This window comes from Bombyx mandarina, chromosome 12 (assembly GCF_030267445.1).
Source record: "Bombyx mandarina strain Sakado chromosome 12, ASM3026744v2".
In the NCBI taxonomy this organism is placed as follows: domain Eukaryota; kingdom Metazoa; phylum Arthropoda; class Insecta; order Lepidoptera; family Bombycidae; genus Bombyx; species Bombyx mandarina.
The window spans coordinates 9,786,421-9,842,578 of record NC_143219.1 but is presented as its reverse complement, the minus strand read 5'-3'; the positions used below and the strand labels follow the sequence as shown (position 1 = coordinate 9,842,578).

At 36.3% G+C, this 56,158-nt stretch overlaps 7 protein-coding genes across 8 annotated transcripts; 2 read left to right on the top strand and 5 right to left on the bottom strand.

Moving 5' to 3' along the window:
• The first annotated feature begins 673 nt into the window (after nucleotides 1-673).
• On the top strand, nucleotides 674-7,120 carry LOC114244812 (phospholipase A1). The gene is made up of 5 exons (XM_089731929.1): nucleotides 674-2,285; nucleotides 4,148-4,316; nucleotides 4,578-4,978; nucleotides 5,440-5,643; nucleotides 6,774-7,120. Exons 1-5 carry the CDS (start codon nucleotides 2,210-2,212, stop codon nucleotides 7,004-7,006), a joined length of 1,083 nt encoding a protein of 360 aa, XP_089588055.1. The 5' UTR covers nucleotides 674-2,209; the 3' UTR covers nucleotides 7,007-7,120.
• A 7,165-nt stretch (nucleotides 7,121-14,285) lies between these two features.
• Nucleotides 14,286-20,502, bottom strand: LOC149501802 (uncharacterized). Its single transcript, XM_089731927.1, has one exon. The coding sequence runs from the start codon at nucleotides 20,490-20,492 to the stop codon at nucleotides 19,071-19,073; it is 1,422 nt and encodes a 473-aa protein (XP_089588053.1). The 5' UTR covers nucleotides 20,493-20,502; the 3' UTR covers nucleotides 14,286-19,070.
• LOC114244741 (uncharacterized protein KIAA1143 homolog) lies at nucleotides 14,286-22,079 on the bottom strand. Its single transcript, XM_089731928.1, has 2 exons — nucleotides 20,502-22,079; nucleotides 14,286-15,300 (listed from the first exon to the last, which is right to left on the bottom strand). Exon 1 carries the CDS (start codon nucleotides 21,877-21,879, stop codon nucleotides 21,469-21,471), a length of 411 nt encoding a protein of 136 aa, XP_089588054.1. The 5' UTR covers nucleotides 21,880-22,079; the 3' UTR covers nucleotides 14,286-15,300; nucleotides 20,502-21,468.
• A 3,020-nt stretch (nucleotides 22,080-25,099) lies between these two features.
• LOC149501801 (E3 SUMO-protein ligase ZBED1-like) lies at nucleotides 25,100-26,452 on the bottom strand. Its single transcript, XM_089731788.1, has one exon. It carries the CDS (start codon nucleotides 26,450-26,452, stop codon nucleotides 25,100-25,102), a length of 1,353 nt encoding a protein of 450 aa, XP_089587914.1.
• A 2,232-nt stretch (nucleotides 26,453-28,684) lies between these two features.
• On the bottom strand, nucleotides 28,685-35,376 carry Mnn1 (menin 1). The gene is made up of 5 exons (XM_089731942.1): nucleotides 34,670-35,376; nucleotides 33,797-34,022; nucleotides 32,616-32,922; nucleotides 30,377-30,526; nucleotides 28,685-29,563 (listed from the first exon to the last, which is right to left on the bottom strand). Exons 1-5 carry the CDS (start codon nucleotides 35,225-35,227, stop codon nucleotides 29,074-29,076), a joined length of 1,731 nt encoding a protein of 576 aa, XP_089588068.1. The 5' UTR covers nucleotides 35,228-35,376; the 3' UTR covers nucleotides 28,685-29,073.
• A 2,381-nt stretch (nucleotides 35,377-37,757) lies between these two features.
• Nucleotides 37,758-44,955, top strand: LOC114244801 (uncharacterized). Of its 2 annotated transcripts, none has more exons than XM_028176705.2 (4): nucleotides 37,758-37,953; nucleotides 38,037-38,239; nucleotides 42,995-44,183; nucleotides 44,651-44,955. In XM_028176705.2, the coding sequence occupies exons 1-4, from the start codon at nucleotides 37,871-37,873 to the stop codon at nucleotides 44,814-44,816; spliced, it is 1,641 nt and encodes a 546-aa protein (XP_028032506.2). In that variant the 5' UTR covers nucleotides 37,758-37,870; the 3' UTR covers nucleotides 44,817-44,955. The 2 variants fall into 2 exon arrangements, with proteins under 2 accessions (XP_028032506.2, XP_089588067.1); XM_089731941.1 differs by having other exon boundaries at nucleotides 37,763-37,953; nucleotides 42,995-44,193; nucleotides 44,651-44,816.
• Nucleotides 44,956-48,010: 3,055 nt separating this feature from the next.
• On the bottom strand, nucleotides 48,011-51,690 carry CPG15 (cuticular protein glycine-rich 15). Its single transcript, XM_028176722.2, has 4 exons — nucleotides 51,685-51,690; nucleotides 49,900-50,152; nucleotides 49,485-49,544; nucleotides 48,011-48,252 (listed from the first exon to the last, which is right to left on the bottom strand). Exons 1-4 carry the CDS (start codon nucleotides 51,688-51,690, stop codon nucleotides 48,059-48,061), a joined length of 513 nt encoding a protein of 170 aa, XP_028032523.1. The 3' UTR covers nucleotides 48,011-48,058.
• Between the last annotated feature and the right edge of the window lie 4,468 nt (nucleotides 51,691-56,158).

Genomic DNA, 56,158 nt, shown 5'->3' with positions numbered 1-56,158 from the left:
TGTATATTATAATATATGCATTAATCCAAATTAATTATCGCTATGAAATTTTCTCTGAAGCAACAACATTCAACTTCAAGGACCGGGTTTTTTTTGTTTATTACACTCTACCTATGCTATATTAGCCTCGTATTTTATAGTATATTATTAAAGAATTATAGTAACCTCGAGAGGTTATCCTAGCTTCACCGAACGTGTAGACAAGCGGCGTTGTAATGCAAGTGAGACACTAAAATTCACGAGTGATAAAGCCTTATAATAAATAGGTTTAAGTCGTCGGCGGGAGATCTTAGATAGAGGTGATTTAAATAAAGATTGCTTAATAAAATAGAATATATCTAACTTTTTTTAAATATATGCATAAAATTGAAAAATGTGTGACGTCACATTAGGGAGAGGAGTCCTAAAAATGTGAAAGCCTGTGATAAGGGGGGCGGAGGAGTTAAAAAGTGCTAAAATTCGTGTCACATAATTTATGGATAGCTCCTAATATCCCCAGCTTTTGTAAAAAAAAGTATCGAACACAAAAAAAATCTTATAAGTTTTTCTTTTATTTTAATTTGTCAATTTTTGTCATTTACTCGTTTGTTTTTTCAATTTTTTAACATTTTAAATTTACTATTTTTAACAATAGGCATATGGTAATATTATTAGACTTAACTTTATCAAAAAGCCATGATGTTTTATTTTATACATACTTTTTTGTGTAGGTCCATGAGTGCTTAACAAATAGTTTCTGTATGTTTAATAAAAACGGCCACATCATGCAAAGTAAAGCCCGTATGTTCCAAAAGTCTTTGACCGACAAGCCACTATTAAAACTTGAGTTACGTACATAGAAACAAAGGAGTTGTTAGTTTAACCGCAGACATATTTTATGTTGTGTTTACATCCATTTTGAAAGGAGTGTGGAAGTCAAAACGAAGGCTAACGGGCCATAGCTGATCCGGTGCTACCCACATACATGTATCTGTCCATCTTAAGTGTAAAAAAAAACATTGTTCACGCTGTCATCGGCTGGCCAAAGGAACTGGAACTTTACTGAACTCTTGCCAAAGTAGGCATTAAGAATAAAGATAATACCATGGATATGGCCATAAGATATAGTTGCAGTAGCTAGTGGGGGTGCACCCCAAGTCTTGGAGTAATTTTAGAAAGTGAGGTCCAACGTGAATATAATGATATGCAGCAGAGACAGCTAAAACACACATATGAATGATGCGTTTGAAGATGATATGAGCAAAGAAAGTACTGGCTGTGCTATTTTATTTTAATAGTTATAATGCTGGTAATTCCGAAAGAAAAAACCGCGAAGAAAGCCAGTCACTAATTTAATATTGTAAGACCTGCAAGTCGTCGTGGCCTAAAAGATAAGACGTCCGGCGCATTCGTATCTAGCGATGCTACGGTGTTCAAATCCCGCAGGCGGGTACCAATTTTTCTATTGAAATATGTACTTAACTAATATTCACGATCGACTTTCGCGGTGAAGGAACAATATCGTGTAATAAAAATCAAACCCGCCAAATTATAATTTGCGTAATTACTGGTGGTAGGACCTCTTGTGAGTCCGCACGGGTAGGTACCGCCACCCCGCCTATTTCTGCCGTGAAGCAGAAATCAGTGCTGTGAAGTTTCGGTTTGAAGGGTAGGGCAGCCGTTGTAACTATACTGAGACCTTAAAACTTACATCTCAAGCTGGATGGCGCATTTACGATGTAAATGTCTATGAGCTCCAGTAATCACTTAACACCAGGTGGGCTGTGAGGTCGTCCACCCATCTAAGTAATAAAAAAAAAACTAGAAACTCTACATCTAACTCGGTACTCGCCAGACCTAGCCCTATCCATTTGTTCGCATTTCAATTAATTCAATTTGTTGCAAGAAAAATAAGTTCCAAAAAAAGCGGTGTGATATGCCTTTATAGAATTTGAATTGTCCAAATACCCAGAGCTCTGTTCTAAGTACAAGCGTTACCTCCTCTTAAAAAATTGTAAATACATAATGATCGTAAATACTCCTTTAAATTAACACCTAGATCGAATTAATAGCTTTTGTTGAACACTGTTCAGCCTTGAAAAAATGGAAGAATTCTTTATATAACGTTCACACTTTTTTCTTGAAGTACTACAGTTAATTATGTGAAGTCAAATGTTTGTGTCAATACTATTTTTATTAGAAAACATTTTATAATTTTAACAATTCAGAGATGTATTTGACGTACGTTTTATTTATTTATTTTGCATGCATAATTATGGAAATTGTGTCCAATAACTTAACCACAGGTGAGATAAACTTCGAATTAAAGAAAATCTTTAAGTAAATAAATCAGAAATATACTTAGTCTGGCCATAAATACTGTTACAAAGGAAAACAATTATTTTTTTATGGCAAATAACATTTATTACTTTTATAGTGTGTTAGTTTAATACATAAATATAAAACAATTTAAAGTATAAAAAGCTTATTCGAAGTGGTCTCCATTGGCTGCAATACAGTCCTTTAAACGTTGAGGCCAGTTATCAATAGAAGCACGCACTCTTTCCATGGGAAAATTTTTCACTGCCAATCGTACGTATTATTTTAGGGACTCCAAATTATCATGGCATTTAGAGCAAGCCGTACTCTCTAAAACTGACCATAAATCATAATCCAGCGGACTAAGATCGGGACTAGACGACGGCCAGTCTTCAGCTCTGATGAAGTCCGAAACGTTCGTTTCCAACCAAGACTGCGTAGACCGAGCTTTATGACCTGGCGCCGAGTCTTGCTGGAAGGACCATTCTTGATTATTGAACATGGTGTTGTTAAGGGGCTTCACTACCTTCTCAAGAATGGTATCTGGATACACTTGTGCCGATGTTTTGATACCTTTTTCACAAAAGTATGGCTCAGTCACTCCTTCATAGCTAATACCCCACCAAACCATCACTGAAGTCGGATAGTGCCCACGTTGTACTCTGTCGACTAATTGGGAAACTTCCTTAGAGCTTTGAGCATAACTACGGTCATTTTGTTTGTTAAAATGTTGCTCAATTGTAAAAAATTTCTCATTCGTAAACAATTTTTTTCTATGACCTCCCTTTGCGTACCGCTTCAGTAGTTGTTTCAATTTTACCACCCTATTCTTTTTAAATTATCAGTTAAGAAATTACCAGTACGTCTCTTATAGGCTGCAAGTCCTAAGTCATCTTTTAAAATACGCGACATGGTTCTAGGTGCTATCTTCATCTCCCGAGATAAAATCTTTTGCTTTCGGACAGAATTTCTTCGAATTCTTTCCCTTACTGCTTTGACCGCCTTTTTCGTACGAACACTACGTGGACGGCTAGATCTTTTTCTGTCACAAACAGAGGAGGTCTCATTGCACCTATTAATAGCCCGGTACACAAACATTTTACTAATATCAAGCGTATGGATAGTTTTAAAAATTGCATTTGGCTCCATACCTACTTTGTGTAATGCAATCACAGCGATTCGGTTCCCTTTATCACCCCACTCCATTTTAATATCGCAAAATATTGTACAATGTATTGGCGCCAAAATGAGAAAACTCAATGAGCAATCATATAAAAATGACAGATTCCAAATTCAAATGTAATATTTTGTTTATTTTTAATTGTAACAGTATTTATGGCCAGACTAAGTATATAAGTAGATGGACGTCTAAATTAAAAAATATTTACTTGTGGGTAATAATTTAAATTTGTTTAATTTTTTATTTATATTCTATGTATTTATAATATTTATTTTTAAAATTATAACCAATTTGTTAATTGCCTTCCGAAACGAATTATCAGCGATATCACAATGTTATTCGCTTATATAACATTTGCATTAACATGCTTTTTTATTTATTTTTATTGCTTAGACGGATGGACGAGCTCACAGCCCACCTGGTGTTAAGTGGTTACTGGAGCCCATAGACATCCACAACCCACCTTCAGATATAAGTTCTAAGGTCTCAAGTATAGTTATAACGGCTGCCCCACCCTTCAAACCGAAACGCATTACTGCTTCACGGCAGAAATAAGCAGGGTGATGGTACCCACCCGCGCTGTGGTGTGGTTGTGGTTTCAACTCGTCTGAATTCCTTAATTATGCGTGAAATCATGACAGCTAAACCAGTAAACTTACATTTTATCAGGTCACTTTTCCTTATCTTATAAGAACGAATACGGGGATGGATATGGAACAGAATGGATTTATTTTCCGGACGGCCAGGGAGTGCCACACTATGTTAACTTGAGTGCCACCTCCACACAGCCCGAACTGAAGACAGATTTTGTTGAATTGGAATTTCGAAGATATAAAAGGTAATATTTATTAATAAAAACTACTGTCAAACCTTATCGTCATTCATGGTGGAATAGAAAGATTTCAGGAGTCGGATTTCTTGCCTTTTGAGTTGAAAAGCACTACAACATTATAGTTATTTATACATTGAAATGCTCCATCTCTATAGAATTCTCATTGGAACGTAAGAATTTCTTAACTGCTATCAAAACTGTCTAATAAATAGGTTCTGCGCATATGTTGTACGTAACACATATTTTGTTTTATACATCTGTTTTCAGAAATGTGGATCACTATATTGTTATGGATGCTTACGGAAATGTTGTAACAGAAAATTTAAAAGAGGACAATTTATTTAAAGATTCAATTAAAATTATTACGCATGGATGGAAATCATCAATCGATAGTCCCGCTGTTAAGATCATAAAGGAAGCGTATCTAGAAACAAAAGACGCAGACATCATAACCATCGACTGGAGTGTTACGGCCGATTCTTTTTTTTACAACTGGGTTGCAAATAAAACAAAAAATATTGGTGAACAAGTAGCAATATTTTTAGACGGATTAAGTAAACAACATAATGTTTCTGGAGACCAAATACATCTCATAGGCCACAGTCTTGGGGCTCATGTTATGGGAGTTGCCGCGTATAAGTCGAACCTGACTATTAATCGGATTACCGGTATAATTATTTCACGTATTAAAATATAGTTATTTGTAGTTAAAAATAATTTTACAGTTTATGTCGCCCTTATTATTTTCATTTAATTATTTCCAACGGTTTGAATGCTTTACAGTTTTTGTGGTCAGGGACAACAAAAATATCTATTGCTATAGATCAAGTCTAGTATAGACTAGAGCAGAAGATTTAGATTTTATTATCCTCATTTGAATTATGTGATAGGTACAGTCTTATTTTTGATTCAAAATATGTTAACTAAAATATAGTAACATATTGTTATTTAGACAAGTTAGAGATATGTGGTGGCGTAGTAGTACAACTGAAATTATAGCAGCATGTCTCAAGTTGAGTAGCGATTTATGTTGTGATGTTTATATCAACGGGGTGTGGTCTTGTATGTCCATCTACAGCAGTACAAAAAACTATTGTGCTAATTATTTATAACTAGTTAAAACTTAAAGGTCTCGATCCAGCAAGACCCCTTTTTGAATATCCCAGTCGTGACGATTCAGAAAAATTAGACTCATCTGATGCTAAATTTGTGGATGTCATTCATACGTGTGGTGGTGTTCTTGGAATCGAAGCGGCCATCGGTACAGCTGATTTTTATCCTAATAGTGGTATTCCACCACAACCCGGGTGTGACAGTATTCAAAAAATCTTAGGTAAGATGTTGTCTTTGAAAAAATTATATTTTAGCAAGAAAATTATAAGCATACACACCAATACTCGTACATATAAGTACATCATAAACTGGATTTCGCCCGCCCCTCTCCGTCAGACATGACGAGAATAATATGGAAGTAAAATTATCAAACAAGAAAAATCTTCATTTATAAATTTCTCTGCTGTCTAGTGACATGCCTATCAAGTCCGAAAACACAGATAATTTACGGCCTAAATAGGGAGGATTGTATTGAGCACATCGTTATACCCTACTACCATTAAAAATTGTGTACCTATAAATTCAACCAATAGGTACTCTGTGATTGAATACCTTGAAAGGTTCAGGAGAGTCCTAGACGCATCGAAACTATTTTTACGGTTTAATTTCGCGTTTATTACGACCTTCGTCCGTGACCACAAATACTGTTAAATATTTGAATCGTCAGCAATAATAAACGTGAGCTTAAATCATAAAAATAGGTTAAATTATGTCTACGACCCGCGAAAACCGAACTAAACACGACTATACTATACTAGTAAACGATTTTATCCTTGAGGCCACAACGACTACTAAGTTCCGGCTTATTATCTCGTTCACATTTTTTGTCTATAAAAAATATGGTTTACAAAAGTTTCTCAAAATAGCATTAAATTAACTACTTAGTTTCGACCCTACAACAAGTTAATGAATGCATATATTCTGATTTCTCAAATATCTGAAGCCCCGCAAAGCAATAAAACTGAATCGTATGTTACAGCTATTTTACTCTGAGACCAATAAATAACACAAGGAATGTACAGGGGTTGTTTAAAGGTTGCGGTACGTCTGCGAACCTTATAAAATCTAAATAAGAAATAAAGGGTATCACGGAATCTCATATCTCACGTAACATAGGAATTTAAAAAAATCTTATCCTACCTTATGATAAGTCTTAAAATTCAAATATTTCTCAATGTTTATATATCATTTACATCTCAAAGCTGGTTTTGCAATATACGCTTTTAAAAACTTAAAAATGTGTTACATAGTACTTATTATCATCATCATCAGCTTATAGCAGCAGTCTACTGCTGGATATAGGCATAGAACTAATATGGAATACAACTAATACAGTGAAATATTTTACAGAAGCATGCAGCCATAGTAGAGCACATGATTATTTTGCAGAATCTATAAAAACACCCAAAGCTTTTCCAGCTTTCAAATGTGCAAGCTGGTTGGACTATTTACAGAATCTTTGCGATCAATACGGGTTTATGGGCGAGGACGTAAACAGAAACGTAACGGGAAAGTTGTATTTGAAGACTAATGCAAAACAACCGTTTGGGAGAAGTTTTGAACCTTTTTGTTTGTTTGGATAATGGAACTTTACTTACCATATATCTCAAATTGGTCAATATTTATATAAATTTCCGATACATTATTCAATGAAAATAAAGTTATTTTTGTTTTGTCTCAATTTTTTTTTTTTTTTTTTTATTATCCTACCTGTGCTGATAGCCTTGAGAGGCTATTTCAGCGTACCCTAGCTTGTGTAGGTGAGCTCGCGGGGCTCAAACCGGAGAATTGCTAACACCGCCCTAGCAAGCGCAGTGCTTCGCAGAATCTACCACCGGATCGGAAGCGCGGCCCACTGAGAAGATCCGGCGAGAAACTCAGTGGGCTTTTGTCTCAATGAATTACTTTTGGTTTTTATACCAGCATTGACTCTTTCGATTTGTTTACCCTAATTCATTCTTATTAAGATTTCCAGTGATTTATGTTTGTACTGGAATTAATTTTTTTATATGTACCTACTTTATGCTTGGGTAGACGGTATGATTCCAAACGTCAAACTCCACCTTTCGACATGAGATTGTATCTCTATTGTATTTTATATCCTCTGTCCTGCCCTTCAAACCTGAACGCAAAACTGCTTCGCAGCAGAAATGGATTTCACCTACACATCTCGGTATACATTAATTCCAACTGCTAGCGAAATTAAAAACAGGGTCATTTATATACAGGGATACCTGAAATTCGATACATTCCATCGGAGGGATAAAAGTAGAGCTTATTTGCAATAGATTTTGTCATTTTGGACCCTAGCCGATAGTGATTACTTTTTGAGATATTCAAGTTTTTGTGCTTTTATTTTTAAATACCAATTTTAGGCAAAAAAAAATGCTCCTAAGTGGTGAATGTCCTATTTTTGAGCATGATCTGATACGTAATATCTCAATACTTCCTCCAAATAACAAATATTATGAACATAAACTCGCTAGAGTTCAACAAAAATAATAATTTTAAAGCCACTTCATAGTCAATTTGCTTAAAAAAAAAAGTATGGAACGTGTCGTACAAATTACTAAAATAATTGCACTATTTCATTAGCTATCCAAAGTGGTATACAACTTTTATCTGCATTGACAGCACAACAATAAGTAACACTTTATAGTGTTAACTAAGATTATGTGCTATTTTTCCTATAAATTAATCAATTAGCGTATGTACAGCTGCGGGTTATGCTTTTGCTTGGGGTTTTTTTTTACCTGCAGTGAACATATTATCTCCACATCTAATAACTATGTGTTTTGAATTTTACGTTTAGATCCAGTCAGGAGAAATGACTTTTGCCGTTTCATATTGGACAACGATATTGAGAACACTACTTATCTCTCCAAAAATTTATGGACGGATGAGTCCAAGTTTGATCGTAATGGAATAACTGATTACCACAATAGTCACTTTTGGACTCAAAAAGGTTCTAACCCAAAGAATAAGAATATCGATTTTTCCTTAACGTTTGGATGGGAATAATCGATAAACACCTCATCGGACCCTACTTTTTACCCCAAAATTTAAATGGGGAAACTTATGAAAATTTTCTTCGTGGTGATTTGACATCATTGCTGCTTGATGTGGCACTTGCATCGAGAAGGGGGATGATTTTCCAGCATGACGGACCGATGGATTTCCGCCGAGGAGTGCGAGATTTGCTCGACCGAAATTATCCCCAGCGTTGGATTGGTCGAGGAGGACGAATGGCCGGCGAGGTGTCCTGATTTGACACCTTGCGACCTTTAGGGCCACATGAAAGAGCTTGTTTACCGAGCTAACAGCACGATAAATAATATTGAAGAGCTCAAGCAAAAAATTTTAAGCGCAGCACAATAAATAATAGAAACTTTAACATCCCATGTTACTAAGGCAGAAATGCGGAACAGACTACGTGCATGTATTAGGGCTCCCATTTTGAGCAGGATTTGTAATTTTATGTTTTGAATAAATAATGTAAATATTCAGCCGATTTTGCATTTCTTTCCCATTAAAAAAGTTTACGTATCCAAAAACTACTGATGGTCTGTATGTTTCTTTCTAGCTAATAACTTTTTGCTTTCAAAACTACTGTAATATTTCGTATTATTTTGAACAGCTAATGAAATAGGGCAATTATTTTAGTAATTTGTACGACATGTTCGATACTTCTTTAAAGTAAATTCACTATGAATTGGCTTTAAGAACAAATATTTTATTGAACTCTAGCGAGTTTACGTTCATAACATAAAGCTTAAGAGTGTTACTACAGCTTATTGTTATTTGGAGGAAGTGTTGAGATGTTAGGTATCAGATCATGCTCAAAAATAGGATTAAACTAGGCCATTCACTTAGGAGCATACTTTTCTTTGCCTAAAATCGGTATTTAAAAATAAAAGCACAAAAACTTGAATATCTCAAAAAGTAATTACTATTGGCTAGGGTGCATAACATCGATATATTACCATATCATACCATATGGTAATATATCGACGGTCCATAATGACAAAATCTATTGCAAATAAGCGCTACTTTTACCCCTCCAAGGGAATCTATCAAACAAACCGGTAGCTTCCCGGTAACCCTGTATACAGTGCGTCCCTTTTAAGATATAATAGGTTGGGGAAAAAGTTTCTTCGCATTTTTTAAGAAAATTCACAACCTTTTTTAATATAGTTTATTTATATTTAACTAAAGTATGTAAGTACCATTTTGATCGATAATTTTTGTCATCTTGTGGATAGGGACATGATCCCATTGCTATAGAAATTTTGGGGCTTCTGATCAAAATACCGCGACAATTTGTTTTGGCAGTCCTCTCGTAATGTTAACCTGACACTGCCTAAAGAATTCTGAAGAGGCCGAAACAGGTGGAAATCTGAAGGTGCAAGGTCAGGACTATACGGCGGATGCATTAACACCTCCCAGCCAAGCTCTCTTAGTTTTTTCTGAGTGGCTAAAGACGTGTGAGGTCTAACGTTATCATAATGAAAAACCACACCCCTTCTGTTGATTAATTCCGGCCGCTTTCTCTCAACTTCTTGCTTTAATCTCATCAGTTGTTCGCAGCAGAGTTCAGAATCGATGGTCCTGCCTGGTGGTGACAGCTCATAATGAATAATGCCCTTCTAAACCCACCATACACACAGCATCACCTTGTTGCGAGTTAACCCGGGCTTCGCCACAGTCTGTGAAGCCTGACCGGCCTTTGACCACGACCTTTTTCGCACGTTTTTGTCATACGTGATCCACTTTTCATCACCAGTTATCAGCTTCTTCAAAAATGGTTCGGTTTCATTACGTCGTAATAAAGAATCACAAATGAGTACACGGTTCATTAGGTTTCTTTCAGTGAGCTCATGAGGTACCCAAATATCGAGCTTTTTTGTGTACCTAATTTTATTTAAATGCGCCAAAACTGTTTTGTGGTCAATTCCCAGCTCTTCAGCTACGTCGTAACTACTGATATGCCGATCTTGCTCCTTTTTTCAAAAATGGAATCTTTTTTATCCGCAATAGGGCGACCAGAGCAACGTGCATCTTTGACATCAAAATTTCCGGATTGAAAACGCTTAAACCAAATTTGTGCTACTCTCACAGACACTGCATTAGGTCCAAAGCATCGCAAAGCAAATTTTTTTCGCGGCTTGCGTTGCATTTTTACCTTTTTGTAGTAAAATTTTAAAATGTATCGAATTTCTTCATTAGATTCACTCATCTTGACAGTACGAAAAATAAATAAATATCACACATTTTCTTTGAATTTAGAATTATCCTCTTTAAAATTTAAACTTTTAATGATACCAAAACCAGCCAGATACAAATAGTATAGCCAAAGAGAATTTATTACAAGTTCATACACACTATAATGCGAAAAGACGTGTCGTTTTTGTGTCCTACCTAAGCTGATAACCATGAGAGGCTATATCAACGTAACCTTAACTAGTAGGTGAGTTCACGGGGCTCAAACCGGAGTGTTGCTAACACTGACCCTAGCAAGAGCAGTGCTTCGCAGAATCTACCACTGGATCGGAAACGCGACCCACTCAGAAGATCCGGCGAGGTTAATTCGCTCGTCGAGCCCTTCGTCGCAAGCGACGAGTTCGACGAGGGCGGTGACCGGTGCTTGTGGTGCCTAAAAGCATCGTTAATGGATCAAGAGGATCCGTAATGACGTGCTTTGGGCGACGTCGACGGTTCACCATTCGGTCTACAGGATCGGGTATGTAGTTTCCAGCGGCCACGACAACAGGGTTCTCATGTCGTGCCGCCTTCTCGAAGTGGCGCAGCAATGCCGGTTGTAAACACTTACTGACGGAGTCGTCCGAAAAGACTTTTTCCCCAACCTATTATGACCACCACAACCATAAATAATAAACTTGACTTTGTGTCAAAATCAAATGACAATTTGTAAATTGTAAATTCTACCCACTGAAGTAGGAAACCTACCTAACTCTAGATTCTACCGTATGTATTTTTTTAAAGTATTTTATGACCTGGTAGCTAAGACTTTTAAGTCATGTGTTATTTTAATTTATATTCTTATTTTTATGAAAAATGTTAACATGAAATGAAATAATGATGATTAATTTGAGACGTTAATCAACTGGAATGACATTAAATGAAATGAGATGAGATGATATGGAATGAAATATAATCTCAGTAAAATGGTGGTCATTTACTGAGACTTCTTCAGTGGACTTTTTGGAGGATCCCGAGAAGTTACGTCCAGCGGCTTTGTTTCATTTTCCCACATTTGGGCACTTTCACAGATATTAAACAGTTAATAAACCACCATTATTACACATCTAAACCCGAAGAAACACTAAATGAGTCGACTATTATCAAAGGCGGCAATCTGACTTTTGGACAATGATTGGTAAATCAGAAAAACGAATTATTGACTTTGTATTCCATTGGCAGTCACAAAACTCTTCGGAACGACATCTTAGATAAATAACAGGTTAACTATTAACCTTTATTTAATGCAGGTTTTGAACCGTATTCTTTGAAGGAGACGATTATATTCAAATAAATCTGTATTGACATATCAATAAATTTTTTTGTCCAAATGTACAGATTGCCGCCTTTGATAATAGACGACTCAAATAGACAAAATAAAACAAATCACACAACTTCACTCCTCGCGTTCCCGCCAAAAAGTCCCCGTATGTATTTTTTTTATGGGATTTTATGACCTGGCCACTGAGACCTTTAAGTCATGTCTTATTTAATTCATATCCATATTTTTATGAAAAATGATATTATGGAGTGAAATGAAATGAAGATGATTAATTTGAGACATTAATCAACTGGGATGATATAAAATGAGATGATATGGCATGAAATATAATCTCAGTAAAATGGTGGTCATTTACTAAGATTTTTTCAGTGGACTTTTTGGAGGATCCCGAGAAGTTACGTCCAGCGGCTTTGTTTCATTTTCTCACATTTGTGCACTTTCACAGATATTAAACAGTAAATAAATCACCATTATTACACATCTAAACCCGAAGAAACACTAAATAGACAAAATAAAACAAATCACACAACTTCACTCCTCGCGTTCCCGTCAAAAAGTCCCCGTATGTATTAGAGTAGGTACATACCATAGATTATACACGGTACATACTAGCGACGTGAACCGATTATAATTTCTGGCTAAGGCTTATTACCGATTTGTTTCTCAAAAAACCGGTTTTTTAAGGTATTTTTAGGTTTTTTCTTTATAGGCTAAATAATCATTAAATAAAACAAATTTGCGTGCAAGCGAAGAGTTTTCTCATACAATTAATAGGGTGACCATATTTTATATAGGCTTAATGATCATAAATATATTATCCTATAATAAAAAGCTTTTATTTTTGATTTAATTCAATACTATTGTATTTTTGTCAAAGTAGGTTTTTCTTATAATTTACATGGTAATTGTACTGTAGTTTTTAAATGTAATACACGGTAATTTGAATCTGAAACACGGCATTTTTATATAGCAGCACGATAGTTTGTATATTTGATCTGGTAGCACTGGTGTGAACTGTGAATGTAACGCGTACTTAAAAACCGGTATTTTTTTATTTTTTTTTATTGCTTAGATGGGTGGACGAGCTCACAGCCCACCTGTTGTTAAGTGGTTACTGGAGCCCATAGACATCTACAACGTAAATGCGCCACCCACCTTGAGATATAAGTTGTAAGGTCTCAGTATAGTTACAACGGCTGCCCCACCCTTCAAACCGAAACGCATTACTGCTTCACGGCAGAAATAGGCAGGGCGGTGGTACCTACCCGTGCGTACTCACAAGAGGTCCTACCACCAGTAGATTATAGACAGACCAGGTATTCTTAAATAAAAACCGGTGTTTATCGGTATGTATAAAAACCGTTTTTTCTCTGGATTTCTTCGAAGTTCGAACAGACTTACATCCCTAGTACATATCTACCTACCTCATCATACCTCATGAATTGAAAAAGATTTTGCTAATTACAAAATATACGTTTTTTCAATTTATAGAAATTACTTGATAAAGAAAATGTGTGCACAGTCATTTTCCAACATAGACTTAGGTAGCCAGTGTCAGATTGAAACTGATAGAAAAAAACGATGCCGAAAGAAATACAAATATATGAAAATGAAAATTAAGAGCTTAATACTGGTAAGGTGTCTTGAGTAAGAGTACCCATTAACGTGACAAATAATCGAGTTTATTAATATTTGATTGGCAATACTGAACACAGTTGATAAACAATAACATTGCATATCTTGTGCAGTGAAGAATCATTTTGTAAACTGGAAATAGGTTAATGTATTTTTCTATCTATTAGCTAACTTACACAGAAATATATCGAACAGGAATCATGTTCAACGTTTATCATGTTGTTTTCGGGTTGACATGATTTATTATTCAACTATAGGATGATTTTCTAGTTCACCACTTAACAATTTAAAAAACTATCAATGCTACTGAAACAACTATAGTATTACTATAAACTGTACTACAATACAATTTAAGACTTACCTCATATTACTAAGGTGGCCGGCACCATTCACATTGTAAAGTTTAAGAACTTTATGAAGAGCTATAAAAATATACAAGAAAAAGTAAAATTACTTTACTATTTACTTATTAATTCAAATTAATTTAATTTGCAGGAAAACGCAGCACTATGTGATGAGGTGGCCAAAATACAAGAGAGCATTCTGATAGTAAAAGATGAGAGAAAGTTTTTACTACATAAACTACTAGAATATGAAAATGATACTGAAAGTATTCATTCTAGTTATAGAAGTGATACTTTAGTTAATTTAAATGGACCTAAATCTAAAGTGAAAAAAAAACAAACTTTAGAAGATAGATAAAGTTATTTATATATAAAAGATATTTAATGTAGTTGTCTATTTATGTATTATAAATATTACAATTGATTGATAAGGATGGTAATTATTACAAAAATACATTACCGTTTAAATATATTTTGTACATTGTTCTTCAAAATGTTTTCCTTAAAGCTTTTACAATATCAAGGGATGAATTACAAATGATGTGCTAGCAACATTGAAGTACTCTGCTGTCCCTTTTTTTAATATAGGTAGATGAGCTCATGACCCACTTGGTGCCAAGTCATCATTGGAGCCCATATACATCAATAATGTAAATGCTGCCACCCACCGTGACATGATTATCAAGTCACAGCTTTTTAAATTAAACAGTAGCCTTACCCTTCTAACCAAAGCACATTACTGCTCATGGCAGAAATAGGCAGTAGTGGTCCCTACCTCAGTCATTAGTCCGCAATCATAAAAGTATAAGATTTCCTATTGCACAGATCAAATAGAAATTATTGTCAAAAGTGTTTAATATTATTTTGTTCCACTCAATGGACAGCAAGTAAATGGCCCACTTGCCATCTGAGGAACTGTTATAGGAAATTAACTACCCCAGCATAAACTGGAAACAATATTAATAAAAAAATAAGCATTATTACTCATTATTTTCATAACTTCTTTTGTACACCAGCAAGGCCGAAGGTTTGAAGTCTTTGGCTTAAAGGATAAGATGTCTGGTGCATTTGTATTTAGCAATGCACTAGTGTTGGAATCACACTGGCAAATACCATTTTTCTAAAGAAATTCATATTAAATGTTCACAATTGACTTCCTTCATTTTCTTTTGTAATGGCGGTCCTTTTTGATTTCGCCAAAGTCAAGTTTTATAGTCTGTGGTTTTGATTATGCTCAGCTGATGTCTTTTGGTGAAGTTTGGATTCTTTTTTGTTGGGTGGGCTTCGTGATTGCACAAGGTCACATCAATTTTAATTATTATTATTTTACAAAGTAATCAACTGTTGAATTACTAACCTAAAACAGGACAAACAATATATGTATATATACATATACATACATATATATATATATGTTACAGAAAAGATTGTCAGAAGATTAGTAAGGACAAACAACTTATAGTCTAATGTTATTCTGGTGAACATATTCACATAAAATATTTACAAAAGTTGTATGTACAAGGCTCAACAAAGATTTGAAATTCGTCGGTCTGGGGATAATGTCCGGTAGAACTTCGTAAAGGGAAGGTCTTCTAGGGCAGTTAAAGAAAATGTGTTCTGCTGATCCCTCGTCGAGCCCACACTCACATAGGGAGCTATCCTTGACCCTTATTTTAGCTAGGTGAACCGGGGTACAAGCATGACCTAATCTTAACCTACATATTGTGGACGTGACTCTCTTGTTGGCTTTCCTGTATTTAAAAAACCAAGGCCGAACGAGCAACGAGTCTTGAACATCCGCGTAATGTTTGCCTTTAATGCGCTTCGAAAGGTTCCACGCTTCATTCCAGCGCGATATGAGATCGGCCTTGGCTAGAGACGTTAGATCTTGTGCATAGGTTGTGTAATGAATATCACTACCTATTGTCGTGGCATCCTTAGCACACTGATCAGCACCCTCATTACCCACTATACCGCTATGTCCCGGGATCCAAGCTAGGGTGATTTTTATGCCAGACACGTGACACCGAAAAAGAATTTCTTTAATTTTCAGAACAAAAGGGAGTTTTGACTTGGATCTGAGTTGGTTTGCAAGGATTGCCTGTAGACAGCTTCTAGAGTCGGTGAATATCACCGTTTTGTGTAGCTTATGTGATTCTATATACATCAGGGCTTCAAGGATAGCTAGCGCCTCTCCTGTAAAAACCGAGGCTTGAGGGGGACACTTAAAGTTTAAAATGATTTTGTACTCCGGTATCCAGACAGCGAAGCCTACACAGCCGTCAGCTTTTATTTTTGATGCGTCAGTGAACATAGTATGCCAACCGTTCCATTTACTATTGACGACAGAGTTAAATTTGGCGTTTGCACCGGGGTCATCTTTATTTATTCCGATATTTAGAACAATGTCCGGACGGTATAGAATTGCATTATAAGGTGTGAGGAATAATGGATTTAACCTACATTGATAGACGGGACAGGGGAGGCTGATAAACTTAACAAAACTGGTGAAGAGGCATGGGTGGGACTTATGATTCCAGTAACTGTTGAAATAGATGTGTTCCGAAAGAGTATGTAACTTTGAAATAAGGGGGTGGTTAGAAAGCTGAAAATTTTTGTAAATGAATCTCCGATAAGTATTGTCTCCTCAAGTGCAAGGGGGGTTCTGCACATTCAACCTGAAGGGCGTTAATGGGGGAAGACTTCATTGCTCCGATTATGATACGTAGGCACTTTGATTGGATCCTGTCCAAGGAGGTTAAGGCAGACTTATTGCAAGGTTCTAGAATGTGAGTGCCATAATCAAAATGGCTGCGAATCAAGGCGTTATATAACAGTTTTTGAGTGTAGGGGTGTGATCCCCACCATACGCCTGACAGGGAGCGAAGAATATGGATGTTCTTTTCGCACTTTTTGATGATGTGGTTAATGTGTTGGACACCAGTCATACGCGAGTCAAGAACGACTCCGAGAAATTTTACTGAGTTTCGCACTGGGAATATTTTGCCATCAAACGAGACAATGACGTCGGGAATAGATCGCATGCGAGAAAATGTCACTACACTGCTCTTCTCAACTGAAAGGGATAGACCATGATTACCTAACCAGTCATGGAGATAGTTAATAGCGGAGTTGAGGCGAGCAGAGGCATCCCCTAAGTCCCTGACTGAGACGTATAGAGCCAAATCATCCGCATATTGTAGTACGTTGCAGAATGAATTTACCGAAAGTTCTAGGTCGTAGGTATACAAGTTGTATAATAGAGGGCTTAAAACTGATCCCTGAGGGAGGCCCTTCCATAGAAGTCTAGGAGGTAGTAAAGAATTTTGGCAAGAAATTAAAATGGCTCTAGATGAAAATAGATTAGATATGAAGTTAACCATCTTCTCTGGGATACTCAGCTGGAGCATTTTTTGCCTGAGTACAGGAAGAAGGACATTATCGTATGCGGATGCAATGTCAAGAAAAACCCCGACCAAGGACTCTCTTTTAGAGAGAGCAATGCGTATATCCGTTGCAAGGCAACCTACGCTATCCATAGTGCTCAATCCCTTCCTAAAGCCAAATTGACTTGCAGGGAGGATGCCTCTACTCTCCACAAACCACTCCAATCTATTTTTAACAAGATGTTCTAAAATTTTGCTCATGGTACATGATAGGGCGATGGGACGGTAGCTACTTGACTCGTTATTAGGTTTTGCTGGCTTGAGGATAGGGACGATTATTTGGGTTTTCCATTCATCTGGAGGGATTCCTAAAGAATAAATATTATTTAATATGTTTAGAAATATTAATTTGGACGTAAAGCTACATTTGACAATGAATGAATAAGGTATTCCATCGATTCCCGGGGACGAGTCCTTAAGAGACTCCAAAACTGCAGTTAGTTCGTCCAGAGAAAAAGGGGCCACAAGAGTATCAGGAGTAGGTGAAAGCGGAGGGGGAAGGGAAGAGGACTCAGCTAAGGTGGGAACGTAAGGGGGAGCAAGTCGACATGAGAATGAATCGATCCAAACCGATGGGTCGTTCGAAGAAGAATTGTGGTCTACAGATACGGATCCGCGAAATCTCCTGGCATTATTCCAGACCAAAGAAGGGCGGGAACTGGGAGAAAGAGACTCACAAAACATGTTCCAGCCCAGTCTCTTTCGTTCAGATAGTGTTCTGACTGTCCTTGCAGCTACTTCTTTATAACTTATGTAATTAGCTGGAGACATGTGTAACGCGTACTCCATCTCGGCTTCTTTACGTTGTTTACATAGATCAGAGCAGTCAGAGTCCCACCAGGGAAGTGATGGGATTTTACCCCTAGAAGCGTTTTTAGTAGGAATCGCTGTCTCTGCTGCTGAAAGTAAAGCATTCCTAAAGATGGAGTAAGCAGCATGGGTGTTCTCATGGGGGACTGGGGAAAGATGAACCAAAAGAGCGTCAACAGACTGAGAGAACAGGGTCCAGTCCGCCTTAGACAAATTAAATTTAAGTCGAGGGTTGCGAGGAGGGAGTATATAATTAGAGGAGTCAGGAAAGGACATAAGGATGGGGAAATGATCACTACCATGCGTATTGCACAGCGTAAGCCATGTGAGGCGCGAAGAGGTGGCTGGAGTGCATAGAGAAAGGTCTACAGCGGATTTTGGGTTCTGGCCAGGAAGAACTCTACGTGTGGGGGAGCCGTCATTGAGGATGCAGAGGTTGTGGTCATCAACTAGGTCAAGGAAGGCGGAGGATAGGGAATCATTCTGATAACAACCCCATGAACTGTGGTGGATGTTAAAGTCACCCAATACAGCAACAGGAGGGGGGAGGGCACCAATGATTGAGAATAGATTTGTTAGGATGGACATGTTAGGATCAGGTATATAAACGGATAAAAAAGATATATCTAAGGCTCTAACAGCCACTACATTGAAGCAGTTACTGTCATGTGGAGGGAGGGTGATCTGGGAATATGGGATGGATCTCGAAACTAAAATGCAGCTACCGCATTTTCCGTTGTTCTTATCATCCCGGAGGCACGCAAAACCGGGAACCCTGAAGCGGGAGCCCGGGAGTAGGCGTGACTCCTGGACAGCAAAAATCAAGGGGTTATGCTTATTTATGAGAAAAATCAGTTCAGCTTTTTTTAATCTAATGCTGCGACAATTCCACTGTAGGATTGTTGGGAACATTGTTGAAAATCGAAATCAGCTGAATCAGTTTTTGATAGACGTTGTTCGGTAGGGCTACATCATTCATTTTCGAAATGATGTTGATGAGGGTGGACAAGAGAAGTTCTAGTAGATTTTCTTGTTGAGGGGGGTTGGGAGATAACAGAGCGCATCCATTGGGGGTGGTGGAGGCTGGAGTATCTACAATACGACAGTGGGCTTCTCTATCGTAGCCTGGGCTTAGAGCAGCAGAATATGGGCGTCGGGCTATATTAACAGTCTTCTTATAAGAAGAGGACTGAGAATTGGGATGGAGTGGCTGAGAGAGATCAGTGTGGATTGTCGGAGGATACGTGGACGGAAATGATTGAGTCATTCGGGCAGTATCTGCAAATGATCTTCTCACCTGTGGGAACCTAGCCGATGCTTCTAAATATGAGATGCTTTCCTGTGACATAACTAATTTGATCGATTTTTGTCGACTGTGCTCTGGGCAGGATGTGTCAGTGGCAGAGTGGGGGCCGGAACAGAACAGGCATAGAGGGGATGACTTCGAGCAGGTAATTCCTTCGTGGGGTTGGGAGCAAATAAAGCAACGAGGGGCTGATCGGCACTGCGTTGAAATATGGCCGAATCGGCAGCACTTGTTGCACTGGATAATGGGAAGGACATAAACTTCAACTGGGAGAGAAGTAAAAAAGCAGAAAATCCGATTTGGAAGTTTTTGACCAGAGAAAGTTAAAACTACAGATTGGGTAGGTATCCAGGTAGGGACATTATTTTCTATTTTCTTCCTATTCAAGCGGCGTGCTTTAATGACTGCACCGCAGCCAGCAGGAACTTCTACCGATTGGACCAGCTCCTCTAAAGTCCATTCTACTGGAACATCACGCACAATTCCCATTCGTGTAACGTTATAAGATGGGATGTTCGCTTCAAATTTAGCCGGCTGAAGTGCTGGGTGTTCTAGAAAAGCGTTAGCCGCAGCAGCAGATTTAAATTCCACTGAAACCCTGTTGCGGCCAATGCGTTTCACACCATCCTGTATTACATTTTTTATGCTGTTTCTGAATAGAAAGTGTCCGAATTTGATGGGTTTCAAGGTGGGACCAGCAGACACATCTGTTACCGTCTTATTAACGTGGACTAAAAAAGGGGCAATGTCATCTTCACAGTATCGGGTCTTACGTTCAACAAAATCGGGATGAGTGTACGTGGACTGAATCGACGGCGAAGTTTGTGAAAGATTAGTAATCGTTTTTTTAGGGGGAATGTTTTCCTCAGACTGTGGTGGTCGTTTTCTGGAATTGGGTGGATCTATATCCATCTGAGAAGAAAAGTTTTGTGAGTGGGGCGCACGTGGTCCTTTATAACCTCCCCCGGGATCGTGCGGGTCATCCATGATTCTTACCTTTTAATAATATAACAAACACAATATATTTACACTCACGGCACAACAGATATATACCAACACCAACACGAATCAGTAGCGCAAGTCAACAGCAATTTAAACAAATAATATTAATTAAAACACCGGGAAACTTCGAAGACACTTGTGTTCACACTCGACGTCACCCGAAGCCAATTGACTTCCACAGTGAAGGAATAACATCGTGTAATAAATATCAAATGCAAAAATAATAATTTGCATAATTACTAGTGGTAGTACCTCTTGTGAGTCGACATGGGTAGATACCACCACACTACCTGTTTCTGCTGTGAAGCAGTAATGCATTTTGGTTTGAAGGGTGGGGTAGCCATTGTACTGTAAAAACTAAGACATTGGAACTCACCTCAAGGGGTGGCAGCGTTTATGTTGTAGATGTCTATGGGCTCCTGTAACCACTTAATACCAGGTGGGCTGTGAGCTTGTTCACTCATCTATGCAATAAATAAAAAGGTGATTAAAAAGGGAATTTCCTTACTACTTCAATTTAATGTCATTACATTTATATATGCCAAAGATGGTAAACATTTTATAGTAGTTTTTCATATTTGTATCTTTAATGATCACTTTATTTATTATCAGCCACAATTCCACTTAAAACAAATATCCTTATACAATGTGCAGTTTTTAGGTTGGTAAGTTTTGTGTGTAATAAGTTTAATACATTTTTAGTAAAACTTAATAGATTGTTAATTATACACCTAATGGCCAAACATAACTCCTAAGGAAAGATTAGATATGTTTATTGACATATGTTTGACTGGTCAGAGTGAAATGAAAGATTTCATCATGATGTAGATGTAGGTTTTTAACATGATTAAGTAATTTTAATTAAGTTCACATTCAATCAAATAAGGTATATTTCCATACTAATTAGCCTTCGCAGTAATATAATTCATTATCAATTGATAATGGCTACATTACGGATTTTTCATTCATCAGTATTACATTCATCATTATCATCATCATTGTGATTAAATGACAGTAAATTATGACTTTTTGGTAAACTACTTGCGCTTTTATTACTTTTCTTTAAATCTTTCTTTGTGGTAATAGTCTTAGATTTAAAGATTATTCGCTGATTTAAATCTGCTTTTGTTTCTAATTCAAGCTTCTCTTTCTTTTTTTTCTCTTCTTCAGCTTGTTCTGCAGTAAGATCGCCTTTCTTTATAACAACTACCTGCGGTTGTTCGTCATCTTCGTCGCTTACAAAATCTTTTTCTGAATTTTCGAGTTCATCAAATTTATGATTGCGATCATCATAGCCTACTTGTTTTTTTAACCTTTTAAGAAAATCAGGGTCTTCCGGCTTTGAAAAAGCCACATTCCTTTTTCTATTCATCTCTGTTGAAATGATTATAATTTATGAGCACATACAATACAGTTAATATTTAATCAGACTAAAGATGCTTTTTTATTGGAATATTTGAAGGTTTGGTAAATTAGTAAATTAAGAGATGTCTACGCATAATAGCACATAGATTGTACACTTAATATATTTGAGAGTAGTGCATTTAGTGTTTATGACGCGTAAACCTGTTTTTTTTTCTATCTCTTAGGTTTATGGCGTATTAATACACTATATTCTATGTTATATATGACAAATAAGACGCTTTAATGATGTGTCAACTGTCAAGCAACTCTTTTTTTTGTGTTTTTAGAACCTGGTAAGTAAGACCTTTAGGTCAAGTCTTATTTTAAATTTAATGAAAACTTTTATAAATGAAAAATGATAATTTAATATGAAATGAAGTTGATTAATATGAAACATGGCATGAAATGACATGAGATGATATGGGATGAAATATTATAATCTCAGTTAAATGGTGGTCATTTACTGAGACTTCTTCACTGGACTTTTTGGAGGATCCCGAGATGTTGCGTTCAGCGGCTTTGTTATATTTTCCCACATTTGTGCATTTTCACAGATACTAAACAATTAATAAACCACTGTTATTACACATTTAATCCTGTAAAAACATGAAATAGACAATATAAACAAATTTTAATCACATAACTTCAATCCTCGCGTTCCCGCCAAAAAGTCCTGCCAACTTAAATTTGACAGCATAGACTCAGGCTGACGTGTGTTTGTAAATGTAGTAGTTTTCCAATAGACTTGCGCAAAACATCACTTCCCAATGTATGTGATATGACATCACTTTTACAGACAGGTGATATTACTCGAAAACATTACACATCACTCTTAACATTACTCGGTGCGTTCAATAGATACTGTGACGACGAATACATTGTATCTATACACCCGAATCATTACTTAAGTGATGTGTTCATACTTTGTATTGTAATTACACTGTTATATTACTTGACAGAGATTGACTTATGTATTTAATAATATAATAATTTTATTTTTTACTTAATATAATTTATTGTGGGATGAACGGATTTCATATGGCGACTTAGACTGCAAATTGAGCTCGACGATAATATACGAGAGCAGTAGACGCATTGTTTCGGCGCGGTCTCCTCAAAATGCATCCAAAGAGGACTGTACTTTCATTTAGACGCCATTCTTTCTTTCACTTATTAAACACGCATTAAAACAAATAATAAAACTATCTTCAAACAAGTGCTTAAGTAATTCAAACACAAAAATTAATATGAAATATTACTAAACAATTACGAGCGACTAGCGATTTTACAAAAGTTGCGAATAAAAAATTAAGTAACTACTTGCGGGGAGCTACCGGCTGGCCCATGAAAAATATAAACACAAATACCTATATTAAAATTCAGACGTACCATAGGTATAAAAATGTACCTAGCGGCCAGGGCATACGGGTCAAAATCACTAGGAATAATTTTGTGTTACTTGCTCATTTATTTTGCGTAGATCGGTCTGTCTCGCTCGCTCGGTTCCGTTCGTGTATTAAAGCAACATTACACGACAAAGAAAGAAATATGTTGGGTGATAGCTTCGCTAGAAGTAATAGTGTTCTGTAGGTGATAGTGTGATGTTTGTTTCCTTCGCGTAATGTGTGATGTTGCATTACATCGTATCACTCGCATTACTTACACATGTCTACTCTTAACATTACTCGGTGCGTTCAATAGATACTGTGATGAATACATTGAATTACATCGTTACACCCGAATCATTACCTACGTGATGTGTTCATACTTTGTATTGTAATATACTCTTATATTACTTGACAGAGATTGACTTACTTAATAATAATTTTATTTTTTGCTTAATATATTTTCATTCTTCATCGTTCCCTCATCGCTGAGGATTACGACCACATGTGACTTTCCTCCACAGTGTTCAATCATGGGTGGCATGGACCGCATGATATAGACTACCACCAACCACTTCCTTAACCAGATCTAAGAATCTGGCTGGTGTTTGGCAAGGCGCGTTTGCCCTGTATGCGACCCGCAATTATAAGCTTATTATATTAATTATAATTCATGTTTGGGAGACCGCATGATGTGTCCGGAGAAGCCCATAACACGTTCCCGGCAGATGCTAGAGAGCCTTTTTTGGGTGTTTAGCTCTATTAGGATGGACTCGTTAGTTCTTATGGCAGTCCATGGTATTCGTACCATCCTCCGCCACACCCACATTTCAAAGGCATCGATCTTTTTGCCATCGCGGCTTTTCGTGCACCATGTCACCGCTCACCGTGCACCATGTCAAGAGCCATCAAGGAACGCATATTAATCAAAACATCAAACATGGTATTCCATTAAACACAATCAAACGCCTTCACTTAATATAATTTATGTAGCAAATATTACGTGATACAATAATTAATTAGTAAATAAAATTAATATATTTTTAATTATGTAAATATAGTTTATTTCCCTTCATACTTAGGCCCCAGTACTTGAATATAGACAGAATAAGCGAGTTTACGTCACTTTACCGACATAGTTGTAACTGTTAAAAGGGACAAACCAGGCTTAGGACTGGCAAACTTCTATAATTCTATATGAAGTTTGGCGTATTTAAAAATCAAGTTATTTACAATATTTACAGTGGTCATAATTACATAATACAGTGGTACTATTTACATCTTATCCTATTCATAGATTTATATACATTTTTTAAAGCGTTTTTGTTTTTTTTTGTTTTAAATAATCAATAGTTTGTTATAATGATGTACATTATTGTTTTAGGTATACATATTTTAATAAAATCAGCAATTACAGCTAATAAACATTAGCTGACTTAATTTTTTTGTTTTGAGTCGTGTTCTCCTTTCATTTAGGGTTAGACCGGCTTTGGAAAACACGCGTTCGCATGGCACTGAAGTTGCTACAATATTAAGCCTTTTCAGCATAAATAAATAAAGACGGGGATATACTGCCTTGCGATCCTTCCACCACTTGAGAGGATTTTCGTGCCTCTTGATTAAAGGTTCGAGCATATATTTGTCGAATTCGACTATACCAGCTGCTACTGGATTTTCAGGTACCAGTTTTGAAACCTCGGTATCAAAATCTTCCCAGATAGATTTTACAATAGATGACCGAGTCGTCATTTGCCTCTCTTCAACAGGCACTACCACGCTTGAATTATCAATAGCACCGATTTTTTATTTTAGTTGAGCTGCAGCCCTTTCATAGTTCCTAACACTGCTGAACCCATTTTTTTTAAATCTAGGGTCCAAGATAGTTGCTTCACTGAGCAGTACATTGCTTTCTATATCGTGAAACCGCTGCGTCATTTGTAAGGCTAATGATTTAATCAATTCTTGAATAGGTGCAAGAGTTTCCTCAGTGCAGTTCTCGATCTGTTTATTTATTAACTTAAAATACACGATGACCTTCGAAGCCGTTACGTATTCTTCGCCACTTATCTCTTTAGTAACCTCATAGAATATATTTAATAAAGGAATAGATTTTTCAATAATAGTCCAGTCGTCTTGGGAAAGCGACAGGTCATTCCTCATAAGGGCCAGTGTAGCAATTACAGCATTTTGTATTTTAACTATCCTGTGCTGCATGTCATATGTGGAATTCCACCGAGTGATGAGGTCTTGTTTTAATTTAAGGGGCTCAAGCTCCATTTGCTGTTGTATTTCTTTTAATTTTTTAGCTCCAGGTGAACTTCGATGAAAATATTCCACTACGTGTTTGACTTTAATTATGGTCTCCTCTATTTTAATAATACTCGCTTGCATAACTAAATTTAAAGAGTGCGCGAAGCATCTAATTGAACGCCAACCACCAAGTTGCACTGCGCCGACATTATTTGCAGCATTATCGCTGACCGCCGCACCTATTCTTCGATCAATACCCCACTCAATAAACTTTTCTTGTAGAAAATCTTTTAAATTTATGCTCGTGTGCCTTTCCTCAAGATTTATGCAACCAATCATGACAGAACATATTTGGTCTATTTCATGATCTATAAAATGGGCCGTGATAGCAATATAGCCGTCATTAACAATTGAGGTCCAACCATCTGTTGTTATACAGTCGGCTGTTGCCTTAGTGATATGAAATTTGGCAGACTCAAGGACTTTGTTATATACCTTTGATAGTAAGCTTTCGGACAATGTTTTTCGCGTCGGCAATGTGTACCCTGGGTTTAACATTTCTACAAACTTACGGAATTCTTTTTCATCTACCATACGTAAGGCATGGTATCCCTTCGCGATCATCCTTACTAGTTGATCATCGAGCTGCTGTAATTTATGTTGAGGTAGTGGTTTTTTAATAACTACATAGTCCTTAATAGATGGCATGTTCTCTCTGCTAGTACTGGCAGTTCCAGTGGTGGTGGTAACGGTCATAGCATTTGTGGCGAAAGTTGGTCGACTACAAGTTTCACCACATGTGACTTCCTGCACAGCCGGCTTGCCCGATGTTGCAGAGATGTCTTCTACACTGAGAGTTCCTTGCCTTTCAACTTTAATATTTACTGTGGGATGAACGGATTTCATATGGCGACTTAGACTGCCAATTGAGCTCGACGATAATGTTAATATCCGAGAGCAATAGACGCATTTCGCCTTTTTCGGCGCGGTCTCCTCAAAATGCGTCCAAAGAGGACTGTACTTTCTTTTAGACGCCATTCTTTCTTTCACTTATTAAACACGTATTAAAACAAATAATAAAACTATCTTCAAAGAAGTGCTTAAGTAATTCAAACACAAAACTAAAATGAAATATTATTAGAACAATTACGAGCGACTAGCGATTTTACAAAAGTTGCGAATAAAAAATTAAGTAACTACTTGCGGGGAACTACCGGCTCGCCGCATGAAAAATATAAATACAAATACTTAAATTAAAATTCAGACGTACCATAGATATAAAAATGTACCTAGCGGCCAGGGCATACGGTTCAAAATCATTAGGAATAATTCCGTGTCGCTCGCTCATTTATTTTGCGTAGTCAAGCCATCGCGTTGCAGCGGCGGTCGGTCTGTCTCGCTCGCTCGGTTCCGTTCGTGTATTAAAGCAACATTACACGACAAAGAAAGAAACATGTTGGGTGATAGCTTCGCTAGAAGTAATAGTGTTCTGTGGGTGATAGTGTGATGTTTGTTTCCTTCGCGTAATGTGTGATGTTGCATTACATCGTAGAGTAATATTACCGGAGTAATATCACTCGCATTACTTACACATGTCTATTTTCCAAATGGAAATGCGAATGTATCATACCAAACAGACTACTCTTTTGTATATTAATTTATTCTCTTTCATTAAAAATGTTCAAAATGAAATGAAGTTGGTTATTTTGATACATTAATCAATTAAAATGAAATCAAATGATACTCAGGCTGACGTGTGTTTGTAAATGTAGTAGTTTTCTAAATGGAAATGCGAATGTATCATACCGAACAGACTACTCTTTTGTATATTAATTTATTCTCTTTCATTAAAAATGTTCAAAATGAAATGAAGTTGATTATTTTGAGACATTAATTAATTAAAATGAAATGAGATGATATAGGATGAAATTATAGGATATATATATATATATATATATATATATATATATTTGGGCACATTCAGGGAAAATATGACAAACTTTGTTAAATACCTACCGCTAAAATGGACTTACATATCGAAATTACTAAGTTCTGCTTTTTAATTTAATTATGATTCAGAATTTAATCATTGAATTTTTTAATTAGTTAAGTAATAATATAGCTTTTCCTGTACCTGATAAAATTGATGTATTGAATAAAAACATTAGAAGTAAAAATTGTAAATGAGTAAAATTACATGTACATATTCAATTGAAGCTTCTTATAGATGGGTGAACTGGGTGCAGTGTGGTGGCCTAGAATGGCTCCACTTACATATTTCAGTGGGTATAGTAAAGGCAGACAGCGGCTATGTTGTGCCGGGGTAATTTGCCGCGAAAAGTCACATGTTCCTGTTTAGTCTGCAATTGAACATTATAACTGGATTTCGACTTTAGTCTCCAGTTGACTTTAGTTGAGTGACGACATTCACATTCTGTTTGCTATGAGCTACTGTAAAGTAATCACTGCAAATGCAACACAATAAAAATCCCTAGGAATAATATATTTAAAAATGTTCCTAAATGAACCTAATATTATGACACAAAGCAATGGGCACAAAAAGTTTTGGAAAATAGTGTTAAATTGGTTAATTACTTACTTAAATGTAATTGACTCTTCTATACATTGATAGGTCAATCACACATATCCTTTCTTTGTCCTTTAAAGATAAAAAACAAAGAAACCTATGTTCTTGACTTCGTTAATTTGTGAATAAAACCCTCGACTTCCATTCGGATCGATTTAAAGAGATTATTATCTGGAATATTTGACTACACTACACTGGCGAGATCGTTACAATTTTTTCCAGAGGGAACTATTATTATACAATGTACCCAATTACTTTGCATGAAGGAGTGTTTCCAAATTGCGTTTTTTATCGCTGAACCATCCGACGCTTGACGGTTAAGACTCCAATTGTAATCTTTCGCAGTCAAAAACTAACGTGAGGATGGGGGGTAACTATCCGCGCACACTCATGAAAACTGAACATTCATGATTTGTAACTACGCGTATTTATAAAATTGGCGAGTTCATAGTTTTCAGCACTGATTTAACATTAGTGTTGAATGCACTGGTTGTCTTACCCATTAGATTACGGTATAACGTGAACAGGTTCAGAAAATGAAACTATAAGGATATATTTTAAGAAACTAAATTTATTTGTTTCATAATAGTTATGTTCCATAATAGTAAATTAGATAACAATTTTATAATATTATGTATGAAAATTAGGAAAACAGAACTATTGATTATTTCATGCCCAAAATGCATATTTTTATGAAAGCATTAACTGTTGTTAGATAATAATAATGTAGTTTTTGTTTAGTTTTACAAATTGATGGTTTAGTGTTATAGACTGTTTACACATTACTTTTATCCAACAGTAATTTCTAACAGCACATAAAATCAATTTCAAAACATCCTTATTCTAAGACGAAATAAGAAGCATTCTCTACAAGAACTACCTACAGAACAGGTCGCTTTTCTGTGTAGACTTTTATCGAAGATAATGTCGAAGGAGGTACTTAACGTTCACGTCGTGCCCTCTTAGCCCGCGCTGTCGGGAAACAAGCATTTTGATCTTCATCGTCTCGTCTTTTAGTTGGTACCTGAGGTCTTTGTAACTGACTTTGAGCTGTTAGTTGTAATTGTAACGCATGCGTATTGAGTCTTTCTGCTAACAGCAATGGCTTTAATGCAGCCATTTTATGACTATATAACGTGACACGCGGTCGACTGTTCACAGCGGCCGTTAATTGTTCACGTACAGTCATTTCTGCGTTTTCTGAATTGTTGCTTTTTAATTCATTGCCATTTTCTGTGGTTTCTTTTTTTTCTCCGTCCGGTTCTTGGTGTTCGAGAACTTCACCAGAATCAGGTCGACATACTATGTACACTTGAGCCCTAACTTCAGCATCAAACTTAGATATAGTGCTCACAAGCGGCTTTGCCCAACCTATGTGCAGTATTGGAGTCTGACTACCTTCCTCCCATTTACAGATTCCATCATAAAATCTAAAAAAGAATATTGGAATTTTACACAATCATCTTACGCTATACGGCTATTTTCCCCCTCTTCCCACTAGCCCTAGCAAGAGCAGTGCTTCGCTGAATCTAACATCGGATCGGAATCGCGACCCACTGAACAGATACGGCGAGAAACTCAGTGGGGCTATGCTTATGGGTTAGTTCGCTAGTCGAACTCTTCGTAGTAATCGAGTTCGACGAGGACGGTGACCGGTGCTTAAAGGACCTAAAAGCACCGAGAGTGAATCTGGGGGATCCGACAAAACATGTTTCTTACTTAATCTGGGACTCGAATGTCATCCCTCTATCGAGGGTGACGCCTCGGTATTTAGCCTTCGAAGCCCACGGTATAGGTTCTACTGGTTTTAGAGCGGATAGTGAACGCATGGCAAAATTGAAATTGCAACCTTGTATCCACACAAGGTGGCGGCAGTCGATTTATGTTGTCTATGGGCTTACTAAGCACATAATACCTGGGGAGATCCAAGATCGTCCACCTAAATAGTGTAATTGAATAAAAACATATTGCTAGTGGAGGGGAAGATTTAAGCCCGCACGTGCCGATATAATGACGGCAACTGTCCTATTGCTTTCGTAGAGCAATCGTGGGATTCAGTTTGAAGGCAGGGAGAGCTCTGAATCAAATTAATTGAAGTCTTGCAGTGAGACCTATAGTCTCAAACCTCAAGAGCGGCGACGTTGACGTCTTGGTGGTATGGGCTATGGTTAGTAGCTCGATACCACATGACACATGCATATAGTTGAATTAGTTATGTTTTTAAAAAGATGAAAACAAATTACCTTAATAGTGATGCAAAACATTCAGGATCCTTCAGTATAGACCTTGCTGAATGTCCTGAACTTTCAGCTTTCATTAACTGTGGTATTAATTCATTAGCAATTTCTGCAAATTCCTTGTAGATTTCTTCATCGTCACGAGAATAGTTATAGCTGAAAAATACTGATATTTAGTAGAAGTCAGTATATTGAAAAAGTGTGTATTGATTTTTCTTATAATAGAGATTAAGATATCTACATGTCCTCTCAACATACTGACCGTTTTGAGTTAATTAAACCTACATGTCGAGGTCTCGAGAAACATTACCCTAAAAATACCCTAAAAACCTTGATTTTCATATAATTCTTTTTAGGTTTTATATGGCAATTTTGTAATTTAAGCCTGCCTTTCAACAGCAAACTTGGCAAAAAAATGTTTTCTGTCGTCTTGTTACAATAGCATAGCACTAAATAAATAAGCGTCCTCAACCATTGACTAAAAGTGTGCTACCCGAATGGGAATAGAAATGAATAAGTGTGTGTAGTTGTGGCAAAGTACGAATGCGTGTCGCCCTTAGTTGTGTGAGTGACCAATCTGTAGACGCGTCAATGTAGGCTATATGAGTCGACTATTATCAAAGGCGGCAATCTGACTTTTGGACAATGATTGGTAAATCAGAAAAACGAATTATTGACTTTGTATTCCATTGGCAGTCACAAAACTCTTCGGAACGACATCTTAGATAAATAACAGGTTAACTATTAACCTTTATTTAATGCAGGTTTTGAACCGTATTCTTTGAAGGAGACGATTATATTCAAATAAATCTGTATTGACATATCAATAAAAAAATGTTGTCCAAATGCACAGATTGCCACCTTTGATAATAGACGACTCATATGTAGCTAATGTAGCTACTGACCGCTCCGTCGGGTACACACTAGAGATGTGTACCGGAGCTAATTATAGTCTCCGGTTTTTCTCCGGATAGTCAGAATATCAATATAAATTTAGAAAAAAAAACAATGCTTTGTGAAATATGAATTTTAACTTCATTAAAAAAAAATATCAGTTGAAAATACCTGACCTACTAAGTAATAAACATTAAAACTAAAACAAATCAATTATAAGTACCTAGAACCTTAGTAATTGTACTGTTTGCATGCACATACACAAATAACTACTTATATAACTCGAATATCTCTATCAATAATTCCTTTTTTTTCTTCATTTGTCAAGTAATGTTATATTCTTGTTTAAAAAACAAAGCATCTCCACAGCTCCAGGCATTAGTTTTGTTCGTCGACTACTAACTGTGTAGCCCGCAGTGGAGAATAATATTTCTGAAGGTACGGAAGTACCGGGTACAGATAAAAATTTAAGAGCAATCTTTAAGAGGGAAAAAAATATTTCAATTACCCACCTATAACTAGGATGTACTGCTTACGTACTTATCCAAAAAGTTGCTTTGAAGCCACGTGTCACACTTTTTTCTCATTATTTACAATTTTTCTTACATTAACTCTGTAGTCTGTACCTGAAGCTATTGTTTTTTGAGCGTATAATAAAGCAATATAAGCCAACCATATTAAAATTACCACCATGTACTAATGAAACGAACGAAATTTCACCGTATTATAGCCTCGACCAAAACGGGGTAATCCCCGCATGGAATAAGACGGGCCGCGACTAAATAATTCGTTCAGAAATTTTTGCCAATCAGATAACCCAGTTACGAGAAACACCGATTAAACTCCGGTACTCAACCTAACCTAACTGGTGATTAACGTGTTTTTGAGAACCTGTGCACACCACTACTATACACTCACGAAAATGTTTATTTACGATTACAACTACAAATAAAGGCCACGTGCGGTCATACTGTGCAACAACTATACTAAAATAAGCATAAATATTTATACTGCAATATGTCACAAAGGAAAATACTAGTTGGCTTCCAGTCTTTCGAAACCATAATTCCCAGACATCAATTCATTTCTAATTGTTACATTATGAGCAATGTAAAAAAAGATTTTTGTCAAGTTGTCATGGTTTTTTATATTGGAAATTTTCCTTGACCTAATGTCCTTTTCCAGAAATTTTTCTGTGCAGTGTATTGTATCAGAGACCAAATTAGTTTGAGACTTCAATTTGTTATTTGGAATATCATGCATTTATAATATAAACTATTTGTGTTTATAGTTTAAAATGGACATAGATACATCATCAATATTTAATTATGTAGTGAATAAGTATACAAACTGCCTAATAACGTCACCAGCTGATGCCCAGGCATGGAACGCTTCTTTATACATCTTTTGGCGGTGATAATATCCTCCTTGGAGTGTGTAAGGATAAACATGTCGATCATCATAATATGTTTTAGCAGATTTAATAGCCTGAGCATAAAGCCCAGCTACATCTGGTCTCTGTGTATTGTCCATTTGTACATTGGAGATATCATCAGTACTTGAGGTTGTATTATTTTCTTTTGTTATGTTTGGTACTTTCATATAATCATCTAGATCAGCTAAGTTGCCCAATGCCATTGGGTATGCATCCAAATGTCCTAAAATGTAGTACAGAAATTTATTGATTTTGTAACATGATGATTTAAAGAATTTATGAAACAGACATAGGATTTATTTATATTTGTCAAGAAAAGCCATGAAACAATTATTCTAGTTACTGTGGCTACTGTCATCATCACATCACTATTTCTACCATGAAGCAGTAATTTGTTTTGGTTTCTAAGCTGACACAGCTGTTATACAATTCAATTAAGACTATCTTAATATCTCAAGTTGGATGATGGCATTTACATTGATGTCTATGGGCTCCTGTAACCATTTAACATCAAGTATGAGTATCTTAAATATATATAATATAACTATTGCATTTGCATGTTTGCCAAATAGGTATTAACCATTATCATTAATTATTGCTTAGATATGGGTGGACGAGCTCACAGCTCACCTGATGTTAAGTGGTTACTGGAGCCCATAGACATCCACAACGTAAATGCGCCACCCACCTTGAGATATAAGTTCTAAGGTCTCAAGTAAGTTACAACGGCTGCCCCACCCTTCAAACCGAAACGCATTACTGCTTCACGGCAGAAATAGGCAGAGCGGTGGTACCCACCCGCGCGGACTCACAAGAGGTCCTACCACCAGTAATTACGCAAATTATAATTTTGCGGGTTTGATTTTTATTACACGATGTTATTCCTTCACCGTGGAAGTCAATCGTAAACAATTGATAAGTACGTATTTCATTAGAAAAATTGGTACCCGCCTGCGGGATTCGAACATCGGTGCAACGCTAGATACGAATGCACCGGACGTCTTATCCTTTAGGCCACGACGACTTTCAAAACCCATAGCTTGTTTAATTATAAACATTTAAGCATAGGTATTTAGAAATTAATAATTAAGTATTACCGCTATCATAAAGTAACCAGAGGAGTTTATGTTGCATTTGAGCTACTTCATGCACATCCACAGTTTGAGTTAAAGTTGTATTAATTGACGATACCAGTGCTGCCAACTCCATTACCCTTGTGCATACTACTGGTTTCCCTGCAACGTACAACCACGACCGAGCTGATACACCATCTCCGACTGACCTGCCTCTTTTGTCTTCATTGCCTTTACCATGCCAAGTCACCTAATATTATGGAAAATTATTGAATCACAGATATTTTAAATTTGCATTCTAGAGATAAAAACTATCCAAAAAGTTTTCAACATATACCTTCAAGAACCATTTCTGACATCAGCATTGGAACTATTAATAAGAATGAGCAGGCTATTAAGCCGAATTTACATAACGAAATTAGTGGCGTGAAATTAATTTCGTGACATTAGTTTTACCAACAGTTTCACGTGTAATTTAATACTTTCGTAATGCATGCAAATTAGTTTCGTGCCCTGCGCGATTTTTTGGTAAAATTAGTGTCATGCAACTAATTTCATAGTGTAGACGCGACGTTATAGTGGTCTAACCTTTGACATTTTTCATAACACAATTTAGGATTCATAATTTTATTGTTACTTTAAAAACCTATTTAATAATGTTAATAAATATATATTGAACTTTATCAAAGTTAAAGTATCAAGAACTGGTTGATATCATAATAATAAAAAATTTAATAATTATTATATTATTTAGTGGAAGTCAGCACTGGCTCAAGAATAAGATGCTCAGTATAGTCATATTGAGCAATGGGCCTATACCTAGTGGTATATGACTAGTATTAGGAATAAAATCTACCTTAAAAAAAAGTAAAGATTTTAGAAATTTATGAACCTTACTTCTGCCGTTTCCTTTCCATCTTGTCCAAAAACTACCCAGGCATGATCTTCAGACAAAGCGAGATGTACGTCTTGTTTACCCAATACTTGACAACCAGCAGTAACAGCAAATGCAACACCAAAACAATCTAACTTATTGCCTGTTAAGAAACTGTAAATAGACTGCAAATGCGCCCGGTCTTTGTAATAACTGCGAGTTAATGAATTCCAGACGACATCCGCAACCTTTTTAACTAAATCTCTTGTAGCGTAAGCGCCACTCAGGAGCTTTGCATCTACGCCGGTACGCATGAGGTTAACAAATCGTTCATGAAGCGAACGCACTTCATCCCATTCAATACATGGAAATTTCATTTTAACGAAATTATTTGAATGTAAATTCACATCTTTATCACCTATTTTAATATTTGTTAAATTGTTTTCAACCGCACCGACAATAATGGAGAATAATGCTAAATCCGCCTCTTTGTCACTGCGTAGCTGTTTTTCAAATAAATCGCATACTTTCTGTATGCCGTCAATGGGGAAAAAGTGTTTGTAATCATTAATTCCACTCATCTTACTGTCCAAGATTTTGTTTACATTTTTGTTTTAAATTCAAATAACAACAGTCAACAACAATTTCTATATTTGTTATTTCAGTCAAAGATTAGACCATAGAAATCGAAACACAGATTAGTTTAAGGCGTAAAATGGCGTAAAAACGCTACGCTAGGGTTGGTGACTTAAACTTAAAAATTCAGATTCAGTACCTATCGACATTTTTGAGCGGGAATGCGAGGTGTCAGGTGTCAAGTGTGAATAGTTTTAATTTGATACTGAAGTGTTTCTCGCAGATTAAACGGATAATAATAGTGGCACAGTAGCTGTTTAGCATATGTGAAAGAGCATATGTATGGGGAAATGAAACAAAATCAGTTAACATAATTTCTTGGCCTCTCCCCTAAAATTTAAATAAAATTAGCTCGGAATAAATTCTGAGCATACTGAGTTTCTCGCTGGATCTTCTCAGTGAGTCGCGATCCCGATCCAGCGGTAAATTCAGCGAAGCACTGGCCTTGCTGGGGCTAGGGTTAACAAATTCGCCACGCTGAGCCCCGTGAGCTCGCCATATATTCGGTGAAGCTAGTATACCTATGGTAGTTTTCCAATTACAGCAATAGAGCGCATTACGCGGTATAATGATCAACGTTGAATGTTCCAACTACAGCAACGCTTCGCCCAATCGAGCACTCTCAAAAGTACTGCTTGTCATCAGATATTTTATTAATGGCTCAAATAACTCATCTGTTTCATTGTCATATATATTTTCAATAAATATATCACTTGATAAGGAAATAATTTATTGATTTAAACTAGGAGCACTCGATAAATCATCCTCATCACTATCATCTGGATAAGATGATTCAATTAAAAAGTATATTATTTTCTTAGAACTCATTTAAAAAAAAAACTCAAACGTAAAAAAATGATAATGAAATAATCAAAATTACTTAAAATAACCGTAAATAGTTTTCCACCAATTATTATTGTTTACCACATTATTTATACATTCATGAGGTTGCTAACTCCATGAATATTTTTTTTCAACACTGAACTTAGCGCTTCCTGCTGATGCATTTGAAAATTAATTCACGTTCCAATTAAGCTTCAGCATAATTCGGCATTGTGTGCCACTGAGTCGCATTATGCTCTGTAATTGGAAAACTACCTTTAATACCTCGAAGTTATTAGCATGAGTAGACCAAAAAAAGTAATAAAATGTTCCAAACCAATTTTTTCATTTTTCAACTTCTGAGCTCAATCCACTTTATTTTATTTTATTCCTTGATCAATCATCTCAGAAGCTATTTGAGTTAATATCGTTACAGTGACTGTGCTGCCTTAATTATATGTTCTTTTCCCTTTGCCTGTCCAATGGAGAACCATAAAAAGCAGGATTTATTGTTTGACGTTTACTTACCCAAATGATTAAGTAGGGCTCACTGAATTTGGCCCCACTTTTTTGATTATCCGTTTTTTTTAATTTTAAATATTTGTTCGTCGTTTGTTCGTTAATGTTGGAATGATAAAAGTTTTCAGTATTTTTTTGATCTACATAAGAAATAATTAGACAGTATAAACGCACTTGTTAACAAAACGCTAGTAAATACGGCCATTGCCAGCTGACTGACAAAACCGGCGCATGCGCAATATAGGCGTGAGGTGATGGTTTGTTTATTAGATATAAAATAATTAATAATTGGGAATTTAACTCTTTTTATGATCGAACAATCACCAATAGTCGTCGAAAAATCTGAATATAAAAAAGGGGGCAAAATTCAGTGAGCCATTAAGTAGGTAAGTGGTAAATATGGTAGGTACCGTTATAATCTGCACTAATCTGTGGAATTCTTACCTATCGTATTAAAATGTTATTTTACTAATGTTAGGAATATAATTTCGACTGTGTAAAAAAGTTATTATAATGTATACCTATATTATCTCTTGAAAGATAAATAATGAACATATTTACTTATTTGTTTATATTACCTATGTGAACTCCCTATCTTTTTTATACCTTCATAACGATAAGTAGGAGGATGGAAAAAATGTATTTGGTCTAACTTAACGCCAATGCACATTATTTCATTTATTTATTTTTTAATTTTTTTAATTAAACAGTATACCAATTAAATGTTCCTACAGGATTTATATTTGTTTTTTTTTCACGATTAAAACCGCGTAGAAAGTTTAGGCATTATAGTTGACGCATGCGCAGTACACATATTTTGCATACATTTATTCAAATAATAAAAATAGTAAATTAAACAAAAAACGAGTAATTTCGAAAGAGAACAAACGTGTTTTATATAAGAACAATCGAAAATGAATATTTACGAGTCATTAAGGATGAAAAAATATTAAAAATTGCATTATAGGGGCTAACTTGTAGGTATATTTTTAAATTTTTTTTTTAAATAAATAAATGCAGAACAAACAATTATTAACAGTGAACAATCATGAACAAATGATGAACAAACGAATTAATAGAAAATAAGTATAAAAAAGGGAAAATAAAAATTTTTGAGGGGCTAACTTCATTCACCTGATGACAGTCACCCATTAAATAATTAAGTGTACCTATAATCTCAATATATTAAGTGTATAATCTATGGTATAATCTATGTAGTCACCTATTGCGGAAATCCTAAACTGGTCATGTATAATTTGCCAAAATTGAACATCAACGTAGTGATTGAACTTTCACAACAGCTGTTTGAAAACAGTCGGTGTGCTATCTGGTAAAAACAATTTTGTAATTGAATATATTCATAATAATAAGATGTAGTCTTGAACAACAATTTTCTTTATTTTTTTGCTTTAGTGACAATTCTGGTGGCCTACATATGAGATATCCTTGTGGGCACTCAGCTTGTGAAAAGTGTACCAGTACATCAGTTTGCTGCTTATTTTGTTCAACCCCACCAGGCACTGGTAAACATTTTGTAAATGATCCAGTACTCACCAAAAGAGTAAAAAATGCTACAGACCTTTTTAATAAATGCCAAGAGATATTTAATGTTGATGGTAAGTTGATGTTAATTTCAATTTATTTCCAAGAATAAAATTGACTTCAGTTCCAAGATTTAGTAAGTCTCATGGAGATCAGTTCCTATATAAGTCTTGTAACTCTTTCAGTATTCTCTTCCATTCCTTAATAGTGAATATTACTTATACAGTCAGTAACTATGTGAATGACGAATGTGTGTGGGCTTAAAAAAATAATCAAAAACAAATCACACACTGATTTGGCCCAAATGAAAATTTCTGAGACAGATGTATATATATATATATTGATATCGTTTTTTCACATTAAAAGTGTACACTTTCCAAAAATATTCGAAATTGAGTTAATATGCGAAATCATTTGGTATCACCAGTATTTTTCTCATAAATACTTTCAAAAGAGAGTGGTTTGGTTTTAGTTTTTTTTAGTTTACCTATGTTTTGATTACTATTAACAAAATTAATACATAATTTTATCTTACTTTAAAAGACCGATAATGTAAGTGATAAAAAATAAAAAATAAATGTTGCAAAGATGATTAATATTAAAAATATCACATGTTAAACCTTTAAAACACTATCCTGTAAAATGCGTAAGCTTTGAGATTATTTTTGTTTTAATGCGAGAAGACGATATGTCTTTAAAATTATGTATATAAAGATATTCAATATCGAGATAAAGAGCAAACAAACCTATTTGTCTCAGCCATGTTTAGCTGAAGTGATTTGACTCATGCAAAATAGATACTGATTTGAAAATATTTTGTAAACATAATGTGAAATGTACATATATATTTGGGAAAAGCAAGCACTAACAACAGCAAAGCAAGCAACAACTAACATTACTTGTGGGAAAAATCTTACATTACTTACTCCCCTAAGAATTCAAACAGTTGCCTCTCAGATGGGCAGAACAGATAATGTTGCTCACCATATTGTGCTTAACACAGTCCTTAAGCACCTCAAGGTTAATGTTTAAGGGTGCCCAGCCCTAAAAATTAAAATCTTATTTTATTTCAGTTACTTAAATCCCAATTAAAATTTTCTAAAACACTTAAAACCATGCATATTTATTTCATGAACAAAATATACTGAATTCTTTCTCCTGTGATTTGTGTGATATCTGGCTGAAGGATAAGATCGTTGTGGCCTAAAGGATAAGACGTCAGGTGCAATTTTTTTTAAGCAATGCATCTTCGATCGAATCTTACAGGCAGGCAGGTACCGATTTTTTTAATGAAATATATAGTTAACAATTGTTCACAATTAACTTCTACACTGAAGGAATAACACAGCTTAATAACAATCAAACTCGCAAAATTATAATTTGCATAATTACTTGTGGTAGTACGTCTTGTCCTACGCTGTTTCAGTCGCTACCTGCACCTCGTCGACCGGAGGGAGCCGACACCGAAGTGCCACCACTGCAGTGGCTGCAAAGAGAACACGGCGGAGCACACGCTCGCGTACTGCCCCGCTTTCGCGGAGCAGCGCCGCGTCCTCGTTGCAAAAATAGGACCGGACTTGTCGCTTCCGACCGTCGTGGCTACGAGGCTCGGCTTCTGCGAGTCCACCATCTTGCAGAAGGAGGCGGCGGAACGGGAGAGGGAGAACTCTCCCTCCCTCTCGGCGCCGTGCCGCCGTCGTCGAGCCGGGGGTCGGAGGAGGGCGTTTGTCCAGCTCCGGCCCCTATGAGGAGGCAGTCTCCTCCCGGTGCTGGTCACGGGGCGACCTAAGGGGGTTGAGACTGCGCCGCACGTTACCCTCACTCTAGCGCGCTGGCACCAGGAGGACGGGACGACGTGTCGGCGGCTGCGGACTGCGATGCGGTCCGCATTTTCGTCGTCGCTGTCGTCGCCGAACATATCTATCGCGTTCCGACCCGGCAGGCTGGTTCTGGCCCAGCGGGGTATCCCGGATCACCAGCGGCATCGCCCGGGCGGCCTGGTAGGGTCGCCGTACCGCGGACACCGACGTCGTTGGTCGTCGACTATCACCTCGACGACCCGTCGGTCGGGCGTCCTTGGGGTGGCGCCGCCTGGTTGTAGTGTTGACCGCGGGAACCCCCCTACTCTGACCGGGTTTTGACCCCGGACGGAGATCGGACGTCGGGTGTAAGAGTGCAGGGGAGTAGTTTAGTGGGTAGGCCCTAAAATTAATTGGGCCCGCGGTCTGCACTCACACAAAAAAAAAGGACGTCTTGTCAGTCCGCACGAGTAGGTACCACCACCCTACAGCCAGGCTTCCGCCGCGAGCGTAACGGACCCATTAATTACTCCTTTTACCTCGCTATTGTACTGTAAAAACAGACCTTAAAACTTATGTCTCAAAGTGGGTGGCGGCAATTACGTCGTAGGTCTCTATGGGCTCCGGTAACCACTTAACACCAGGTGGGCCGTGAGCTCGTCCACTAACCTGGTCCGTCATACACGGACTGCTCGAGCAGTTACCCAGTGATGAACATACACGAACCGCTCTTGTAGACAGCGTCAACAGCTTGAAGCTGCCATTGATAACTGCTCGAGCAGTTGGTGTTCTCAATAAACAAACGAAGCGTGCGGCCGGGAAGCGTGCGCGACGTGGAATGAAGAGCGTGGGCGTAGGTAACAACGCGAAAGCAGTCGACAGCTCGAGCAGTCAGTGTATGCCTGGCGACTGCTTGACCGCATGATGAAATTTCACCGAGCTGCCAACCGCCCGAAGCAGTTGCAACTGCTTGAGCGGTTCGTGTATGTACGTACGTAGAAGTCTGTAGTTCACTATGCAGTCGCAGCTTGAAGCAGTCGATTTTGACTGCTTCAAGCTGCCCGTATGTGGCGGGCCTAAGCAATAAAAAAAAGAGAAAATACATTACAAATACTCATTTATTATTAATTTAAAATAGTTGGCAAGTAGGTAGTGCAAAGCGTAAAATATAGATAGTAAATATTGATAAAATAATTAAAAACTTTTAATAAAAAGTAAACCACAATTTGAGGAAAATTTATAGTTTATTTTAACATAACTGAAATTCTTTAATGACATTACATAACAAAAAAAATAATCTAAAAAACAAGTAAAAAGTATTCGTTTACCCTTGTCACTCACGCAAAATAGTTCGTCTACCACTTAGTTGTGTCGCCTTTGCTCTCAATGACAGCTTTAATACGAAGAGGCATGGTTGCCACCAACGCTGCACACTCCTCAGGTTTAATGGGCTCCCAGACAGCCAAGAGTTTAAGCCTTAAGTCGCTCTTCGACATTGATGGATATTTACGAATAACTTTTTTCATTTTCCACCATAGGGATTCGATCTGCGACAAGTCCGGGCTGTTAGATGGCCATTCGATTGTAGAGATGCTTTTCGCCAGTAGCCACGTCTTTGTTGTCCTTGCAGTATGGCAGAAAGCAACGTTCTGTTGAAAAATGAAGGAATCTTGATGTTTGAGTGACGGAATAGAGGGCAGTAAATTCTCTTCCAAAAGGTTTTGATGCGTCGCAGCATTGATAGAACCATCCACAAACTGCATACCACCAACACCTTGTGCAGACATATCATAAGAGACAAAACTTCACTTCGCGTTTGAGACAATCAGTATGAAACGCCTCATTTTTGTTTCGAATCACTATTTTCCTTTCATCGCCGACTGTCACTTCAAAATTTGGACTCGGCACTCCAAATGATACTACGCCACTGATCGGAAGTCCAATTTAAATGATCACGAGCAAACTTCAGCTTCTTTTTCTTTTGTACAGCAGTCAACAGTGGTTTCTCCTTAGCGGTGTAAAACCCATTCTTTTTAGGACTCTTTTGTATCAACTTAGACGTCTTTGTGAACCATGTCCTTCCATTGCACCGTGAGTTCTCCAGCTCGAGCACGACGATTATTTTTGATAATTTTCTTCAGGATTCTGTTTTCTGCTGCTTCTGATACGTGGTCGACCAGTTTTCTTCAAACAAGAAGTCGTTCTATTATTTTTACAGTGCTGAATGATAGATTGGACTGTAGATCTGGGAAGTATCAAGTCTATAGATATTTGGTAACTTGATTTATCAGCATCGACCCCACAAACTATTCGCTTTCGAAGCTCTTCACACACGGATTTGCCACGACCCATTGTTATTTGAAAACTAATGAAAATAACTGAAATTTTCAGAATTTATACTCAATTGACAAATAACACTGAATTACTTTTTCCAAATTTAAATTATGCCACATAATTGTACAAAGAAGAAATAATCTTATTTTTGCATCTTATTTGCATCGATTAACAATTAGACGAACTATTTTGTTGCTTATATTCTTCGAAATTAAAACAGGATACCTATAAATTTAAAAATCTAAAATAGTTTATTGGTTCATAATTAAAAAAGGGCGTAAGTAACGCGACATGCGATAGTAGAACAGCTTAATATTTTCTATAGATATAAGAAAATAATCAAGTTAGAAAAAATTTCACACAGAAAATTTCAAACTAGACGAACTCTTTTGCATCGGGCTCGTATGTGACTGACCGACTGACTGAGTAGCGCAGTAGATAATGTTCCTGACTGTTGCGCTGAGGGTCATGGGTTCGATCTCCCCATAGGGCAAATATTGTGTGATGAACAGGTTTATTTGCTCTTTGTCTAGGTGTCTATTATCTATATAATAATATGTAAATATTAAAATGTTTATAAGTATGTTTGTCACTCTCTGGTACCCACAACAGGGAATCCTAAATTGGCAATGTGCCTGATTTGTTCCCAGTTATTTATTTATAGTTATTTATTTATGTGTCAATTTTGTATTGCAGTATACAGAAGAAAAAGATTATCCGACCAACTAAAAGTTGAAAAAGAGCTATTTCCTGAGTGTATTCAAGCACCATTAAAGTACTACAATAAAAATAAAAGCTACAGTCGATCAGTTAAAAATAAGGAAAATAATTTGTCTTTTTTGCCGGGTGAAGATATTTCGTTGTTGCGCAATACGAAAATGAATGATTCTGTTAATTACGTGCAGCTATGGCTTCAAAAAAATGAGCAAAATTTGAAAAGGAAACCATTCTCAAATATTAATTATAATAATGATCTTCGCGTACTTGGTGAAAGTAAGATAGTAAAAAATATAAACTGCGAAAATGAAAATAAAAACCGAAAGAGGTATAAGAAAACAACACATAACCTGAGTAAAAATCAAGTGTTTGTGAAAACATTAAAAAAATCAGATGAATCAGTAAAAAATCCTAAACGAACAAAAAGAGATCTCATTTGTGATTCTCACTTAAGTATGAACAAAAACGACAATGATGAAAGTGGCATAGTTGTTGATGATGAACTCATTGTGATTGATGATACACAAACATCCGTAGATAAAGATGTTGAGGCCTTGTTAGCTGTCATAGAAGCTAATAGAAATAACCATAATTCCCAATTAATTGGAAACCATTGTAACAAAGATGATTTAGCAATAACGAAAACACAAAGTTTGTTGAATGACTACCATGTGCCATTTTATAAAAGAAGTAAATTAATAGAGACATGCTCATTTTGTAATAAAGAAGTTTTTAGAGAGAATGAGAGGTTAAGGAACTCCCATACTATTACAAATAATGTTTCTGTTACCATTGAAAATAAAAGTTTTACAGCTATCATTAAGATTGATACAAATCAAAATAACATAAAATCTAACATACATTCAACTGTAGTACAAACTGATATAAGTGATATACATAATACTAATGAACTCCTTAATAAAGATATAGAAATTTTATCAAAAGAACCCAGAAGTAGAGATAGAAACCTTAAGGTTAGTGATAAAACAGATGAAAAAGAAATTGAGAAACGCAAAACATTGGAATTATTAGAATTTAATACAGAAAAAGTCCAAAACAGACCAGAAAGGCCTGTTGGTATAATCATAGAAGAGTCTGATAGTGAAAGTGACGTTGGAGGTGCAATGCTGGAAGTTGTTGCTGACATTCACAGACCAAACGAGGATCCGTAAGTTATTGTATGGAAAAAATATATATTGAGGGGTGGAATGCTATTTGGTTTAATAGACATTTCGCTTAATAAGCGACATTTATCTTTGTAATTAAAGGTCTGTTTTATTTGGTATTACTATCAACTATTCGATGTTTTAATTGGACTTTAATTAAGGTTACCCCTTTCAAAATATAGCTGAAGATTATTTATGATATTTTTTTCCAAATTTTTAAACTTTAAACCGCTCTCCGGTAAAGTTGTAAAAATGTCGCATAAAGCAAATAACCTTTCGTTCAGAGTGTTCTTAACTATAGACATCAAAAGTTTCACGTATATATGTATTACTTGAATTTAAAAAAAAAAACACTATTTACTAGTAAAATTAAACTAAATTCACAAATGCGTTAATTGTTCATGAAACCAGTTGGATGGAATTTAAAAGGATTCATAAATTGAGTATAAAGATTAAGTTTTATTTACAGGTATGCCGTTTTAACTGAAATAGAAGATTTTGAAGACCATAGCAAAAGATTTAGGCGTGAACCACGTGGTTTCACGCCTAATAGCTCTAATTCATCTGAAAAGGAGAATTTCAATCCAAATCGACAGAGAAGGGAAAAGATTAAAAAAAAGAAAATTAAAAAATAATCATTTTTTGTTTAATTTAATTATTTTTTGTTTTGATGTATGATTTATTATTAGTGTGTTTTATTAAGTTTTATTAAGTTTTAAATGTTAATTGTTTTGTAACATTTTGAGAAAAATCCAATACAGAGGCATGCTCATAGTCGATAGTTTTATTAATGAGAAAAAATACCCACATTTAGCTTTCAGTAAATACGAGTAAAGTAAGATCTTTAAGAAGGTACTATAAGTGTAGTTTAAGATTACTGCTATATTGAACACTGCCCGAAATATGAATCGCAAGATTCGCCATATTCGGACCCATCACGACCAACAAGCTCTTAGTTCTCTTCACAGTTCATATTTAACCCAGTGTCTTAATGGTTGGATTAAAATAAGTAGATTCAGTTCACCTCATGTCTACATACTACAAAAGCTTAATTTCTCCTGTTGCTCTAGTAATTGCCGTACGCAGTCCTAGACACGACACTTGTAAATTATGTTTAAGGAAAATAAATTATTAATTGAAACAAAAACTCCGACGGCATTAAAAATAATAATTCTATAGTATAAATATTTTTAGGTTCAGAAATGGAACCCCTTAAAAATGTAATATAAAAAGAAATCCGTTTAATCCAGCTATAAACGATGAAAATGACCCTAAACACATGGTCATCATAATCAACAATTGCGCATTTATAGTCTCAAAAATAGGTCTCTTGTCCTTTAAAACAACCAAAAGAGATTCCGTTCTGTGTATTATCTATGATTCTGTTAGACGTCCGGTCGTTGCGAGCGGTGAGAATCCAAAAACAAATGGCCTATTATTTTTTTTAAAGTAAGGATTACTGGTGGCCGAACGCCTTTCCAGTTACACCTTGACAGATGGGCAAGCAATGGCTTAGCCAAGAGCTGGGATTTGCTAACAGCCGCCCGAGCGCCTCCGAAAGACACCTGACAACTCAAGGGCAGCTGCTTCGCATAATGAATCTACTACCGGATCCGAATCGTGACCCGCTGAAGAGATTCGCCGAGAAACTCAGCGCGGCTGAACTCTTTGTTGAATTCGACAAGTACAGTTACTGGGGGGACCCTAAGCCTGCTTCTAGTGCTAGAGCTCAAAACGTCTAATGCAAGGGTTAATGGATCTGATGGATTCGTAAGGTGTGTCTAGGGCATCGCGGTGATTTGCTCCTGCGTGAACAGCAGTCGGGAAGTAAGCGGAGGCAAGGTTCTTGGAAATAAGGTGGCACTCTACAAAACTTGCATACGCCCCGTCATTACCTATGCAAGTGTAGTGTTCGCTCACGCGGCCCACACTAACTTGAAATTCCTTCAAATCATTCAATCCCGTTTTTGCAGGATAGCCATCGGAGCCCCGTGGTTCGTCAAGAACATCGACCTTTCGCATTAGTTGGGAGCATCAGTGCGCCATTTAGAACAAGCGGCACGACACGAAAGCCCTCTCACCGTGGCCGCCGGTTACTACATTCCCGGTCCTGCGAACCGAATTGTAAACAGTCAACGTCGCCCAAAACACGTCATTTAGGATCCTCCCGATCCACTAACGGTGCTTTTAGGTACCCCAAGCACCGGTCATCGTTCTCGTCGAACCCGTCGCTTGCGACGAAGGGCTCGGCGAGTAAATTAACCCACAGACACAGCCCACTGAGTTTCTCGCCGGATCTTTTCAGTGCGTCGCGTTTCCGATCCAGTGGTAGATTCTCCGAAGCACGGCTTCTTCTAGGTTTCGTGTTAGCAACAACGTCAGGTTTGAGCCCCGTGAGCTCACCTACTCGCCCGGTTGCGCTGATATGGTCTCTTAAGACCATCAGCTTAGGAAAAAAAAAGCGGCAAGGATAAGACTATTATCATGACGCATATTCTTATCAAAGTACCTACTGTGCTGACGTTGATATCAGTTGATTCCGGATCGAATGTTCCGTTTTTATAGGCGATCGAACCTAGTGTTGATGACGTAGATAAAATAGTATATAAATATAATTTGAATGTTAGTAAAGGGAACGCTTAAATTACAAAGTTATACATATTATGCTTTGTAATTTTTCGTTTTTAATACGCTTTTATTAGCTTCAGACGTATATATATTAGTATGTAACGGAATCTTTGAACATTATTTTGACCCCTTTTAAAACGTCGAATTAACTCGAAATTTGGAATACTTATTAAGGATCACAAATCAATATTAAACAATTTTTTTTGAAAAAATTGAAATTCAACTAAAAAATAAATAATAGTTTAAAAAAACTAACAAAATACGCTTTTATAGAAAATACAACTAAAAAATATATATATTTTTTAATAAATTTGAATTAAAAATAGTGAAAAAAAATTTATTTTATTGTAAAAAAAGCGTGGTGTGCATGGTATCAGTAATTATAAATATTTTATGAACAGATATGAGTAGAAGGGTTATTTTGATAATATTCTGAAAAACACCCTACGGTTTTTACAATAAAATTATTTTTTACTACACTATTTTTAATTCAAATGTATTTTCTATTTTTTAGTTGAATATTTTATAAAAGTGTATTTTGATAGTTTTTTTAAACTATTATTTATTTAGTTAGCATTTTTAATGAAGCAGTGTTTTTTGTTTCTTTTAACATATTGAAATAGTATGTAAGTATAACCTAAGACTCCCACGGCTGAGATGAATTTAATGACATTTAATTTTCATATGCTGAAATCCGTCGCAAGTAGGTATACTCGTATCTAATAAAAGCTCGGAAAACATTACCTTCTTTTTTCGGCAATTGCCTAATTAGGCAAAAAAGTATTGGAATTTTGAAATCGAATTATGAAATTATATATAATCTAATGATATAATATTTCTGAGACTTATTGTTATTGAGTTCTTTGATATCGCGAAAATTTGTTGAACTTTGAATTTAGGTTTTGGTTAAATTTTTGCTTTATATATTATGTCAAGACTGTTGTTACTGAAAATTCATGACATATCTCAATGATTCTCAATTTACTGGGCTACGAAGGCTTTTAGGATTAAATATTCTTTAAATGATAAATAAACCCATAATTTAGGTTTATTTAATTTAATTTTATATTTAATAATATTAATAAAGTTAATTTAATTTAGGTCAAGTAGTCAAAAGTTGTAGACAATATTTAAATTTGTAAAATGTGATGCATGTACGCTTATGTATGTAGGGGATGTGGTAAGACAAGAAAAAAACAAATTAAAGGTATCACTGTATTTGTACTATGCTTGTTCGTCGTAATGAGGATCACCACCATCCGGAGGATCCACCGCCGCTCGACCAACCGCCGCTACCACCGCCGCTGGACCAGCCGCCGCCTCCACCACCGAGTTTCCAGCCACCGCTGCCGCCGCCTAGTCCACCACCGCCGTAGCCTCCGCCGCCTCCACTTTTCCAGCCACTGCTACCGCCGCCGCCGGACCATCCTCCGTGACCACCACCTACCATAAAACAATGTTTCTGAACGAGTTTTATCATAAAACAATCGATTAAGATGCTGAATTTAATAACAAGTAGAATATATAAAATATATTATTATTTGAAATTAAAATAAAGAGTTATATATCGTAAATATTGCGTTAGGTTCCGTTAGTACGACGCTACGTCATCTGTTTCGTCGAAGAGAAAGATAATGCTTCACTCGTATTACGTCGCGACAAATTTGTGCTACATAGCGGCTTAATAACAGTATTTTGTGAACCCGGCCCAGTTAAAAGTTTCACACATGCATTAACAGCAGCTTGGCTGTATTCCTGGCTGCCAGCGTCCTTGGAAAATGCTAACTACATACAACATATTTACCACCAAGTGGAGAGTTCGCTCCACCGCTAACGCTTTGTTCATAGGTTCACACTTCGATTCATACGATCGAGCGACCCAAACAAACGATCCGGCGAGTAGCAAATGGACTTTACAGAACACGAATTCTAAACTACTAAGGTAATGACTATGCGCGTTTTGTTGTTGCGAAATTCTTAATCTTGCAACCTTAGTTTTCCTTCGACATCGTAAGAGCGATTGGATGACCCTTCTAAGATGTTACTGTTACTAAATATAATCGTATAGTTCGTTGATGTGCAGTTAAAGCTAAAACTATGTTAGTCTCTTGGAACTAATCGGAAATTGTATTGGCAATGCCTAACGAAATATTTAGTTAAAATGTATCTATGAGTTTTTTACTTTTTAATAGCATTAAATGGGCAGATGAGTGCTAAGTGGTCCCGTGGCTCATAGACATCACTAAGCAAATACCGCCCCCTGTTTCGCGACAAAATCTGCAAGTCTCAAGTGTAATCCAAATTGTAACGCAAAAAATGCTCTTGCAGTGTTTCTTACGGTTATGTCACACGAGCATAATATGGCTTCTTGGTGTCGACTGGTCATTCTCACTCAAGAACATAACAGTAATGCAAGAAGCATAGTCAAACCGCTCTCTATCATGCATGATTCTTTTTGAAACTGCCTTTGAAGAAAGGTTTATTACAGGTTAAAGGTTAAGAAAGGTTTTTAAAGGCATTCAGGAAATAAAACCATTCCTGACTCGGAGGTTACATGGAAAAAATGGACTCTTGGAATGCACTGGAGAAACGCAGTGATTGGATGGAATGGAACGGCTGAATTATTAATAATTTCAATGGATGTCAGATACTCGTATTTTAAAGATGAAACTTACCGAAGCCGCCGCCGCCGCCGCCGCCTCCGCCGGTGGTTATGATCTTGATGATCTTGACTTCTATTAGAATAGTGAGAGAACTATATTAAAAATACACCCATATTTTCAAACTTCACAACATATCAATAATGTAAGTATATATTTCTTATATTGTTATTTTTGAGCTATTTTGAGATATTGGTTATCGTATAATAGCTTCCTTGAATATTAGGAACTTGCTAAAACGATAGTATTTATCTCTAATTTAACAGATCAATATTGATTTTCATTAATGTTAGTTTAATATTAATTCCTTGAGCCTTGGAAACGGTTCCCTAACATCTTATGGTATCTGCGACATTTTGCCAAACAACAAAAAAACTATTAGTCCTTATTATTACGATTTTGGTAGCGCATAGTGTTGATTTAAACTTACGTCCACCACTTCCACCGCCGTGTCCACCGCCGCCGTAGCCTCCACCACCACCGCCAGACCAGCCTCCACCTCCTCCGCCACTAGACCATCCGCTACTGCCACCTCCGGACCAGCCGCCGCCGCCGCCCGATTTCCATCCGCTGCCGCCTCCGCCGCCATATCCACCGCCACCACCGCCAGACCAACCGCCACCTCCGCCGCCGATGAAGCCGGCATTTGCGGCTACGGCTAACGCCAACAAGCAAACGAATACCTGAAAAATAAAAATAACATTATTTAAAACAAGTTTTCCATGGTTAATATTTTTATGACAGATTCTTATTTTGTTTCAACAAAGTCACCGCCACCTATCGAAAATGCCAATTACAGCCTAATAACATTTAACACCAATGGTGTCCGAATTAGAAACAAAAAATGAATTATATACCAAGACATAATAGAATGCCTTTGTGTCTATTTGCTTTGATTAAACATTAATGTCCGTAAGTGGGGACCGATGATCAATATGGAACGAGTTGTGCAATAGTTCACAAGTATCTGCGTGATATCGAAAACGAAAAAATTGAAAGTAAGCTTATGTCGTTTGAGAATATACTTTAGTATTTTACCTACATTTCTCAAATGAAATGAGGATGGGTTATTTCTGGTACCTTCACATACACTCTGTCTCAACCACACTCAACTTAAATGTAAAAACTCTGTGGAGCTTACCTAAATCTGTTCATGAAATGTTTGTTTACATTTTATGTTTTATTCCTTTATCATTCTATCTAGTGTTGATATTAATGACTAACATTTATTCAATCAGTCATAGAAGAGGTATTGCAAAAACACCAATATGAGTTTTCTATAGGTAGTTGTATAGTAGTAGTAGAACCATTTGGAGTAACTTCAATGTTACGAAGACACAAATAAAGTAATGAAAATTATAAATGAAAAATATATTTCAATTAAAAATATTTATCAAAACCATTTAAAATATTTTTAATACGCTTTTATTAGCTTCAAACGTATATGTATGTTGGTAACGGAATCTTTGAACATGATTTTAACCCCCTTCAAAACGTCAGATTAACTCGAAATTTGGTATATTTATTAAGGAACGATGACAAACCAATATTAAAAAAAAATTGAAAAAAAAATTGAAATTTAACTAAAAAATGAAAAATCAATAATAGTTTTAAAAAGCCAAAAAAATACGCTTTTATAGAAAAACCAACTAAAAAATAGAAAATAAATTAAAAAATTTTTTAATTAAAGATAGTGTAAAACAAAATCATTTTATTGTAAAAAAAGCTTGGAGTGGTTTTCAGGATATTAACAAAATAACCCTTCTACTCATATTTGTTCATAAAATATTTATAGCTACTGATACCATTGATCCCACGCTTTTTTAATAATCCAAAGGAGGTAAAATTAGTTCAACTGTTTTTATAAAATGTAGTACGTTCTTCAGATAGTTTTAGATGAAATACATATTAAAAAAAGACATTTCGTTGTCATTAAATTAGAAGTATTTTAATCTAAATTTATTTTAACGATCACAGTTCTCATAACTTTACCAAGTTATTGTTAGTGCACGAAAATGTTATGAGTTTGATGTTACATAAATATAATTTCGAAACCTAATTACAAGCAAGTTGGTATCCCAATTTTAATTCAAATAAAAGAAAAGCAATTACAATGAATATTTGCTAAGATAATAATGTGAATGGGAAACAATAATCAGCGATAAAGGCAACTAGTCTAGCACGGTATTCTTGTGTAGGTATAAAGTGATATTACCTTCATGATGATGAAGCTATATGCAAACTGCATGCTGGGAACTCGAACAAACCGCATTATATATGTGGAGCGGGCGTCTCCCACTCGCGGAGCTTCGCTCGCGGCCGCCGCGAGCCGTCAAGAGGAGAACGGAAGCAGTTCCGCGGTCAATGTGATGTAACCCATTGTCCCTTGGGCCATCAAGTTTCTGAGCATTTTAGTATTAGGTAAAAAATTACGGACTGATTTTCTAAGTTCTAGATTAGTTCTAGATTACTACTTCTAAGATTAGTTCTAAGTTATCTATTGAGGCTGAGTTCCAAACCTCAAAAGTTGTGTTTAATAATGAAGGCAATTAAAGTAATTCTAGTCTAATCGTCCTTAAAATATTTGTATTCAAAATTATAACGGCCTTCAAATTTTTAATAATTAATTATGGGTCAAGTATTTTACACCTCAGTAATAATTACAAATATTTCGTTCCTCGAATGTCCTTTGAATGAGGTTCGCAGAGAATCCTCAGCTATAGGCAGCGGCTTGAATGTGCCCTGGCATTCGTGAGCGATGGTGATCACTGGAATGCTAAAATTTCAGTTTAAATTGGAACAAGACAGAGAAAAAATTAACACATTATTACCAGAAAATGCTACGAAGGTACCTAAATGAGGAGATGATTATCCACATGTGACATGACATACATTCATACCTACATGCAAAATTGTAGATTGTAAAATAGCCTGAATATTGCGTTCAGATGTGAAACATTGCAGTTTGCACTGAGACGCGTATGATGAAGTAATTGCTTTCCATTAGGTAGGTACATTAGTAACCATCCAGTGACCACGATCGAGATAAAAAACATAAGCTCTTCAGGTGACGGCCTTATTGACTAACAACTGAATTGTCTTGATTTTTTAACAAAAATGTTTGCGCAATTTACTTTATGTGTAGTAAATTTTAGTTACCGTACTATAACCTAGGTACCGTGTTCAATCCGCTGATCATGTAGTATTGCTACCTAACATAAAGTAATTGGAAAGGTATTTTATTGGATCATGAGGAATTCCCGGTTTCGACCTCCGTTTTGAGGGCAGGTAGCGGAGTACATTAGAGTCGATTCGATTAAAGTCTCCTGTCGCTCAATAGCACCTCTAAAACTGGGATAAGACCGAAATCAACCGAGCCGGGGCAAGGTTATGGGATTATCCTTTCGCCAATCCACTCCTACAGGACGCCGGACTGGAGGTCATCGACGCTAAAATCATTGGCCTCCTCGGGACTATCCGAAAACTATCTTGATGACCGTGACGTGCATCAGCAGAGTCAGAAGCAGTGTGGGTCACAGAGCGTGGCATATCCATTACCCGGTCGCACTTTCGTAAGACGCTACGTCTTATTCGGTTTCCCTTGCCGATCCCCAAACTGACATACGAAGGGAATCCTAGATGGTAGAAATATACCTAGACTCTTTTCCTTAAATTATTATTTTAATTAAATAATTATTTTATTTTAATTAATAATGAAAATAAATGTCGACAATCCTAGGTTCATAAAACCGTATTTTAAACTATAATTACAGAATTAAAATACGGATAATTAAGCCTACCAGACACCAAGAGGGCGAAAATGTAAACTTGTAATTGTAGCTTACGCTATTCATCTATTCATCTACCCTAAAAAGTATGTCGCAAATAATTCATTTTTTCACAAATAATTAGAAAAACGTTCATGCCAAACATAAAAATTGAACAGTCGTTTTATGTCCAGAAAACACAATAGCCGGTCTAGTAGTCGTCATAACTGCATAACATCGATTTAAATTATTTTATATACCTACCTATCGATTTATATTCATATAATTTCACTTAAAAAACCTATGTTATGTTTAATTTGCAACCGGGGATTCCAAGCTTGCAAATTTATAATAAGCAATTAACAAAATACGTCTCATTTTAGGTACTTTCTAAAATTAATAATCGCTTTATAAAAGACTTTGATGACGACACGGACGGGTTCATCCGTGGCGATCCGTTAAAATACGTTTTACTGCCGTGCCACTTCATTTTATTTGTAAAAAACTTCTTAAACCGCAAATAAAATAAATTACACAATTATCTATAACTGAATTTCTAACTTTTCTGTACATAAAAAAAATTCAGAATTCAGCTTAATAGTTGCTTATGGACTATTTAAGGACAATTTAAGGACTGGCAAACTCACATTTCATTATATACTTACTGATAATAAATTCTTACCACACATCTCTACTGGTATGAAATCATTTTAAGCTTTCATTTTGCATAATTTCCGATGATTCGTATATTTTACAATTTTCGTGGTAATTGACGACTGGCTAACTGTAAAATCAGCAATGATAGATCAGTTTTAAAATTAAATACATTTTTTGGTTCTGTGGATGTTTTTTTTTTCTTAAATATAATGAATGAATGCCGAAAAAAATAATGTTTGTAATCATATGCATTTATTACATGTGAGATCATCGACGAACCTACATATTCAGTATGGATAGGTAGCAATTGACCTCCATGGATCACGACGTCCACTTCATAACGTAACCACACGTCCCTGATTGCGTTTCGGTGTTAGTAGAACCCGTCAAAACAATCACTTAAATCGTTTCGATTAACTTTAGATTTAAACAAACTACAGTTTCCTCTAGCTTGTTCAAAGCAATATTTACATTCACTGCTAATAAACGTATCATAGTAAGAGCGTAGGTTAATGTTTTGGTTCAAAAGACTTCAAAGCGTCGCTAGTGACATAACAAATCAACATAATAATTTTATGAATGTGATTGTTGAACTATTAACGGTTAGATCGTCAGAAAGTCAGTATATCACAAATGGCTCTGCAAGCAAAAATTGTTGAAGAAGTAATAATACCTAAGTTTTAGATATACATTTAGATTACATAACATTTATTTAAGAACTTCTTGTTGTTGAAGAGCCTGATCGTATAAGTTCCTGTCCTGGTGAAACTAGAAAGGCCTCCGAGCCACCAGGAGAGGCTTAAGTTATTTTTTTAAATCTAGTGCCAAACCAATCTCCTTAAGTGACGTAACTACGACTAGAATATGAAACAGAAAGATTGCTTGTAATACTAACATGCATAAATTTTTTTATGGTTTCAATGACTGGAGATCTAATTCACGATCCACCTGGTGTAAAATGGTTAGCGAAGAACATAAGTATGAGGTCGATGTCTCAATTTTGTTGTCCTACTACATATAAAATAGATGTAAGGTATAAGTTATATAATGAGACAAGATATTATTATTTTTCAGATATTTCATCTTCTCAGCCGTTTTCACTTTTGGCAGAGTGGTTGTGGTCATCAGTTCAGGTGTTGGTGCGCTCTACAATACGTTCAGATATTTGGATACTTTGAAATTTGTTTGTTTGTTTTCATATTAATTTACTGTACTCTTTAATAGGATTAGGCTCTAGTAACCACTAAATCCTATCTGCTCTTTCGCCTATATACGAGATATGTAATTAAAAAAGGTGGCCAGCGTCATTTTTTCCTCCTATTGCAGCTACGCCTGGACAGGTAGGTGAGCTCATGGGCCCAACCTGAGAAAATTTGCTGATACTCGCCCTACCAAGAGCAGTGCCTCGCAGAATCTACCACCGGCTCGGAATCGCGACCCTCTGAAATGTTCCGGCAAGAAACTCAGTGGGCTGTGTTTATGGGTTAGTTCGTTCTAACGAGTACGGTGACCGGTGCTCCAGAGGTCTAAAGGCATCAGGAGTGAGTCTGGGGGATAAGATATGTTTCGGACAACGGCGGATTTACGTTGCCCTGTCGAGGTCGTACGTGTATATTTTCACATTTTAAAATGTATGATGTATGCTGATGGAGTAAATAAAATACGTGTTGATTTATTTAAGATCAAGAGGTCCGCACGTGAGCGTGTCTGGACCAACATAAGGAACGATTGCACTATTCTGCTTTGTTTTTTGTACAATGGGAATGAGTGCAAACAAACCATTAAAATTACCACATTTGTATGTGTGCATGCAACAGAGCCTCACGCATACTAGACATTTGTCTAATAGTCGAGTGCATTACGTTACATAAATGTTTTGTAATAAAATAGTTTGAACAGCCTGGCTTAAGTTTCAGAAACAGTACCTACTCCTCCTCCGCTGGTCGTGTGAAATTGTCCTATCTCTTGTTAGATCGCATAAAGCCGAATGCAGTGAGAATTTGCTCTGACCAATGCGTCGACCTACAGGCAGGCAAGCTTTTTCCTAATATTGGTAATTGTCTTTTAGTTTTTCGAGGTTATCTTCGTTTCTCTTGGCAATATCTCCGAGATACTCCAGAATATATGACTAGTACTATTTATGTGTGCATAAATATATATTACTTAATTTTATTAATAATATAATATAAATAATAATTAAAACTATAATAGTTTGACGGTTTAATCTCTAATAAAATATTATGTTATCATTATTATTATTATTAT

Coding starts and splice junctions, on each gene's coding strand:
- LOC149501801 (XM_089731788.1), bottom strand. CDS start 26,452: ATGAAATCCGTTCATCCCACAGTAAATATTAAAGTTGAAAGGCAAGGA.
- LOC114244741 (XM_089731928.1), bottom strand. CDS start 21,879: ATGAATAGAAAAAGGAATGTGGCTTTTTCAAAGCCGGAAGACCCTGAT.
- LOC114244812 (XM_089731929.1), top strand. CDS start 2,210: ATGTATTTGACGTACGTTTTATTTATTTATTTTGCATGCATAATTATG. Junction 4,317..4,577: donor GAATTTCGAAGATATAAAAG/GTAATATTTATT, acceptor ATCTGTTTTCAG/AAATGTGGATCACTATATTG. Junction 5,644..6,773: donor CAGTATTCAAAAAATCTTAG/GTAAGATGTTGT, acceptor AATATTTTACAG/AAGCATGCAGCCATAGTAGA.
- LOC149501802 (XM_089731927.1), bottom strand. CDS start 20,492: ATGGATGACCCGCACGATCCCGGGGGAGGTTATAAAGGACCACGTGCG.
- CPG15 (XM_028176722.2), bottom strand. Junction 49,545..49,899: donor CGGCGGTGGAAGTGGTGGAC/GTAAGTTTAAAT, acceptor CTATTCTAATAG/AAGTCAAGATCATCAAGATC. Junction 48,253..49,484: donor CGGCGGCGGCGGCGGCTTCG/GTAAGTTTCATC, acceptor GTTTTATGGTAG/GTGGTGGTCACGGAGGATGG.
- Mnn1 (XM_089731942.1), bottom strand. CDS start 35,227: ATGAGTGGAATTAATGATTACAAACACTTTTTCCCCATTGACGGCATA. Junction 32,923..33,796: donor CTGGTTACTTTATGATAGCG/GTAATACTTAAT, acceptor ACTACATTTTAG/GACATTTGGATGCATACCCA. Junction 29,564..30,376: donor TGTTTTGCATCACTATTAAG/GTAATTTGTTTT, acceptor ATTCTTTTTTAG/ATTTTATGATGGAATCTGTA.
- LOC114244801 (XM_028176705.2), top strand. CDS start 37,871: ATGTATAATTTGCCAAAATTGAACATCAACGTAGTGATTGAACTTTCA. Junction 38,240..42,994: donor AGAGATATTTAATGTTGATG/GTAAGTTGATGT, acceptor TTTGTATTGCAG/TATACAGAAGAAAAAGATTA. Junction 44,184..44,650: donor CACAGACCAAACGAGGATCC/GTAAGTTATTGT, acceptor TTTTATTTACAG/GTATGCCGTTTTAACTGAAA.